At 43.3% G+C, this 66,325-nt stretch overlaps 2 protein-coding genes across 3 annotated transcripts in view; both read right to left on the bottom strand.

Moving 5' to 3' along the window:
* Positions 1-8,377: 8,377 nt before the first annotated feature.
* Positions 8,378-36,158, bottom strand: LOC119788289. 2 transcript variants are annotated; one of them, XM_038292536.1, is made up of 8 exons: positions 35,893-36,158; positions 34,338-34,421; positions 34,094-34,177; positions 13,508-13,549; positions 13,358-13,399; positions 11,553-11,636; positions 8,949-9,080; positions 8,378-8,866 (listed from the first exon to the last, which is right to left on the bottom strand). In XM_038292536.1, the coding sequence occupies exons 1-8, from the start codon at positions 36,128-36,130 to the stop codon at positions 8,583-8,585; spliced, it is 990 nt and encodes a 329-aa protein (XP_038148464.1). In that variant the 5' UTR covers positions 36,131-36,158; the 3' UTR covers positions 8,378-8,582. The 2 variants fall into 2 exon arrangements, with proteins under 2 accessions (XP_038148464.1, XP_038148473.1); XM_038292545.1 differs by lacking the exons at positions 34,094-34,177; positions 34,338-34,421; positions 35,893-36,158 and adding an exon at positions 13,653-13,935.
* A 19,577-nt stretch (positions 36,159-55,735) lies between these two features.
* pde1a (phosphodiesterase 1A, calmodulin-dependent) overlaps positions 55,736-66,325 on the bottom strand; it is a 16,621-nt gene continuing 6,031 nt past the window's right edge. The window contains exons 5-14 of the mRNA XM_038292523.1: positions 66,272-66,325; positions 66,084-66,184; positions 65,821-65,946; positions 65,429-65,530; positions 60,727-60,847; positions 60,140-60,221; positions 59,937-60,057; positions 59,244-59,428; positions 57,260-57,448; positions 55,736-57,186 (exon numbers count right to left, since the gene is read on the bottom strand). The exon at positions 66,272-66,325 is cut by the window's right edge and continues 87 nt beyond it. Coding sequence (XP_038148451.1) covers positions 57,140-57,186; positions 57,260-57,448; positions 59,244-59,428; positions 59,937-60,057; positions 60,140-60,221; positions 60,727-60,847; positions 65,429-65,530; positions 65,821-65,946; positions 66,084-66,184; positions 66,272-66,325 — 1,128 coding nt within the window. The 3' untranslated portion in view covers positions 55,736-57,139. The remainder of the gene's footprint in view (positions 57,187-57,259; positions 57,449-59,243; positions 59,429-59,936; positions 60,058-60,139; positions 60,222-60,726; positions 60,848-65,428; positions 65,531-65,820; positions 65,947-66,083; positions 66,185-66,271) is intronic.

The following is a 66,325-nucleotide window of genomic DNA, read 5'->3' as shown; positions in this document are numbered from 1 at the left end:
TCTTCCAGTTGATCTTGGGAACATGGAAGAACGTTCTCAGGACCCCTTCATTGAGGAGGGCAGGGAAGTCGCTGTGGTTTGTGATGCAGACAGCAGCTGCTGCAACTCCGACATCCTCATCAATTGAAAGGTTCTGTATCTCGGGCATTACTAAATCCCACTCGTGGCAACAGTAGCATTCCACCTCTGTCTGCATTAATTCGCACTTTAAACAAGTGCACCATGATTTGTCGGCCACCCTGGATATCGCAGCTCCAGCTGAGGCTCCTGCGGCTCCGGCTTCAGCTTCCATCACTTCTCTGTCCACCCTCTCTCTTTCTGCCCGATCTAACTCCACTTGTCGAAGTTCATCGTCAGTGTACTCGGGTTCATAAAGATATCCCTTTGGCTCTAAGTGGAAGTCGATGTTTTCCTCGTCGCTCATGTTGTCAGACATCTTCCCCAAGAGTAAACAATCGCAAATCAAACAGGTAGGCCCTAGCTGTCAGGTCATGGTGTCGCGCACTGATACGAACAGAGAGAAAATAGGACCAAGTGATAACGACGTGTGACTTTTTCCACTACAATGTTTTTGGGATGCAAAAATATCACTCTTTTGAACACATAATGTTTTGGGAAGAGAAACGTTTTATTTCGCTGGGTCTAGCAAACCTGCCGGACTACTTTCGGCTTGACCAAAGCTGGACGAGAACTCTGCTCACAGGATGCTGCCAGGGGTAAGTCAGTGTGATTGCATGACACTGGTGATGGGGATGCCATACAGATTCATGTCAAAAATCCCGAACTATCCCTTTAAGGTCGGATGAATCCGACCTTGCCGTTCACACACAGGCCGCATTTAAAAAGATCAGATTCGTATAGGATTCAGGACCACAGAGCACGCTGGCCTGTGACGTCACATGAATAATCCAAGTGGCCTGGGTCGGATTGGAAAAAATCAGATCTGTGTTGTTCAGACTGCCATGAAAAGATCAGATCCAGGTCGCATATGGGCAAAAAAAAATGTTGGGCTGCAGTGTGAACATCGCCAAAAAAATTGCACCCACATGCTTCTCCAGCTCAGCTGCTCGTCATTAATTAACATGAGTCCTCTGATCTTTGCCTTTCTGGTCCCCAGCTGTTTTTTTTTAATAAAATTTTCTCTGTCAATGATGTCATGGTGATTTAATCAGTAGATTATCGCTGCTCTGATGGATAAATCACGTCGTTCCTGCATTTGTTTAAGTCTGTTTCATTTCAACTCATGCTTTGTCACAGATTTCATGTTAAGGAAGTCTGAATTTAGAAAACAAAGTTTTGTGGAAAGTAGTTTTTTTTATTGTCACTGATTTTAATTAAATCATTTGAACCTAATATTAAAAATATATTTGAATAGAGCTTTGGTCTAACTGTATAAAAACTGCTGTCCAGTCAATCAGCAACACTAGTCAATCCCTGGTTATCCATATTAAATGAATAAATCTCGAGTTACTGGAACCCACATTCCTTAATCGGACTCTTTCATCAAGCTAAACATGATCTCCTGACATCGTCAGCTGGGTAAATATTTACGTCAGTGTGTATATATTATAAAAAATATAATAATAATAATCTTCGTTAGCTATGGCTTATCACATACAGTCTATCAAGTCCTCACTTCACCCCTCAGATGGGGTGAATTTCCTAGTGGACGCCTCGTCTCTCCTAATGATGGGTTAAGCTGCAGCCTTTTCTTTAGAGAGTCTATCGGCTTATCTTCTCTGTCGGCGCATTGAGGTTGAGATATATTTATCCCCTTTGAGATTCTCAATTTTTATCACTTTTAAACTGAATCATGGTCATTTTCTAGCCTCGTGGAGTTATTGCGGATTCTCTTTAGGATGTTCACCGTGTTTTACTGTCATTTAACAAATTTCATGGACTCTGAAATGATGGAGAACTACATTTTATCAAGCTCCTCATTTACGATTTGTAGGGACACTTGTTTTTACCTTAATAGTGATTTTAAACTGACTCTTGTTTTATGTCAATTGTTTATATGTTTGAATTGTGTAAATAAAGTGTTGTAAGTCATAAGTCATTTAGTGACCCTGTTGGAAGCGATGTGTCTGCTGCTCCTGTTGTCTGGTTGGTGATTATGTTGCTCACTGCATTCATAATCTCTGCTTTTAGTTTCAGATCATCATCAACTGCATGTCTCAATGTCAGAACAGTCAGTCTTCCCCTCAGCGCATTGTTTTTATCTAAATCTGCACCATGTTAGACGCGTTTCATTGTGGCGGGCGCCCTAGGTACCCTCCATCCATCGCAACAAGCACTTATGGCATTCCTTTCTCATCGCTGCAGGAGCCATGACGCCCTCTATCTGCGGCAGGCGTTATGGTGCCCTTTTTCCATCGCTGCAGGTGCTTATGGTGCCCTCCATCCATCGCAGCGGGCGCTCATGGCGGCTTTTCTCATCGCTGCAGGTGCTATGGCACCCCTCATTCTCACGCTGGCGCTCTTGGATTATCAGAGTATTATGAGCATAAATGAGGCAACTCCTTCAAGCTATTTAAATGTTCACATCCCCAGAAGTTCTGGGCGAGGAGGAGGAGTAGCAACAATCTTTCAGTCTGAATTACTGATTACTCCCAAAACAGTTAATACCTACAACTCTTTGATCATTTAACCCTTAATTTCCCTGATCCAGATTGCAAAGCCAGAAAACCTCTTCTTTTTGTAACTTTGTATCGTCCACCAGGTCCTTACTCTGAATGTTTAGATGAGTTTTCAGAGTTCCTTTCTGATTTGGTATTAAATACTGACAGGGTCATTATAGTGGGAGATTTTAACATCCATGCTGACATTGTAGGCGATAGCTTAAGAGCAGCCTTTAATGCTATCTTAGACACTATTGGCTTTGTTCAAAATGTGAATAGTCCCACACATTCTCATCTTCATACTTTGGATCTTGTGCTGACATACGGCATAGAATGTGAAGAAATAACAGCATTTCCTCACAACCCTGTCCTCTGACCACTTTCTAATAACCTTCAGGATTACTTTAACAGAGTTCTCCTCCCCCAAAAGAAGGTTACATTTTAGTAGATCTTTATCAGATAGTGCAGTTATAAATTTTAAAGAATCTGCTTCACTTTCTCTCTCCTCTATGTCGCTGAGCAGTGCTGCAGAGTGCAAAAGCATAGCTTATTCCCCTTCACAGGTTGATGATTTTGTTGATGGGGTTGCTAGTTCTCTGCGTATTGCCTTAGACAACGCAGCTCCTTTGAAAATGAAAACTGTTAAACATAGAAAGCTTGCTCCTTGGTTTAATGCAGAGCTGCGTACTTTGAAGCAAAATGCTAGGAAACTGGAGAGAAAATATCGCTCCACAGGCCTGCGGGAGTCCTTCCTAGTCTGGAAAAATAATTTCTGCTGTATAAGAGGACCCTTTGTAAAGCAAGAGCAGCATATTTCTCCTCATTAATAGAGGAGAATAATCTTATTCTCCTCTTTTTAATCCAGTTGCCAAACTCACCCAGAGCCATAGCTCTGTTGAACCGTCCATCCCACCTGCTCTTAGCAGCAATGATTTTATGGGATTCTTTATAAATAAGATTGATCTTATTAAAAATAAGATCATAAGCACTCCTCTATCCGCAATTGTATCTGAGGTAGTCATGGAATCTGAACCGGGTTTAGACTGCTTTGATCCAGTTGAACTTTCAGAGTTAGCAAAACTATTGTCTTCATCTAAGCCTTCAACTTGGATGTTAGATCCAGTTCCAACCAGGTTATTTAAGGAGGTATTCTGTTTAACCAGGTTATTTAAGGAGGTATTCCCTTTGATCTCCTCCTCCATTTTAGATGTGATTAATCTATCTCTGTTACAGGGATATGTACCTAAAGCTTTTAAGATTGCTGTAATTAAACCTCTGCTTAAGAAACCGTCTCTTGACCCAGATGACTTGGTCAATTATAGACCTATATCCAATCTTCCTTTCTTATCCAAAATTCTTGAGAAAGTAGTTGCCAAACAAGTTTGCGATCACTTCCACCATAATGAACTTTTTGAAGAGTTTCAGTCTGGCTTTAGAGCTCATCATAGCACTGAAACAGCTCTGGTGAAAGTCACTAATGATATTCTCATGGCCTCAGATAATGGACTTGTATCTGTGCTCGTCCTGTTGGATCTCAGTGCTGCATTTGATCCAGTTGACCATAATATTCTTTTAGAAAGACTTGGATATTTTGTTGGAATTAAAGGAACAGCACTAGACTGGTTTAAATCTTATCTATCTGATCGAATTCAGTTTGTTCATGTTAATGATAGATCTTCAACACGCTCAAAGGTTACCTGTGGAGTACCACAGGGATCAGTGCTAGGACCAATTCTCTTTACTTTATACATGCTCCCAATCGGTAGAGTTATTAGACAGCATGGGATTAATTTCCACTGTTATGCTGATGATACCCAGCTATATCTGTCTATAATCCAGATGAAGCTAACCCATTACATAGATTACAGGCATGTCTGAAGACAGAAAAACCTGGATGACTCTTAACTTTCTGCTTCTGAATGCAGACAAAGCAGAAGTTATAGTCTTTGGACCAGAGTCTCTGAAAAAGAAGCTGATTAGTCAGTCACTTCATTTGGATGGGATTAAACTGATTTCAGATAATAAAGTAAAAAATCTTGGTGTTATTTTTGATCAGGACCTGTCATTTAAATCCCATATCAAAGAGGTTTCTAGAATTTCCTTCTTTCATCTGAGGAATATTGCAAAAATGAGCAATCTCCTGTCCAGGGGTGATGCTGAGAAACTAGTCCATGCATTTGTTACTTCAAGGCTGGACTATTGTAATTCTTTACTATCAGGAAGTCCACAAACTGTAGTTAAAAGCCTTCAGCTGATCCAAAATGCTGCAGCCAGAGTTCTGATGAAAATGAAAAAGAGAGATCATATCTCTCCTATCCTGGCTTCTCTTCATTGACTTCCTGTTAAATCCAGAATAGAATTTAAAATCCTCCTTCTCACATATAAAGCCTTAAATGGCCAAGCTCCATCTGATATCAGAGATCTGATTGTTCCTTATGTTCCTAACAGAGCACTTCGCTCTCAATCTGCAGGTTTACTAGTGGTTCCTAGAATTTCTAAAAGTAGAATGGGAGGCAGATCTTTTAGTTCTCAGGCTCCTCTCCTGTGGAACCAACTACCAGTTTTAGTCCGTGAGGCAGACACCCTGTCTACTTTTAAGGCAAGGCTTAAAACTTTCCTTTTTGATAAAGCTTCTAGTTAGAGTGGCTCAGGTTATCCTGATCTATCTCTATAGTTCTGCTGCTATAGGCTTAGACTGCTGGAGGACATAGGGACCCCTTTTTCATCATTCTGCTTCATTCTATCTCTATTCTCCCACTCTGCAGAATCTGTTAGTTCAATCTCTAACGTTCTGCTCTCTCTGCTTTTTCTCATAGTAGCTTCATCTGGTCTGTTCCTGTTTGGCTGTGACTCCATCCTGGAGAGAAATATCAGCTGTGCTGCTGCCATCAACACCTTTGTTTCTAGATGTTGGAGCTTGGCCTGTTTTCCAGTGTAGTCCTGTTTCTCTGACTGTGACTAACTGTATGTGCTCTCCAGTCGGCCTAAGCAGATGGCCGCTCACACTGAGCCTGGTTCTGCTGGAGGTTTCTTCCTGTTCAAAGGGAGTTTTTCCTCTCCACTGTCGCTACAAGCATGCTTAGTGTGAGGGATTGCTGAAGAGTCAATGAGTCGATGCAATCAGCTGGTTTTCCTTAGAAAGAAAACTTTGAATCAATCTGACTGGATGATCTGGTTAAACTGTCTCTGTAAATCCCTTGAGATGACATGATGTGATTTGGCGCCATAGAAATAAACTGAATAGAATTTAATTCCATGATAGCAAAACTCTGGAAATCTCTTCCTTTGACTCAGATAGAATTTTACTGTCACACATTTATTTATTACATTCATTTCCTCATCGTAATTTTTCCAGCAAATGTAGCATTCTTTGTATTTTAAAAAAAATGCAAAATATAAAAAAAAAAATTGAACACATGACTGTTGATCAATGTCTATAGCCGTGGATTATTGTAACAGTGGATTATTGTAACAGTGGATTATTGTTTTGTGTAAAGAAATATAGAGGATGAGCCTGAAGTGAAAATGAAGGTTTGGAAAATAAATAAAGTGTCTGACTCCATCTGGTGGTCGAAGATGTTATATATTAGTGCTGAAAGGTTTTTTTAAAGGGTCAAACTGGAAGTCTCTAAAAGTCCTCTTTATTAAATTTAGAATTGGTCCCTGCCTCTCTGAAGTCAGAGTGCTCACTAAATGATTTTACATTTATTTTAGAATTTGAGGAATTCTACAAATTTCCTTAAACTGAAATCATCTCTAGATCTAGTCATCTTTGCCAATATGGGCCAGGAATCTTCCACCAGTGAGGGATTTACACCTCTAATTATAATAATAATAATAATCAATAATAATCCATGTTTTATTTTTAAAACCTTTTTATTTGTTGCTTTAATAAAAGGAGTTATAGCTGTTTTTATTTCTTATTATATTTGTATTTTTTATTGTAGAACGCTTACTGTTGTGTTTTTTAGGAAGTCAATTATAAGATCTTTCCAGGAAAAACAGATGAAAAAAATAGCCTTTGGCTAAATCTGCTGCATTTGCAGGAATGCTTTTTAATGTACACTGTCCCTGTCAAATAAATCAATAAATAAAATTAAATTAAAGGTAAGAATAAATTCTTCTAAAAACATAGTCAAATATAATTTACTATTAATTTTAATTAATTTTTTGGTCTGCTTTCCTTTCACTCATCTATCTATTGTTGTATAACTAATTATTTATCTGCTGCTGGTGAATGCTGTTAATTCTTCCCATATTATTGGGTTGAGCTACTTGAATACAAATTTAAATATTGTTGGATTTTGCATTTGTTGCCTCAACTAATCTCTCATCTTTATCTATACAGTTGTTTTCTGTAATTCATTGAAGTTTATTAATCTGGAGAAATTTACCTCTGTATTTAATCCCTCCCCTTGGGGAGCAGTGGGCTGCCATTGTGCAGTGCCCGGGGAGCAGGGTGGAGTTAAGGGTCTTGCTCAGGGACCCAGAGTGGAGGCTGTGGACTTGAACTTGGTACTTGCAACCTTCTCAGAGCACAAGTGCACTGCTGTAACCACTAGGCCATCACTTTTATATCAGGGTTAGGGTAGCGTAGAGTCTGAGAACTTTGGCCTTGAGGGTTGAAGGTTCCTGCATGTTTGTGTGAATAAATCTTCATATTCCAGCTCTTCCCTTTCATTTCTCTCCACAATGAGTCATCTGACTCCGTCTAACCTGATCTTCTGCATCTCTTCTGTCAGACCAGCTAGCTTCATGCTTCATGTCCTATTTAGCTCCATCCATGAACCTCCTCCTCCAGGCCTCCTCCTGTTCCAGCTGAGGTTCTCCTTTAAGCACATCAAGCATCCTCATTATGGATTCTATCAATCCTCATCTCTGCCACCTCCATCTCTGCCTCTAAACCAGACTTCATGGCTGGTCTTTTCAGAAGCTCGAAATCTTGGATCCAATATTCAAAACAAACAGATCTGGATGAGTTCAAAAAGTCTTTATTGAACACTCAGCGTGCAGCAGCTCGTCAGCTGGAGCGGATAAACCAGAACCTCTGGTTCAGAGTTCAGTCCGATCCCCAGAGGAAGGAGATGAATCCGAGATGGAGATATCCTCAGCTTGCAGACGGCGCCGTCCCTGAAGCTCAGAGTGATGAGCGGAGCAGAAGACAGCCGACGCCGAGGAGCCACAGTACCCAGGAGGGAATATCCAAAGTCGTAGCAGAACCAAGTTTAGGAACCAGAAGATCAGAGACCGATGAGGTACAGAAGGGGAATCCATGCCGAGGTCAGTAGCACAGTCCAGGTTCGATAAACCAGCGGAATCGATAAACAGGTCAGAATCAGAACCAAGATCAGAACGCTAGAGTTACTCACACAGAAACGCTTGAATAATCTGGCAGTGGTAGCTAGAAAACACACAGCATATATAGGAGTTGGAAACAGGTGGATCAGAATGAAAAACCAGGCAGAGTTAAACAGGTGAGTGGAATGAGCAATCAAGCCAGCCTCCAGTGATCATGAAAGGTCTCACCACCATCTTCCATTTCACCCTCCCTGATATTCTTCTAGCACCTCACGCCTTTCTTCCCTCATTCCAACATCCTTGGACATCTTTCCTTACCTCTTTTCCAAAACCCTTCATCTTTTGGTCTTCCTGTGACCCCATGGCTCCACTACTCTCATTCACACATTTATTCTACCTCTCTATGGTACCGATAAATCCATAATAATGCTGTAGTAGAATTAAAATCAAATTGAAACCAAAATGCAATCAACTTTACATGAAAAACAACAATTTGTGCAGTTGTTTTCTAATACCAGTCATTTCCACATAGATAGCTGTAATTTATCAGATGGCAGCTTGTTTCTGTCATGTATCTGGATTAAAACCAATCATGTTAAATTAAATCCTGTTACATTAAATCTTGTTAGATTAAATCCTGTTGGATTAAGTTCTGTTAGACGCCTACATGGTGAAAAGTAGATGACCACTGAAAGTTGTATGATGACTTGGAGTGTCTCGAATTATTGAATTAGCCCACATACGTAGAAATATAACATCTCCAACATGTAAGAGCAGTGTGCAGCTATTAGAAGCGGTGTGGCCATCAGTGGTCTGGAATTCATAGGTGGCTAAGATCTGCTGTTCATTCTTGAATAATGCAGCAGTTGTAGGCTTTTCAGGGTTTCCAGGTCCGTATGTGTGGAACTCAAAGTGATAAACTCCCTTCACTGGGGCCGTGAACATTCCTGCGGAGCATTACATCACAGTTAGAACGCCTCTCTTCCTTACATCTATTTTTAGAAATAACACAGAGGTAAACTTGGGCACCTGTGTTTGGGTTGTAGGCATTCCCGATGTTGGTGACAATGTGCCTGAAGACCAGAATTATGTGTGTATTAAACGGTCCAATGTTTGCTGAACCTGAAGCCAACAAAGATGCTGAGAAAGCCAGTCGCTTCACTGAAAGACAGAAATGGACACCAGGAACATGCAGTTATGGGATGGAAGGGTTAGAAAACCGTATTATTTGTCTTGTAATTCTGAATTCAAGTTATTCACAGAAATAGAGATTCTTTTTTTTTTCAGGCATGTTGATCGATCTTTGCGTACTTTGGCCAGGTACCAGGAGAGTCATCAGGTGAGTCTGGACATCCCATCCAGATTCAGTTCATCAAAGGAATAGTAATTTAGACACTGTTTGGTATTTTGGGTCAATCTAAGATCTTCTTGGCAAACTTAACTCCATTAGTTCACCCTTTATAGAGCAAGTTACTGTTTTTGATCACTAACAAATGGAGCCCCTCCGTTCCTCTATGAGGTCTAGAAGCACAAGATCTATATCCAACTATTCAGCAAAGATCCTCCTACATGGCTGCACATCTTATTCTAGCATTTGACCAGTTAGATGAGCCCTTGAATTATATATTACCTACTGTAAATTAAGTTGGGGGAAAAGGTTAACAAGTCAAGAAAAAAGGTAAAAAGCTAATTGAAAAGTTAAAAGGTAAAGTTGAAAAATTAATAAGCCTACTTAACAATTATATTTAGGTCTATTAACTAAAATGGAGGTCTTCAACAGGGGGTCCGCAGCCCCTTGGGGGTCCACAGAGGTACTGCATGGGGGTCATGGATGTTTGGCGAAGAGTTTCATAAATTAACCACTCTGACTCCATGTCTCCAACCTCCCTCGGGATCTTGGAGAAACTCGTCCGGAGGTGGGAGTTGAAGACTGCAATAACAGAGGGACCCAACAGCCCCTCACAACAAGCTTAGGCCTGCTGGGTCTGATCGGCTTCCTTCCCTGCCAGCGGATCCAGCTCACCACACGGTGGTGATGGGTTGACAGCTCAGCCCCTCTCTTCACCCGAGTGACCAAGACACACGGCCGGAAATCAGATGACACAACTAAAAAGTAGATCATCGACCTCCGGCCTAGGGCATCCTGGTGCCACGTGCACTTATGGATGCTCGAGTGCTGGAAGATGGTGTTCGTTACGGACAAACTGTTTTTAGCACAGAAGTCCAATAACACCCCTGTCTAGGTCTTACTGTTGTTGCCTACATGTGCATTGAAGATAGAATAATGCAGTTCCCCAGTTGGAGCACCATCTAGTATCCTCCCAAGCACTCCAAGAAGGCCGGGTACTCTGCTCCGATGTTGGGCCCATAGGCCGAGGACAACTTTGAGAGACCTGTCCCCAAGCCAAAGCCGTAGGGACGCAACAATCTCATTCGCTGGGGTAAACTCCAACACGTGATGACTGAGATGGGGGGGCAATGAGCAAAGCCACCATATCTCGCCTGCTCTCCCCGCGGGCAATGCAAGAGAAGTGGAGTGTCCAGCCTCTCTCCAGGAGATGGAATATGGAACTCAAGCTGTGCGTAGAGGTGAGCCCTACTATAGCCAGCCGGTACCTCTCAATCTCCCGAACAAGCTCAGGCTCCTTCACCCCAGCTAGGTGATGTTCCATGTCCTTACAGCCAGAAGCTGAGCGCGCAGACGGGCTGTCAAGACACCCCGCCTTGACCAACACCCGGTCCTCTCAGCACCTGACCCCTACGAATCCCTCTGCGTGTGGTGGGTCCAGAGGAGGGCGGGCCCACGTCGTCCATTCGGACTGAGCCTGACCGTGCCCCATGGGCAAAGGCCCGGCCACCAAGCCTGGCTCCAGGGTGGGGCCCGCGTGACGTCGCCCCATACCGGGCGACATCGCGGTGCTTGGTCTAGTGTAATCCATAGTGGTCTTGTGAACTGCTCTTAATCTGACCCATCACCTAGGACCCTACCAGGGGCATAGCGCCCCAGACAACCTAGCTCCTAGGATCATTCGGGCACTCAAACAACCCCACCACATTAAGGGTGTAGCAGCTCACACGGTGGGATTTAAATCTGAGTTTGTTAAACCTGCTTTGTGAAAAGGACCCCAGGCGGGATTGCGAGCAGGTGTGAACAGAGGAATCTAGAGGGGACTTAGGGGAAAGGAGACTGATACAAGATGGCAACATCAGAAGAACTCACATACATCAAAAAACCGCAAAACACCTGCACCACTGCCACAGCCAAACAAATCCAAGTATATGCAAATAGCAAACTGAACTTTAATCCTATCCATTTATTCAAACTGACTACATTAATTTTAGATGTGAGCTTGTTAGATTGCTGAGTGTTTGTATTATTTAAAGCACATCAATATTATTTAAATCCAGTCTGGTCAAGATGTATTTGAGTGGTTAACTTTTCAAGCTTTGTGATCAAAGTCTTGCATATAACTTTAATATCTGCATTCACAAGTGAAATTAGCCTGAAACTAGCTGGAAGTGTGAGGTCCAAATCTCCTTTAAATTATGATTTAGTTTAATTAATCTAATGGGACTTCAATGTGACCAATATAGACGTGAGTTTCCATGAGGTGTCGTGCAGTGTTTACCAACCTTCTCTTTCCGTCTTCAGAGCCTCTACATGGTTTTCAGTGATTGTTGCATTGGCTTTAACTGTCACCAGCTCTGCTACCTGAGCTGAAAAGAAAGCAAAACCAGGGAAAGGATATGTTTAAAAATCCAGTTATAAAACGGTAACTCATCCTGAACTAGAATGGCGTGATTAAGCTCAGTGATTATACGATTTTTTGCCTCAGCAGATGGCCGCTCACACTGAGCCTGGTTCTGCTGGAGGTTTCTTCCTGTTCAAAGGGAGTTTTTCCTCTCCACTGTCGCTACAAGCATGCTTAGTGTGAGGGATTGCTGAAGAGTCAATGAGTCGATGCAATCAACTGGTTTTCCTTAGATATAAAACTTTGAATCAATCTGACTGGATGATCTGGTGAACTGGAAAGTGACCTGAGATGACATGATGTGAATTGGTGCTATATACAGTAAATTAACTGAACTGAAATTGACACTGAATTGAATTGATTGTTTCCATTGTTGTTGGGACCTCAGACCCAATGTGGGAAATGACAGTGACATCTGGAGGGCTGTGATCAGGAGGAACAGACCCCCAGCTCTAAACCAGCGTGGTTTCATAATAGGACTTCTATGCAAGTCATTAACTGTCCATAATGTTCAGGCAAAAGGATGTCAATCGATTCTCCTGTCACCAGGACACCCTCGGTTGGTGTTTTAGTTGTATCTTCCAACCTCCGTCCACGTGTCCTGAACGCTCTGGTGAAGAGAGGAGTGGAGCTGTGCAGCATATCCAGCTCACCACCGTCTGGGGAGGCTGGGGACATAGAGTCCGAGTCCTTTGCCTTTACTGTCACTGCTGTAGCAGTGTGATATCAGTGGTGCCTATTGCCACAGCAACCCTCAAACCAGGTGGTGGACACTGGCAGTAAGAGATGCTGTCAAGCTGAAGAAGGACCCTGGTTGGCTTGATGGACAGGTATCATGAGGCCAAGCAGGCTATTGACCGAGGGATCTCAGAGGAAAAAGCTCAGATCTGGGTTTGGAGAGGCCATTGGCCTCAAAGCAATTCCCTTGAGGGCTACCTCCAGCTGGAAGTGAATAGAAAGAATTTTTAAGGTTTGTGGTAAAAACTGCAAGTACCAGAACATACAATCCAATATCTTTCATCGGCAGGTTTTAACATTTCTCGTTTATTTGGGTTTTTATAAACTGTTTCTACATAGTTCATAAAAAATATTTTGGTGCAGCAATGATGATCATAGCTGCTCTCTGTTTGTTCTGCAGAAAACAGAAGCGATGACAGCTTGATGAACTGAAAATTGCCTTGAGATGACATGTGTTGTGAATTGCCGCTATAGCAATACAATTAATTGAATTAAATTGAATTGCATGTACTGTCTGTCTCCCCCCAAAAAGCTGCTGGATCAGCTTTTCTGATTGGTTGATGCTGTGGCGTCCAGTGGCAAAAGTTCAATTTACTGATCTCCAGCACCAAACGCTCAGATGCTCTGACACAATGACACTCGAAATGCGCCGCTCCCGATGCTCGAATGCTTTGGCGGACCTCTCGACGGCTTTGAAGCCCAGAACACGCCCGGTGTGAACGCAGCATTACAGCTTCACTTTAACTGACAGGTGTTTCTGTGAAATATTCCCTCAAGGGACCCAAGGAAATATGAATCCATTTTCTTCCAGTTCATGTTAGAATATCAGGAAAAAATTCATTTCAAATTGTGACTTTCATGTAACAAAATATGTCTCAGTTCATTGGATGTAAATACCTTTTTAAAGTCCTTAAATTTAGAAGGATAAAAGCAGGATAAATGGAATACCTTGGTTCTGTTCACGCAGTACTTTAATCTGTGATTCTTGTGCTGAAAATGAAAGAATAGATTAAAGCATAATGCTTAGTTAACATGTTAATTATGGTTGAAAGAGATTTTTACATGGAACTTTGGATTTTATCTAAGATGGTGCAGTACCTTGATATCGTTGGTTCAGTGATTCCAGTTCTTTTATTTTCCCTGTTTATGATAAAGGAACAAAGTATTAAACTGTAATAATTATTCCATGTGAGTATTTTCTAAACAGATGCTGGCAGCTAAATCTTTTACTTTGTAAACATACCTTCATTGTCTCTCTGTAGGTGCTGCACCTCCACCTTCAGTCCAGCCAAGGAGGCAGTCATCTCTCTTAGGACAGCATTGATTTCCAGGTTGCAGATTTGCTGGATTTCTGATCTACCCTGTGGTTCTCCTACCTGTGCCTCAGATTGTCTTGAATTGTTAGAGTCTTCCTGAAGCTGAGCAGGACAGACAGAGCAGACTAGCAGCAGCAATGGAACAAACAAAATCATTTTAATCCTCATTACTGCTCTCTGTAGGTGAGCTTTGCTGTTTATGGCTTAAAAGTCAACCAGCTTTAAATATTGACTATATCTCTGCTGACTACCTATTAACAGAATCTCTTATCACCAATGAGATAAGTGTTGTTACGTTAGACCTGTCCTATCAACTCCCCCATGCATAGCGGTCTCTGCAGTGGACATTTAAGGCCAGATTATTTGTATAGCACATTTCAGCACAAGAAGAAAGCATAAGAAAGAAAAACGTGCCATAATAGAGGCAAATGAAGAAAAAATGCAATACAAACACACAACATAATAATGTTGTGTCCCACAGCCATGAGAGAACCATCACATGGGTGGAATATGGAACATGGGTTAGAAAATACTGCATTATTGTTTTCAAACTAAAGCTAAAATCCTTTCTGAAAAATGAGGAGCTTCCAAGAACATCATGCAACGCTGGGGTCATAAGTATAGAAACATCTCTGTTCAAACAAATATGTCTCAATTCTATTCAGTTTAATTCTATAGCGCTACTTTATAGTTTGAAACATTATGAAAACATTATGAAACATGCTACACCAAGGGATTTCTACTCCTCCACCACCTCCACTTCTTCTCCCGGGATGTTAACAGGAATCAACTTGTTCCGAGAAAATATGCTCTAGCAACGCAAACCTTTAAAATTAAGAAATAAACTATAGAGCCCAAAAACTCACCCAATCACACTGAAATATGATTCCATTAATATTTTTCATAGAGCTAGCCAAGATCTGGAAGATTGGCTAATAGTTGACCAACTTCTAGAGAAAACAGATGGTGACCAGCTCAGGGATAAACTGTTGCTAGAGTCAGACTCCATGATACTAAAGGAAGCCAGAGGTCTGCAGGTCACAGCCCTGACCGTTACCCGATTCCTTCACCCCACCCCCCACCATGGACTGTTCTTCCTGCTGCCCTCTGGGAAGAGGCATCACAGCGTTCAATGCAGGACCAGCAGGTTCTGCAGCAGCTTCTTCCCCACCGCCATCAGACTGATGAACTGCTGAGAAAACTCTAAATCATGTCAGACTCTGCATCACACTGACCACATCGATCACTCTTTGTATACAAAATGACGCTAAAAGTTGTATAAGTCCTTGGTGAATGTTGAACAGTTGGAGACTGCATAAATTTAATTCTGCGTGTTTGACCACATTGTGTATGATCCTGTGACATCATCAGCGCCAGCAGTTCAAGACATTACTGTTACTGTCTGTGTGGTTTGTGTTTGTGTTCCTTCCTCCACCAGGCGGTGCCTGGTTCTGGTTGAACTCACAAACCTGCGGATGGTTATCTCATTAACGGAATGCTCTTAAGCTGCTGACTGCCACTACCTCAATGCCAGTGTTTGCCAGTTTTAGGGAATCTAGCCAAGCTGAGTTTTGCTGAGTCAAACTGAGTTTTTGTCAACCTGAGTTTAAATCTTGCTGTTTTTGTCTTTGCCTCTCGACAGGAAGTCATCCTGCAAACTGGATATTTCAGGCCTTCTCTCCCCTGGAAGGATCTTCTGAGAACCAAACTGAGCTGAGTATTCAAGTTTGTGCGATCAACCTGCTTCCTGGAGCCCCCTGACCCGGCAGTCGTCTTTTCAACATTTCCAATCCTGAAAGGGAGGCTATGGAAAAATATATTAAGGAGTCCCTAGCTACCGGCATAATCCGTCCCTCATCTTCACCCCTTGGAGCTGGATTTTTCTTTGTGGGGAAGAAGGATGGTTTTCTTCGGCCCTGTATAGACTAAAGAGGTTTGAATCAAATAACTATAAAAAACAAATACCCTTTGCCCCTGTTGTCATCAGCTTTTGAACACGTTCAACGAGCCACAGTCTTCACAAAACTGGACCTCAGAAACGCATACCACCAGCTCCGAGGAGGGAGACGAATGGAAAACCGCCTTCAAAACTCCCACTGGTCACTTTGAGTATCTGGTAATGCCTTTTGGTTTAACTAATGCTCCTGCTTGCTTCCAGGCCCTGGTCAACAACGTTCTGAGGGACTTTTTGAAAATTTTTGTCTTTGTTTACACTGATAATATCCTCATTTTTTCCAAGAACCTTTCAGAGCACAAGATCCATGTCCGCCAAGTTCCACAACGTCTGCTTGAAAACAAACTTTTCACTAAGGCAGAGAAATGTGAGTTCCACAAACCTTCAGTTTCCTTCCTCGGATTCATCCTTGAGGGTGGACAGGTAAGACCCACTGAGGAGAAAATTAAAGCTGTTCTGGACTGGCCCACACCGGAGACTCGAAAGCAGCTCCAAAGTTTTCTGGGTTTTGCTAACTTCTACCGCAGGTTTATCTGCAACTACAGCCAAACTGCCGTTCCTCTGACTGCCCTTACTTCCTCCAAGGTTCCTTTTGTTTGGTACCCAGAGGCGGAGGCAGCCTTTTCCCATCTAAAGAGACTTTTTGCTAATGCTCCTGTTCTCACTCAGCCAGATCTCTCCAGACAGTTTGTGGTGGAGGTAGGCGCCTCTGATTCTGGGAGTAGAGCTGTTCTCTCCCAAGTTCCGGTACGGACGATAAGTTACAGCCCTTTGCCTTTTTCTCTTGCAGACTCTCTCCTGCGGAAAGAAATTATGACATTGGAGATTGTGAGCTTTTGGCCATAAAGTTGGCTCTAGAAGTATGGAGACACTGGCTAGAGGGAGCTGGTTCAGGTTTGGACAGATCACAAAAATCTCTCTTATATCCAATCTGCCAAGAGACTTAACCCCAGCTTTAACTTTAACTCTCCCGATTTAACCTCTCTATTTCCTTCCGCCCTGGCTCTCGGAACGTCAAAATGGACGTCCTTTTACGTCAATTTTCCCGAGACAAATCTGAGGAGTCGGCTGCCCCCATCCTGTCTCTTAGCTGCTCAGTTGACACAGTAACCTGGGAGATTGAGGATCTCGTTAAGCAGGCCCATTAGTCTGGACCTGACCCTGGAACCAGACCACTCAACAGAATTTATATACTTTCCTCCATCCGAGCTCGTGTGATTAATTGGCTTCACACTTCTAGGTTTTCTGCCCATCCAGGAATCAGTCGAACAGTGGCCCACATCAGTCTTCGCTTTTCGTGGCTCTTCTTGTTGAAGAATGTCAAGGAGTTTGTCCTAGCCTGCCCCACCTGCGCTTGTAACATGCCCTCTCATCAGCCTCCTTCTGGACTGCTTCAACTTCATCACTTCAAATGGTATGACTACCATCCTCACTATCGTTGACTGTTTCTCCAAGGTCTGCAGTCTTGTTTCTCTTAAAACGCTCCCTACAGCTCTGCAAACACGTCTTTCGGCTCCTTGGTATTCATCAGGACATTCTGTCTGACCGCGGCCCGTAGTTCCTCTCCCAGGTATGGGGAAGTTTTTGTTCGGCTCTTGGGGCCAAAGTCTCTCTCACTTCCGGTTACCACCCCCAATCCAATGGCCAAGTCGAACGCATGAATCGAGAGTTGGAAGGCAGCCTCAGATGCCTCACACCAGTTTTGGGTAGCCTTCATTTTCTACTCACCCCCATGCTGAACAACACTCTGGAGTACTTTTTTGATATCTCAAATGCATCTGGAGATCTGGGAGGCTTCTTGCTGTCTGCTGACATTCAAATAATGGAGGTCTATGGCGCCCGAGACAGAAAGGTCCATAAAAGTCCACAAAAAACGTTTCAATATTCCTCCATACTGCTCGTCCAATGTATTCCAAGTGTCCTGAGTGGGTAGCGTCCAGAATTTACTCGAAACGAAGTCATTTAGAATGTTTTTAGAGCATAAGCAGTAGTGTATAGGATTTCCTGAATGCGCGTTCTCGGCGCTACGGAAACCGCGGCAGACCAACCCAGACGAAAGTGCGCATTCAGCTCAGCAAAGAACTCATGCTCTTCCTCAACACTGAAGTCCTCAGACATTTTTCTTTCGTTGTTTCTTTCTTTGCACAGGTAAACAGCACATTTTTTCTTCTACGCTTGCATTATCGGCAGAGCAGACGCTGAATGCGCACTTTCATCTGGTTTGGTCTGCCGGCTTCCGTAGCGTCATGAACGCGCAGGTGCGCGCTTTCAGGAAATCCTATACACTACTGTTTATGCTCTAAAAACATTCTAAATGACTTCGTTTCGAGTAAATTCTGGATGCTACCCACTCAGGACACTTGGAATACATTGGACGAGCAGTATGGAGGAATATTGACACGTTTTTTGTGGACTTTTATGGACCTTTCTGCCTCGGGCGCCATAGACCTCCATTATTTGAATGTCAGCAGACAGCAAGAAGCCTCCCAGATCTCCAGATGCATTTGAGATATCAAAAAAGTACTCCAGGGTGTTGTGATGCCCTGTTGTGATCTACCTTTTCCCCCAAGGATCGATTGGGGCTTCTCTCTGAGCAGGGGATTCATCTCCACAATAACCCGTTCAAGTAGCGCAAGAAATCTAAGTGGCAGTCAGCTTCTCCGTTTACCAAGGAACAGCCGCAATCTGGGTAAACCCTCTACACCCTCCTTCGAACAAGACATTCACTGGAACATTCCACACTGACTGGATTCAATAAGAGACACCTTTTCTGGAAACGTGAGTCTGCAACCTATTCCTCCTCTTCAAGTCAAAGCATCTAATTTCCCACTGAGCCTGAACTAACCGCAGTGTCTTCCCCTCACTTTCCAGTTTCGGTTCGACAGTGTTCAGAGCAGCACTGGACTCATCTCATCATTCTAAATAAACCTGTTAAACTTTTCCCTGGTCTCTCTGTTTGGTCTTCTGCATTTGGGTCAGAGCATTAGATAAAATCATGACAATTACTCAAGTGACTGCTGAGGCTGCCAGGTTAGTGACATTTTGGATGTACAGAGAGTAGGAATGGGCCCAGGGAGATCTGCACCGACAGTGGCGCTTCCAAGTATGCAACAAGAGCTCAGTAATGCCCTGCTCAGGGTAAACACTGTCATCACTTGGCTTTTTCCCATTTCAGCTCTAGGTGTGGCCCGCCTCTGCGTCAGATATGATCTCCACTGTGACCCGGGGTTTCAATTCACCCAGAGGGGAGCCAAAACTATAGGCCTTGACCAGTTCCTTGCCTTAGGTTTATTCTGACTGATGCCAGAGGTCTGCAGGTAACTGCTCTGACCGTTATCTGCATCTTTTTGAGGTTTCGCCAGGCCCACATGCTCTGTCGCAGCAGAAATCTTTTGAAAAGTTTAGATCCCTTATGCCTTAATTCTAGGCCCAGGAAGTTGGAAGTTTGTAACTCAAAATTGTAGGAGGAGTTGTCTCAGATACAATATTTGAATCTTTTAAATCAAATCTAATTGATGGCTTTATTTTAAAAATGCAGAAAAAACAGAAGTTATAGTCTTTAGACCAGAGTATTTGAAAAAGAAGCTGATTAGTCAGTCACTTCATTTGGATGGGATTAAACTGATTTCAGATTATAAAGTAAAAAATCTTGGTTTTGTTTTTGATCAGGACCTGTCATTTAAATTTCAGATCAAAGAGGTTTCTAGAATATCCTTCTTTCATCTGCACAATATTGCAAAAATGAGCAATCTCCTGTCCAGGGGTGATGCTGAGAAACTAGTTCATGCATTTGTTACTTTAAGGCTGGACTATTATAATTCTTTACTATCAGGAAGTCCACAAACTGTAGTTAAAAGCCTTCAGCTGATCCAAAATGCTGCAGCCAGAGTTCTGATGAAAATGAGAACTCATATCTCTCCTATCCTGGCTTCTCTTCATTGGCTTCCTGTTAAATCCAGAATAGAATTTAAAATCCTCCTTCTCACATATAAAGCCTTAAATGGCCAAGCTCCATCTTATATCAGAGATCTGATTGTTCCTGATGTTCCTAACAGAGCACTTCGCTCTCAATCTGCAGGTTTACTAGTGGTTCCTAGAATTTCTAAAAGTAGAATGGGAGGCAGATCTTTTAGTTCTCAGGCTCCTCTCCTGTGGAACCAACTACCAGTTTTAGTCCGTGAGGCAGACACCCTGTCTACTTTTAAGGCTAGGCTTAAAACTTTCCTTTTTGATAAAGCTTCTAGTTAGAGTGGCTCAGGTTATCCTGATCTATCTCTATAGTTCTGCTGCTATAGGCTTAGACTGCTGGAGGACATAGGGACCCCTTTTTCATCATTCTGCTTCATTCTATCTCTATTCTCCCACTCTGCAGAATCTGTTAGTTCAATCTCTAACGTTCTGCTCTCTCTGCTTTTTCTCATAGTAGCTTCATCTGGTCTGTTCCTGTTTGGCTGTGACCTCATCCTGGAGAGAAATATCAGCTGTGCTGCTGCCATCAACACCTTTGTTTCTAGATGTTGGAGCTTGGCCTGTTTTCCAGTGTAGTCCTGTTTCTCTGACTGTGACTAACTGGATGTGCTCTCTTCATCCTCTGACATGGGAGCTGGCTCGGAGCTCGTCTGCCTGGCTGTGTGTTTCCTGGACGGGGCCGCCTGTGGGGCTGGTTGACAGTTGCCTTTTGTATCTATGCTTCTTTTTCTATGTCTGCTTCTGTCTCCTTGAACCCCAGTCGGCCTCAGCATATGGCCGCTCACACTGAGCCTGGTTCTGCTTCCTGTTCAAAGGGAGTTTTTCCTCTCCACTGTCGCTACAAGCATGCTTAGTGTGAGGGATTGCTGAAGAGTCAATGAGTCGATGCAATCAGCTGGTTTTCCTTAGATAGAAAACTTTGAATCAATTTGACTGTATGATCTGGTTGAACTGTAAAGTGCCTTGAGATGACTTGTGTTGTGAATTTGGTGCTATATAAATAAACTGAATTGAATTGAATTGAATTAATTCAAAATGGCCGACTTATTATTTTGAGACTATTTTGTAGGCTTCGATGGGTTACATATGGGAAATCCCAAATTTCATTGTCACTGAAAGCATGGCCTGAGGATTACGTTTTGTTTTTATGCCAAACAGACCACATTTGACGATTAGCCCCGCCCACACCCTTTAATGTTGAAAAATTCCTTTGATAACTTTTGATCCCCAATGCCTCAGGTCAATGTGGAGTAAATTTGAAGTCTGTAACTCAAAAGCTGTAGGAGGAGTTTGCTTAGATATGTCATGAAGGTAAAAAATTCAAATGACACCTTTCATTCAAAATGGCCAACTTCCTGAGGGGTTACACACGTGTACCAAGTTTTAATTTTCTAAATGAAAACATGTCCTGGGGCTTCCCTTTTGTTTCAATGCCAAATTGTTGAATTTAGCGATTGGCCATGCCCACATGCTTTTATGTAGAAACATTCCTAATAAAAGGCTTTGCTGTGAAGGGAACAGACAGATTGGTGCTGGGATGTGAGCAGCAGCCTTTCTCATTCCTGCAGAAAAAGCTGTTTCAAAATCCTTTTGTGCTTCAGATTCATTTTTGTCCTATATGAAATATGAAAAATGAACTTACAATATTTTGAATCTAACATTTTTGGTGCTGAAACCCCGGGAGTCAAGATCCAATTGTCCAGGACCGTGTGGGACCAAGGCCAAGAAACTGTTGACAGCCGTCCGCCCTTCGTCAGACGGGGCCAATAGGTTGGTCCAGCCCTGCCCTGGACATCCTGGTGACGACTCTTGCTGAGGACTGAATCTGCGTAGCCAAAGGGTAGGCCTAAAGCTTTTGATCAAAAGTTGGTCTGGGACCATGTGAAAGCTATAACTGGTTGTAGTCGCAAGAATATTTGACTAACAGGGTTTTGTTGTGATAGATCTGGGATCGGTATTCTGTGCCTATGGGTCTGGGACCCTCTGTGTTCTTTTAAGATAAGAACACAGCTAAGTAAGGTTTGCAGCTGCCGCAGCAGGAATAGCAGATATGGCATCTGGGTATCCGGTGCGTGTGAGGGCCTGGAGTTGGAGACTCCAAAGTGTACACGTAACGATAGGTGTTTTTTTTGTCTATGATTGGTTAAAATAAAAAATATATTAGGCCTTAGAATAGGTGTGTGTGACTGTGTGAAAGTGTGTGAGGAAACAATCGAACCGTTGGGTTCTGTTGTTTCATACTAAAACAGCAGGAATTAATACAGTATAACTCTTGTGGATGCAGAGGCAAGAATTTCTCACCTGAAAAGGTAGAAGCAGAAATTACCACAACAGTGTTTGGGTGCTGTCCTGCTGAATAAACATCCAGTGCGTAGAATACCCTAGGTGTTTGTACTGGACTAAATTGTTTAAAATGGAAAAAGAACAAAATAAATTAGAGATAATTTAGAATCTACGGTTAGAAGTTTGTAGAAGTGCAGGAAAAGGTGAGTCAGGGCGGTAAAAGAATTAAAAAGGATGGGTTCAGGGAAGAGTATAGAGAAGATCATAAAGGGGATGTAAAGTTTATGTCAGATTGATCCAAGTAACTTAAAATACTTGTAGGAGTGGAAGTTAGAGTATGAAATAGATGGTGTGTGGAAGTAGATCAATGGAGAAATGTTATGTGCTGGCTAAAAACAAGCACTAGTGAAAAAATAGATAGATAAATAAATAAATAGATAAGCTCCAAATGGTGAGGTGTAGGTATGATACATGCACAAAGTAGATACGATGAAAACCTAAATAAATAGATCTAATGTTGTGTTCGTCCATCTTTAAATGTTATGTGTTTCTGTCTTTAAAGTTATGTTTGTTCAGTTCAGTTCAGTTTATTTATATAGCACCAAATTCACAACACATGTCATCTCAACTCACTTTACAGTTCAACCAGATCATACAGTCAAATTGATACAAAGTTTTCTATCTAAGGAAACCAGTTGATTGCATTGACTCATTGACTCAAATACAATCCCTCACACTAAGCATGCTTGTAGCGACAGTGGAGAGGAAAAACTCCCTTTTAACAGGAAGAAACCTCCAGCAGAACCAGGCTCAGTGTGAGCGGCCATCTGCAGACGAGCTCCGAGCCAGCTCCCATGCCAGAGGACGAAGAGAGCACCTCCACTCAGTTTGTGGGTTTTTTAAGTTGTTTGTGCGTCCAAAAGCTAATGAAACACAGTTTAGAGGGAGACAGCTTGAATTTTCAGCAGCATGGAGGCATGTCTATGGATCGATGACTGCAGCGTTGATCTGGCAGACACCCTTCCTAATGCGCCTGCATGGTCTCCAAAACTATTAGATTCAGAACCAGAAAATTTAAAAGAAAAAAATATATATAATAACCCACCGGAAAAATATTTTAGTCATGCAAGCTACCTACAGGGAATAAAAAAAAAAGTTAGAGGGATTAAATAGGTGGATTGTGCAAGCTAAAACATAGAAACAGGTATGAAGCGTAGTTTGGACCATAATCAGGCGCAAGGGAGGGGCCGGTGGTCACAGGGGAAAAACAAGGGGTCACGTAGAAAACACAATAGGTGCTACAATTGTGATAAGGAGGGCCACTTTGCTCGAGAATGTCCAGACCCTCGCAGAGTGATCCTCCCTGTCACCAATGTTATGACCAGCACTGACGCCAGGAGTCATGTGCACCAGCAAAAATTGCAGTTAATTGTGGACCCAGTGGAAGTCCTGGACCTACAGCAAATTTTCCTTTTTTTTTTTTAACACATCAGAAAAACCACACAATGCAGCTGACACACATGTGATACATTCAGGTTCATCCCCGAAAACATTTTACTACCTGGATCTAACCACCCAAGGGAAAAGATGAACCATAGGAGGGGTTATAACATTTGTATGTGGATGTGTCATTTTCCAGAAAGAAATTAGTTGTTTTTACAATTGTAGATGAGTAAAAAAAAAAAAAAATACCTTTACAGTGCTGCCTTAAAATAATCATATTTTGTGTAAACTGCAGAGATTGTTGCACTAACAAAACATGTGAAATTTCAAAAGGCATCAAGGATGCAGGGGCGGTTCTAGAACTTCAAAGGGGGCTTTCAGCCCAGACCAGTAAAAGCAGACCAGGAAGGAAGAGTCCACAGGGGAAGTTCTTCATCTGAGTGTGAATAGGTTTTTTGTAAAATCAGCAAATGGTCAAATGGAATACCTTTAAAAATAGAAAACCTTCAAACAGGAAAAAAGATTGCAAGGTTCTATGTTTTTGTAGTAATATCACCAACTCACCACATTAATTTGTTAGGATGGGAATTGATGGGAAAATTAAGCAATTTTTCCCAAACAGGGGGGCATGAAGGCTGAATGTGGAGAACATATAAATAGCGTTTCAACAAAATCTACTTGTTTCTATCTGCACTATGCTAGAAGCACATTGTCAGATCCACAGGATGAAACTCTGTTAGTTGAACAGTAGAACACTTTGAATTTGTGCTTAACCCCAGATGAAAAGTTTGCAAAACAGTTTCTGAAACAAGACATTACTATAATCCTACACAAATTATGTACACAGATAGGGGTTCTTAGCGGCAGTTACTGTTATGCTTTCTACACAGATGTAAGGAATATACTGCTTATCATGGGTAAATCATTTGTCATTGGTTAAGACCAGTGAAGCACAGTGGAGAGACACAGGCCTGCGTTTAGAAGCTGCAGAAAGCGCATCTGATTTCTATCTATGTCCGCAACACACAAACCAGCCCTAACACAGAACTATGGAAACAGCCTTATAAAATACTGTTCAATGTAAAAACCCAGGTCCAAGATTTAGCATGTGTTAACATAACCCAGCATTCTTTGCTATCACAATTTGATAAAAATTATTTCAAAGATATTCCAAATGCTTTGTGATCTACAAGAAGAATTGATGCAAGACATCTATAGATTTAGTTGAAATAATTCTTAATACAAGCAATGATAAAACAATATCTGCTAGAATGTGAAGCAAAGGAAAGTATAAACTAGTTATAAAATTTTAGCGGATGCAGAAATAAGTTTGTTGTTTGGGCCATGTTATTTCAGAAGAAGGTAAAAAGCTACAAGAATGTCTTTTTAGAATTGTGCAATTACTATAGAGCTTAGATTCCACATTATGAAAAAGAAAATCAGCTTTTAAGTTTTTTTTTATGACACACTAATAGCTATGTCAGAGAAGCAGACAGCAATTCACAAAGCTGAATGTAGAACTTTTCTCAGCAACTGTCTTAACTTTGTAAACTTATCAAAAACCGTGCATCCAAACAGTTGGCAGTTATGCAAGTTATATGCCCTCTGTGTTGTTACATTCTCATGGTGATACGCTCATACCTGTAGTGTCTTACTTTTAAGGGTTAAAGAGGACCCGTGTAAACAACAGTTCCCCCATATTCTTATTTTTTGTCTTTATTATATTGTGTAGTTGGATGTGTGTGTATAAAGAGAAAACTGTAACTTGAGCGTGTAACAAAATTAATTTCCCTCTGGGATTATTAAACTATTTCTGATTCTGATTAAAACCAGCAGCTATTTTGATCCATGAAATTATCATGTGGATCAGACACGTGGATCAACCAGAGTCATTGTAAGCTAATTAAAAACTTTCCACAGCGAGAAGCCCTATTACCTTCACAGGAACCCTATAACTAAGGTGGGGATCTGTGGTGAAGTCCAGCTTCAAAGGGGTTTGGTTTTTTAGGACCACTCGTCTCAACGCTGGTGAAGAAAACAACCTAACCCAGTCCTTTAGAGTCCTAGTTAATGGGTGTTTCATTGGAAGAGCTGGCGAAGATGGGAAAACTAAAGACGTTCTGCTGCCTGGTGGTGACCATTGGACTGGTGTTCCTAGGGACTCAAACTGACTGTCTGAAACAAAGGAAGAGCAGGATGATTTTTGATGGATCCACAGAAAGTCATCCATACAGTGCCAATATGTGGTGGCAACATGCCAAACATGTTGCTGAAGATTTGAACAAAACAGACTGTTATGTTTGTACTCATATGCCTACTTCTACCATTCAGACTGTCTATGCATACAATATGTCTGAACATCAAACTTACTGCCTGATGGCTCTTTCAACTCATCCAGGAATCGGTGTTATTCATTCTAAAGCGAATTTCTCACAGCCACTAAAGATTTCAACTAGTCCTATATTGGTCCTGCCATGTACTGCAGATAAGGATACCACAGTGTTACCACAGGTTTCAATACCAATTTCCACACACGTCATGATAGTAAGCGAAATATTCCCTGTGTGTGTAGAAGGTAATGGCAGCGTTTCAGTGGGCAATATTCCAAAAGCAAGATGTAATGCTACTTATTCTTTCTGCCCTTATATAAATGAAACTGCATGTTTGGCCTGCGAGAAAAATAAAACCTGTCGTACCAGTACCCCAGACAGGATGACTCAATGTGCAAAAAACCATTCCCATGCCATAGCAAACACCAGATGCTTCTTAATAGTGCCTTCACTGCTAGGAACTCGCACCTTGGCAGACTGGTACTATGTCTGCGGCCATAAGGCTCACCCAGCTTTGCCTGCTGGATGGGGGGGTCGTTGCACTCTGGCACTAGTGTCAGATCACACCATGGTCATGGAAAAAATTGAGCAACACCCCTATCATTCCCACCTACAAAAAAGGGAAGCTGAGAAAGACACAGGAATCAATTTCCCAGCATCACACTGGGGTGTGACCACAGACACAGGAGTCCCCATGGAATTTAGGATATGGGGGTGGGGACTTAAAGTCCTGCAAGGTATTTTTCCATGGGTGGGGATTGGAGAGGTTCGAGACCATGTTGAAATCAACAGATATACCCTGATGAGACTAATAAATGCCACTCAGGATTTAGGACTAGCAATAAAACAGGAATTCAGCCATGTTAAGCAGACCCTCATTCAAGACAGAATGGTAATGGATCTGCTGACAGCCTCCCAAGGGGGTGTGTGTGCCATTATTGGCCAGACATGTGGTACTTAAATAACTAATGACACTAATGATGAAAAAATACAGATTGCTCTGGATGAGTTGAAAGATCTAAAGAGGTATGTTAACCGTCACACTTCCGGTGCAGTTCCAGCACCATGGACAGTTTGGTTCACCATGGGATCATGGTGGCAGGTACTGATGAAGATAGCTTTACCATTTGTAGGATTGTTAATCATATTTTTTCTTTTTATTTGTTGCTTAATACCATGCCTGCAATCAATGATTCCGAAAATGATAGGATCCACTCTAATCCAATATTCAGCTATCACTTATGATCAACTCAGCTGAGATGCTGATGAAGATAATGATGATGATGATGAAGCTGTGTAATCTTTTACAGGGATAATGATCGCCTCCTAGCGAGGGGTCGAGTAGGAATTTTTTCCCTATTGGAGAGTTTTTGCCTACTCAAGGGACAGATTTTTTAAACTTTTTACATCCTTAATAAACTTTACCTTTATGCTTGAATTTTTCTTTTAATATTGTTGTGTTTTGCATAATAAACTTTGATTACTGAATTCCCTATCTGCAAAGCATTCATGATGTATGTAGTGAAAATCATTTTAGAAGTGCTATATGCTGATGTTTTTTTACGTATAACAGGGGGGGAAATGTTAGAGTTATAATTATAAAATGAATGTGTGTGCATATGAAACATTGAAGAAATAAGATGCTACATTTCTGTCCTGTGATTCAATCAGGAGAGTCATAAACTTTTATGACCTGCATGCAGTAGGTCATGAGGCAGAGTCACACTGTCTTATGACCTGCATCCTGCCAGATAATCATTACAGGGTTTTCTGTTTAAGACCCGCCCTATTATGTTGTAAGCTGTTAATAAAAGGCTTTGCTGTGAAGGGAACTGGCAGATTGGTGCTGGGATGTGAGCAGCAGCCTTTCTCATTCCTGCAGGAAAAGCTGTTTACAGCTGAGGTTCTCACAAGTAATTTTCATAGCTCCACCATCTTCAGTATAGTAGACCTGCCACACAGCTACTTGCAGGTTCCCCTAGCACCCACCAGCATTAACCTCACACTCTCTGTCAATCATATGGGTGTTTTCACATATAAATGTTTTAATTTATATGTGAAAACTTTCATCGGCCCGAAGCCTTTTTTAGAAGATCACTGATATTAACTGGCATCCAGGGTGTCTCTATCTGCCTGGATAACATGGTGGTGCATGCACCCACCCCTGCATTGCATGATGCCCGCAGGAGAGAGTTTTCAGTGTTTTTAACAGCATGGGGTCAGATTGAATGCAGAGAAGTGGATGTTTTGGGAGGTTAATTTCCTAGGATTCAAGGTATTTAAGAAAAGCATTGCCCCAATTATTTCCCACAATGATTCCATACTTTCCCTGCTGTACCCTCACATTGTATCCAAGATGACCTTCTTCCTGGGGATTGCTACCTCTTATCTCAGGTTCATGTCACACTACTCTGACTGTATCGCACCCCTGCATCAGCTGCTCAGAGAGGATGCTGTGTGTGGATTACAGAGTGGATTATGCCTCACGGACACTTAAAGGAATAGTACACCCAAAACATGATTAGCCTTCATTTTCTACTCACCCCCATGCTGAACAATCTCTGGAGTACTTTTTTGATATCTCAAATGCATCTGGAGATCTGGGAGGCTTCTTGCTATCTGCTGACATTCAAATAATGGAGGTCTATGGCGCCCGAGGCAGAAAGGTCCATAAAAGTCCACAAAAAACGTGTCAATATTCCTCCATACTGCTCGTCCAATGCATTCCAAGTGTCCTGAGTGGGTAGAATCCAGAATTTACTCGAAACGAAGTCATTTAGAATGTTTTTAGAGCATAAACAGTAGTGTATAGGATTTCCTAAAAGCGCGCTCACGAGTCTACGGAAACCGCGGCAGACCAAACCAGATGAAAGTGCGCATTCAGCTCGGCAAAGAACTCATGCTCTTCCTCAACACTGAAGTCCTCAGACATTTTTCTTTCGTTGTTTCTTTCTTTGCACAGGTAAACAGCACATTTCTTCTTCTACGCTTGCATTATCGGCAGAGCAGACGCTGAATGCGCACTTCCTTCCGGTTTGGTCTGCCGCGGTTTCCGTAGACTCGTGAACGTGCTTTCAGGAAATCCTATACACTACTGTTTTGGGTGAACTATTCCTTTAAGGCATAATCCACTGAGTATTCAGCACTCCACTACTGCCCTAGCCTGTGTGTGGGTATTTGAGAGTTGTCATGTCTATTTATACAGATGGGCCTTCAAGATCCACCCAAACCATCAGACACTGACGGAAATGCTTGTACTTCAAGATTCGGGGCACAGACCAGCTGAATCAGTAGAACTTCAGTCTGTAATCTATGCCTCAACGCGTGAATACAGTGCCTGTAAAGAACTGTATCAGTGACCAGGGCAACAGTTTGGTTAACATCCGAGGTGGAAAATCACAAAGACTGGGTTCACATTCTGCATGGGTGCCTGTTGGGAGCTGGAGTAGTACCATCTTTCTCCAGCAGAGTCCGCCGTGGATCCTCCTGAGCAGAGCCTCCTGCACAGCTGCTGCTCATTACCATCATCAGAGGATCCACTATATAAGCTGTCTTCAGACCTTGCCTCAATGTCGCAGTGTTGTATTCAGTTGGTTAGCACTTTAGTCAAGATCCTTCTGAGCACTTTGTTGACTTTGAATCCAGATTGGATTCTAACCCTTTTTGTCTCTACTTTCAGGAAACCTGTTTTTCTCTTGTGAAGCTCAGGAAGAGCTTAACCTGCCGAGTCTGCCCTCTGAGCCAAACCTGAAGACTTCTCTCTGAATTTCCATGCAGCTCTGGACCAAGAGCTGGAAACCCAAACCAAGCTCTGCCCTCTCTCTAGATGTAAGACGCTGAAGCAGCAAACGGACTCAGCTGAACAAACATTCCCAGGACCCAACAGTTCTCCTCCCAAGGCGTTAACCAAGAACCCTCAAGGTACTAACCAGAAACCCTCAAAGTCAAGCTCCTCTGATTCTACGCTAACTAAACTGTCTCCCACGAAGACTCCAGTGAACCAGTTTCCCAGGCCTGAACCCGAACCTGTCATAATCTCAGTGCTTGTTGAAATAAACTCAGTTAAACCTTTACTCCTGTTTCCGCCTCAGTGGTGTTCTGCATAATTGGGTCCCCTTTGAGAGCCCATCATGACAGAACACTGCGACCAACAAATATTCCCAGCGGAACCCCTCTGGAGGCTTCTGAAGGATCTACCGACCCAGGTTCAGAGCCTTGATGCCTCCCTCCGTGAGAGCCACAATGAAATGGCTAGGAGATTTGAGAGCGTCATTCGTGATGTTCACGATCGGCTTGTGGACAGATTCATTGGTGAGCTCAACACTCAACTTAATAAGTTTTCGCAGGAGTTTTCCAGACAATCAGCTCCTAGAGCGGAGCCCGTCCAACTTCCGTTTCCGGAACCAGAGCCTGTCACGTCACTTCCGGAATTTCGTCCGTCTCTCCCGGAGAAATTTTCAGGTATCCCTAGCAAATGTAAGGGATTTTTGTTTCAATTACGACTTATTTTCCAGAACTCTCCAGGCAGCTTTTCCACAGATTACAAAAAGATAACCTTCATCCTTTCTCAGCTAACAGGAAGAGCCTTGGAGTGGGCTCAGGCAAGATTTGCCACCGACGATAGCCTTAATGGCTATTACTCTGACTTCATCTCCGAATTTACTCAAGTTTTCAACCAAGATTCTGACCAAACAATTGACTCTCGTGCTCTGTTGAATCTTAAACAGGGAAATTCCTCTGTAGCGGATTTTTCCATAGACTTCCGGGTTAAAGCTGCAGCCTCAGGCTGGAATGAGTGTGCACTTAAGAGTGCATTTTTCAACGCTTTAAACGAGAACGTAAAAGATAAACTCGCCACACTCGAGACACCGGAGACCCTGGAGGAACTCATCAGGCTGACAATTAGTTTGGATAACCGTCTTCGAACCAGATCTAAGTCAAAGATTAAGAGCCATGTTTTTCCTGTTTCTATTTCTACGGCTAAGAGAAGGGACACCCCTTCCTTTGTTTCTCCCGAAGAGGCATTCAGCACAGAGAGCCGTGCCCAGCCTGAATCTATACCTGTGTCTAAAACTCACTTTGCTCCACCAGCTTGTGAACCTACTGAGGGGGAGCCAATGCAGATAGGTTACACTAGGCTCACACCCGACGAGAGGAAGAGAAGGTTTAAGGAGAAACTTTGCTTTTACTGCGGGATACCAGGGCACTTTGTTTCATCCTGTCCAGCCAAGAATAAGATTTGGAGCTCGTCTGTGATTATGGGGAGTCTGGTGAAGCATCAACTAAATAGAAAATCCTCTCGTCTTCTTTTACCTGCTACCCTGTTCTGTTCTGATCAGACTCACACTCTGTCAGCCTTCATAGACTCTGGTTGTGAGAGAAATCTTATTGACTCTAATCTAGTTCAACAGCTAAATATTGAGACCACCCCTCTTAGGAAGCCACTTAAAGTCTCAGCGATTGATGGAAGGAGTCTACACCAAGTTACCCACGAGACTCAGCCTCTTCAGCTTCAAGTTTCAGGTAGTCACCGAGAGACCTTAACCTTTCTTGTTTTCCCATCAGCCTGTTCTCCCTTGGTTCTGGGATATGAGTGGTTGGAGCGACACAACCCTCATATTAATTGGACTCATAGACACGTTGAATCGTGGTCTCCCTCCTGCCATGCCTCCAGTCAGTCAACCAGTCCCCGCTCCGCCGAACCTTCTGGAGTCCCTCTACGGCCGATCCGAGCATCCAGGGGCCCACAGTGGGCGCCCCAGGACACCTCGGAGGCTGCACCGGAGTCGTCGTGGGCGGCTCTCTCCATGTCGCAGCCTGAGCTGCAGTCGCCGTTCCTCTCTGAATCAGCTCCGGTGCCGCAGTGGGCGGCCCCGCCCTGCACCTATTTCTGAGCTGCTACCGGGTGTCTCCCGGTAAAATATCAGAGACTTTCTTTGTTGACGTCCACCTTTTGTGGATTGTTTTTTTTTTTTTGTTCTGGGACTCAGTTTTGTTTTTTCCTTTTTCTTTTCCCCTCCGTCCACCCTGGGTGGGTTGGTTTTTTGTTATGGACTCTGCGTCTTGCCTACCTAGTATGGTGCCCCCTGCGCCCACCCTTGGTGGGTTGTTTTTTGTTCCTTTGTTTCCCTAGGTCTTGTCTGAAGCGTCTGGAATCCGCCCTTGAGGGGGGGGTACTGTTGGGAGCTGGAGTAGTACCATCTTTCTCCAGCAGAGTCCGCCGTGGATCCTCCTGAGCAGAGCCTCCTGCACAGCTGCTGCTCATTACCATCATCAGAGGATCCACTATATAAGCTGTCTTCAGACCTTGCCTCAATGTCGCAGTGTTGTATTCAGTTGGTTAGCACTTTAGTCAAGATCCTTCTGAGCACTTTGTTGACTTTGAATCCAGATTGGATTCTAACCCTTTTTGTCTCTACTTTCAGGAAACCTGTTTTTCTCTTGTGAAGCTCTGGAAGAGCTTAACCTGCCGAGTCTGCCCTCTGAGCCAAACCTGAAGACTTCTCTCTGAATTTCCATGCAGCTCTGGACCAAGAGCTGGAAACCCAAACCAAGGTCTGCCCTCTCTCTAGATGTAAGACGCTGAAGCAGCAAACGGACTCAGCTGAACAAACATTCCCAGGACCCAACAGTTCTCCTCCCAAGGCGTTAACCAAGAACCCTCAAGGTACTAACCAGAAACCCTCAAAGTCAAGCTCCTCTGATTCTACGCTAACTAAACTGTCTCCCACGCAGACTCCAGTAGGTCTTAAAATGTGCATACCAATCCCTCTGATCACCTGGAATGCACCCCCTTATTGCATCTGCGAAGAAGTTATCATCAATAAAATTCAGCCCCCTTTAATTTGGAATCCATTGTTGGGCCATAAACCATGATATTAATTTTCATGTGTTTATTGTTGAGTAAACACTGCCGCTTGCTTAGTGAGATCCAATGAGTTCTATTTTGTTCTAATCCAACCTAATAATCCTTTTGCAGTATTACAGAAGCTACAGTACATTATATGACCACAAAAAATGGAACAGAAGGCCTGATCGGATTTAAAATGTTCCACGTCTGTGTGCACACCCAATCAGATCTTCAGAGTAAAATAATCTCCTGCGCATGAGTGCAACATCAGCATGTGGTTTTTCTCAGTTCTAGCCTCCATCCTCTGGCTCCTGGTCCTCTGGGGAGCTAGCTTTAAATGTAATGTGTGAAGGAACCTGTCATACTGCCCTCTGTAGCTAAGGAGCATTAGCATACCGTACCACTCAGCCCTAAACCTAAACTAACATGGCCACCAAAAACAAAAGAATGTTGCATCAAAGTTCCATAATGAAAAATAAAAAACTGCATCCACAGACACGACTGAAGAACCAAAGAAAAGGAAAAGTGGGACAGAAACAAGGAGAAGCTAAAGCTGAGGATGAGCCGAAAAGTATGGGTTTGTTCTTCTGCTACTAAAGTGTTTCTGGGAAAACTAGACAGTTCTGCTCATCAAATGATTTAATCTGATTAAAGGCTCGGTGCATGTATTCACATGTCATGATCAGATCGTTTTATTTGGTGTCCATGGAAACAGACCTGAACTTCTGATCAATCAGGATTTCGAGACGTAACTAATGGAACGTAGCTAATGAGCTTAATTAAATGTTGTTTTGTTGTGAACCTGCACAGAGATGATGAAGTATTAGGGTATATTTTGTGAAATATTATTGTTATAAGCAGGCTTGGACTGGTAATCTGTGATAGCGGGCATTTCCCCGGTGGGCCGGTCCTAATTTCAGCGTGCGAGGGCCGGCCCTCCTTAAATCATACCGGCCCCAACACTTCCTCTCCAGCAAAAGCTCCTACCTGTGACAGTAAATAACTCAAGGAGCTAAAGAAGTAAAACATTGTTAACTACCTAAATGATGTATGCAATATATATAGCCCTTCCTTTATGCACATCCTTGTGACGGTTAGCATATGGTGTCATTTTCTATTTCTTCAAACTGTAAAATCTTTGCAACAAACGTGCATTGTTGCCAGGTTATACGATTTGTCTTATAAAAAGAAGGTTATAAGAAACCTTTTCAATAGAATCAACTGGTGCTTAACTCACAGAACCAGACTTTGAAAGCGAGCAGATTTTTGCTATTAGTGGGCGTGTCTTATTGCAGCTTCTTCATTGGCTGAATCATTTCCTCATTTCCTGTCACTTTATTACACCTGATTTGCTGTTTGTTGCCAACATCTTATCTGTCTGATCTGTATATTATTGTAGCAGCCTAATCATATATAAGTTTATAAAAGAAGTGGAGATATGTGTATTTAATAATATAATTTTCTTAACCCTACTGATGTCACCCCAGACCTAAAATTCATGTTATATAAGTGAGACTTTCAGTGATAATGATCACAGACCTTCTCCGTCTCTCTGCAGAGCTTCCACATGGTCTGCAGTAACGTTGGCTTTGACTTTAACTGTGACCAGTTCTGCTGCCTGAGCTGAAATACAAAGAACAGTGTTTGGATGACTGACTCTGAGGTATTGCTTTGGTTTGCCTGTTATTCCACATCTATAATGCATCATCATCATCATCATCACTTTATTAAAGGGCAACATCAAAGTGATGAAAATATTTCAATGTAGGTTTTCTTCACAGACCTTCTCCTTCTCTCTTCAGAGCCTCCACCTGGTTTTCAGTGATGTCCACCTTGGCTTTAACTGTCATCAATTCTTCTGCCTGAGCTGAAACGAAGAGATTAACAGAGATTAAAAAAATAAAAAGGTGTCTATAGAATCAGCTTTAATGGCAGGTCTGTGTGCAGCTAATTGATTCAGTTCTGATCTCTCTCATGGTAAACCAGCTCAGACAACAGACAGAATTAAGGCTCAAATGTGATAAAAAGGAAAAGACAGAATAATAGACTTAATGTGAAGCGCATCTCTTTTTATAGATAAATGAGAATGGGTTTGTAATATTGCAAAATGCTTCAATTATTAATATCTGATTACCTGAATCTAATGTCTTCATTACATTAAGTAATAGTGTTGCTTGAATTAGTTAAAAGGAAAATGTTTTCAAGCTGAAACAGTTTCTGAACAAACTGGAATTTGTTGCCTTTTAATCATGTTTACAGAACATAGATTTTTTTAAACGTTAAAATTTTTTCTATTTTAAACTTTCCACATTTTGAGACATAAAAATTAAAAATATATATTTCTTGAGTATTACAAGGATTTTGTTCAACAGATAAACACAAAGTAATGAGTGATTGTGAAGGGAATGAACTATAAATGACCTATGACCTTTGTAGATTATATTTACTCCTCTCTACAGTGACCGACTTTAACACCAGTACAGCTTGTTATCTTCAAAAGTGAAATAAAAATCGATGATGCCCCCCCACCCCCACCCCGTCAATAAATGCAGTGATTGCCAGTGGTTGCCAGTGGTTGCCAGCCCTGTCCTGCATGTTGCCTCCTTGTTGCATCAACCCAGAGGAGAATGGATGATCACCCGGCTTCTGATTGCAGAGAAGAAGTCCTGACTTGAATCAGGTGTGCTGGAGCAGAGACATATCTAAATCATCTCAGTTACCAGAGATACTTACCTCCTTAACAAGGTGAAAACTCTAACAGCTAAATTGATGTAAAACTAAAGCCACTATAAGCAGGAGAGAGACCTGTCTCCACGCGCACCACCAGCTAATCGATCAGAAGTCGAGTTTGCACAATCACTGCGCAGTCAGATGACAGGTGGTCTCTTTTCTCCCCTCCACGGTATAGGACATATTCTAAACAGCACGCTTGCATTGTGCACATGCGTTACCACGCGGAAATGTGCCTGACTTTGGAAGAAGAGGCCCTACGCCCAGCTCTATGTGTTTAGTTAGAGGCTGCCCTGTAAAGTAGGGTTCTGCTAAGTTTCAGTATAACTGCAGCGGTTCTCTGAAGGCCTCAGAGGTTCATCTAATGATTACAAAATGATCATGTTTCTTTTCTCCTCTAATAAAAAATGTAACTCACTAATATCGTGTTCACTGTTAAGTCGATGTCCTTCATATATATAGAAACCTTATATAGACCTCCATTATGGGTCATAACGTTGGGTCAGTGATTCCAGCTCCTTCGTCTTTGCTGTTTATAATAACAAAAAATGTTATGTGTTTTCCATGTGATAATTTATAGAAGGCAATATTTCTCCTAGTAAACGTACCTTCATTATCTTTCTGCAGATGTCTCACCTCCACCCTTAGTTCAGCCAAGCAGGCGCTCATCTCTCTGAGGACAGCGTTGATGTCCTGGGTGCAGGTCTGCTGGGTCCCAGAGAGATGTTCTGCTTCTCCTACCTGTGCTGCAGGTGAAACGATGTCCTTGTCAGAGACAGTTTGAAGCTGAGCAGGACAGACAGAGCAGACTAAGAGCAGCAAAGGAAAAATCATTCTCGTTTCCATCCTGATTGTTGGTCTCTGCAGGTCGGCTCTACTGTTTAAGACCTAAGTGGCATCAAGCCTTAAATATTAACTTATATTTATTGCTGACTACTGATTAACAGCGTCTATTATCTAAACTATTGAGAAAACAATTGTTACTTCAGGCATGTCCTATAAAAATATGATAAACTTAGTGTTAGGAATGAATGTGTAACTAAACCATAAACCATCCAGGAAGGATTATGCTGCTATGAGACATAGAAACATCGATCAACTTCACCTCAAAGGAATAGTACACCCAAAACATGATTAGCCTTCATTTTCTACTCACCCCCATGCTGAACAACACTCTGGAGTACTTTTTTGATATCTCAAATGCATCTGGAGGTCTGGGAGGCTTCTTACTGTCTGCATTCAAATAATGGAGGTCTATGGTGCCCGAGGCAGAAAGGTCCATAAAAGTTCACAAAAAACGTGTCAGAATTTACTCGAAACGAAGTCATTTAGAATGTTTTTAGAGCAGGGGTGCTCAATACGTCGATCGCGATCTACCAGTCGATCGCCAAGGTACTATTGGTAGATCGCATGACAAGGTGAGGCGAGATTGTCATGAACTGACGCTATGCAAATAAAGTTGAATTGTTTTGAATAAAAAGTAGACGTCAGCCTATCAGCCAAACCGACACTTGATTGATACACAGGACAACCAATCAGATGACAACCAATCAGATGACAACCAATCAGATGACAACCAATCAGATGACAACCAATCAGATGACAACCAATCAGATGACAAGCTTGTTAACTTTGCTAATTTTTGCATCCTAATATTTCGCTCGGTTATGAAAATGAGTGGGGAAGCTGGACCAAGTAAGAAGAAAAAACGTATCACTTTCATACAGAATGGGAGGAGGACTTTTTTTTCACAATGACATTTTCAAAGTGCGTTTGTCTCATCTGCCAAACTACCCTCGCAATACCAAAGAAGGGAAATGTGGAGCGACATTTTCGGACTCTTCATGGAAAATACGACACTGAATTCCCACCGAAAAGCGAGCTGAGAAAGACAAAGGTGAAGGAGCTAAAATCCCAGTTGTTGGGACAGCAGTCATTTTTCACACAAGTTACTTCTAAAGCTAAAGCTGCTACCGAAGCATCGTTCCGAGTAAGTCACATCATCGTTAAAAACAAGAAGTCATTCCGAGATGGAGAGATGGTAAAAGAGGCATTCGTTGAAGCAGCGGACTCATTGTTCCGGGACTTTAAAAATAAAGCAGAAATCTTGTCTTCGATCAAAGCTCTCCAGCTGTCAAGGAGTACAGTTACATGGTGCTGTGAAGCCATGGCTGAGGACTAAACGCAGCAAATATGGAAGGACATCGGAGATTGCGAGTGTTTCTCACTGCAGTTGGATGAATCTACGGATGTAAGTGACACAGCACAGATGTGCGTTTTTATTCGTATGGTGTTTAGTGATATGACTGCAAAGGAGGAACTGTTAACATTACTGCCCATGAAAGAAAAGACGCGAGGAGAGGACATATTTCTGTCGTTTAAAAACTTTATTGAGAAAACCCAGCTGCCGGTGTATAAATTGGTGTCTATCACCACAGATGGCGCACCTGCAATGATTGGTCACTTGAATGGATTTATTGCCAAGTGTAGGCAGGACGATGCTTTCCCAGATTTTCTGAATTACCATTGCATAATCCACCAACAAGCATTATGCGCTAAAATGCTCAACATGAAAGAAATCATGGATGTCGCAACGAAAATTGCCTGTGCTATTCGAGCCCGGTCTCTTCAAAGACGGTTGTTCCGTGCACATCTGGAGCAGGCTGACTGCGACCGCTCTGACTTGTTGCTACACACTGATGTGAGGTGGCTTAGCCGAGGGAAATTCCTGCAAAGATTTCGAGAGCTCTGCCCAGAGATTAAGGAGTTTCTCCGTGAAACTGGGCATGCAGAATACAAACAACTAAGTGACGGTGAATGGCTGTTAGACTTGGCATTTTTAACTGATCTGACAAACATGTTGAACGACCTCAATCTAGAGCTGCAAGGAAAAGACAAAACAGTGATCAATATGATCAGCTCAGTTAATGCTTTCAAACGCAAACTGCAACATCTGTCCTCAAAGCTGCAGCGTCATGATTTGGCAAACTTCCAGAACCTGGCGTCAGAGCTGGAGATGCAGGGGAAGGCCTGTGTGCAACTTGACAGTGAACGCTACACAGAACAGATTGACAGCTGTATGTCAGAGTTTGAAAAACGCTTTCAAGACTTTTCTTTGCTGGAGCCAGTTGCAACATTCATGTGTTTTCCTTTTCGGGAAGATGTGGAGATTGATTCCCTCTCATCAAAAATTGCAACACTATTTCACCTGAACTCTTCTGGAGTGGAAGATGAGATATTCACACTACAAGCTGACATTGAGCTGAAGTCCAGAGCTCATGGACAATTCTGGAACTTACTAGCAGAGGGAAAGTATCCCAACATGAGGAAATGTGCTATTTCCTTGACTGCATTTTTCGGCTCCACTTATTTATGTGAGTCAGCCTTTTCCTACATGAAGATAATTAAGTCCAAGTACCGCTCCACTATGACTGATGAGCATTTGAAAATGTGCTTGAGGCTGGCTGTCAGCAGCTACTGTCCTGACTATATATCCTTGGCTGATTCAATTCAGTGCAAGTCATCAGAGTGAACTCAGAAAATGGCAAAGAATGTACATAGTTATGTTGTGTTGTTCAACATATGTGGTTATACATTAAAATAAGTTGTAAGAATCCTCAATATATTTTTCTCAATAAATATAATGGGTAGATCATTTTGACTTGGTCATTTCAAAAGTAGCTCCCATGCTGAAAAAGTGTGAGCACCCCTGTTTTAGAGCATAAACAGTAGTGTGTAGGATTTCCTGAAAGCGCGTTCACAACGCTACGGAAGCCGGCAGACCAAACCAGATGAAAGTGCGCATGAAAGTGTTCATGTGTGATGTGATGTGTTCACACGTCTATGTAAAGCTGGGTATACACTGTACGCTATTTTCAATCGTTGTACTCAGGTACAGTTCAAAGTATAAGATGAAATTGCAGAGTTTTAAAGTTCACAGCTCAGAATGAATGTTCTTCCACTACAGAGCCCAACACTCACACTGTACATCTAAAAACCACACATCAGTCTAAGCACCGAGAGATGGCGCTGGTCAGACTCATCATTCTTAAAGAATAGAAAGAAGAAGGAATACCTTGTTTGCACATGGGCAGTGTGTGGGGTTCTGGTAAATCAGTTAATAGCTCTGCTTCAACAGCAGCATTTGCTCACTAACACCTCATGAGGGTCGACTGAATTTCAAAGACGGTTGATTTTCTCCTGACCTTATGATTCCTGATCAAGAGGAAGCCCTGAGGGGCTAATCACCCCTCGTTACCCCCTGTATACCACATGACGCAGGATGCACCATGAAACTGAAACTCCAACCGATCCAAAACATTCTTTTACGGCTGGAAAAGCGCTCTGAAAAGGGCAAAAACCCGTACAGTGTATGCCCAGCCTAAGGTTGCTTACGTGATAGAAGCTGTATCTTTAGTAGGTTTATGTGCATCTGTCAGATTTGTGTCCATCTGCTGAATTCATATGTCTATATGAAATATTATGTGACTATGATGAGTTCCTTACTTGGTCCTTCAGTTATGTTTTTCAACCCTGAAATGGAAACCTGTCATTGCTTCCTATCATGTGATGTCATTCTCCCCTGTTGTAGCTTGATGTTGCCTGCCCTGTCACCCAAACTTGTCGTAACAACCTGTCAAGTTAATTTCTGCAATATAAGCCTGCGTCGTTGTTGGGTTTAAATCCAGAGAAATGTGAGTTTAAAAGTTTAAGAGGACGAAATGATCAAACACAGACAGGGATTTTGAAACGTCAACCTCTGCACAGGGGAGAAAGACTGCTGGCTCACAACCAGCACCTTTTCTCCCAGATCCCTTCACAGCAAAGCCTTATATTAACAGTTTACAACATAACAGGGTGGGTCTTAAACAGAAAACCCAGTAATGATTATCTGGCAGGATGCAGGTCATAAGTGTGAAATGACCATCTGGCTGGATGGAAGTCACACAACCGTGTGACTCTGCCTCATGACCTACTGCATGCAGGTCATAAAAGTTTATGACTCTCCGGATTGAATCACAGGACAGAAATGTAGCATAATTCTATAATTATAAATCTAACATTTCTCCCCCTGATATACATAAAAAACATCAGCATATAGCACTTCTAAAATGATTTTCACTACATACATCATGAATGCATGGCAGATAGGGAATTCAGTAATCAAAGTTTGATATGCAAAACACAACAATATTAAAAGGAAAATTCAAGCAAAAAGGTAAAGTTTATTAAGAATGTAAAAAATTTAAATAATCTGTCCCTTGAGTAGGCAAAAACTCTCCAATAGAGAAAAAATTCCTACTCAACCCCTCCCTAGGAGGCAATCATTATCCCTGTAAAAGATTACACAGCTTCATCATCATCATTATCTTCATCAGCATCTCGGCGGAGTTGAGCATAAGTGATTGCTGAATATTGGATTAGAGTGGATCCTATCATTTTCTGAATCATTGATTGCAGGCATGGTATTAAGCAACAAATAAAAAGGAAAAATATGATTAACAATCCTACAAATGGTAAAGCTATCTTCATCAGTACCTGCCACCATGATCCCATGGTGAACCAAACTGTCCATGGTGCTGGAACTGCACCGGAAGTGTGACGGTTAACATACCTCTTTAGATCTTTCAACTCATATTGTATTCATAGAAGTAGGAATATGAGTACAAACATAACAGTCTGTTTTGTTCAAATCTTCAGCAACGCGCTTGGAATGCTGCCACCACATTTTGGAACTGTAGGATGACTTGCTGTGGATCCATCTAAGACCATTCTGTTCCTCCTTTGTTTCAGAAAGTCAGTTTGAGTCCCTAGTAACACCAGTCCAACGGTCATCACCAGGCAACAAAACCACTTTGGTTTTTCCTGTCTTTGCCAGTCCCTCCAAGGAAACACCCACTAACCGGACTCTAAAAGACTGGGTTAGGTTGTTTTCTTCACCAGCGTTGAGACGAGTGGTCCTTAAAAACCAAACCCCTTTGAAGCTGGACTTCACCACAGATTTTTACCTTAGTCGTGGGGTCCCTGTGAAAGTAACTGGGCTTTTTTGCTGAGGAAAATTTTGCAGCTTACAATGACTCTGGTGGATTCAAGTTTTCCTCTCCTGGATCTTCACAGGGGTGGGGGTTGTTAGTTGCACTATATAGGGTCCTTCCCACCTCGGAGCTTCCCAATTCTTCCTTTTGATGATTTTAATCAGCACTCGGTCTCCAGGCTTCAGGCCTTCCTGTGGGAAAAACAAAAGGAGCTCTGGGCAGATTACATCTTCTTTGAACAGTTCCATATTTGAACAGTTTCAGAATTCACTTAGTTATCTGATTTCCTTGTGAATTGTATTTACAACATGTGAGACATGCAAAAAATTTTAAAAGCAGTAGTAGTTAAACACCTGTGTGTGTTTAAGTTCTACATTCAGCTTTGTGAATTGCTGTCTGCTTCTCTGACATAGCTATTAGTGTGTCATAAAAAAAACTTAAAAGCTGATTTTCTTTTTCATAATGTGGAATCTAAGCTCTATAGTAATTGCACAATTCTAAAAAGACATTCTTGTAGCTTTTTATCTTCTTCTGAAACAACATGGCCCAAACAACAAACTTATTTCTGCACCCGCTAAAATTTTATAACTAGTTTATACTTTCCTTTGCTTCACATTCTAGCAGATATTGTTTTATCATTGGCCTGTATCAGGAACTATTTCAACTAAATCTATAGTTGTCTTGCATCAATTCTTCTTGTAGATCACAAAGCATTTGGAATATCTTTGAAATCTTTTTTTATCAAATTGTGATAGCAAAGAATGCTGAGTTATGTTAACACATGCTAAATCTTGAACCTGGGGTTTAACATTGAACAGTATTTTATAAGGCTGTTTCCATAGTTCTGTGTTAGGGCTGGTTAGTGTGGTGCGGACATAGATAGAAATCAGATGCACCTTCTGCAGCTTCTAAACGCAGGCCTGTGTCTCTCCACTGTGCTTCACTGGTCTTAACCAATGACAAATGATTTACCCATGATAAGCAGTACATTCCTTACATCTGTGTAGAAAGCATAACAGTAACTGCCGCTAAGAACCCCCATCTGTGTACATAATTTGTGTAGGATTATAGTAATGTCTTGTTTCAGAAACTGTTTTGCAAACTTTTCATCTGGGGTTAAGCACAAATTCAAAGCGTTCTACTGTTCAACTAACAGAGTTTCATCCTGTGGATCTGACAATGTGCTTCTAGCATAGTGCATATAGACACAAGAAGATTTTGTTGAAACGCTATTTATATGTTCTCCACATTCAGCCTTCATGCCCCCCTGTTTGGGAAAAATTGCTTAATTTTCCCATCAATTCCCATCCTAACAAATTAATGTGGTGAGTTGGTGATATTACTACAAAAACATGCAACCTTGCAATCTTTTTCCTGTTTGAAGGTTTTCTATTTTTAAAGGTATTCCATTTGACCATTTGCTGATTTTACAAAAAATAGCATTTTAGATGGTTTTAGTCCTGCATTATCTTTAATGCAAATTTTACAGGCTCCTGAATCGCATATAAGTCTAACTGCTTGTCTAATAATTGTTAGAACTATTCATGTTTTTTCCTTTAATGCATTTAATATCCCCCATGCTTCATACACATTTACTATTTTAATGTCTCCCCCATTTGCTCAAACACCTATTCACACTCAGATGAAGAACTTCCCCTGTGGACTCTTCCTTCCTGGTCTGCTTTTACTGGTCTGGGCTGAAAGGCCCCTTTGAAGTTCTAGAACCGCCCCTGCATCCTTGATGCCTTTTGAAATTTCACGTTTTTGTTAGTGCAACAATCTCTGCAGTTTACACAGAATATGATGATTTTAAGGCAGCACTGTAAAGAGTTTTTTTTTTTTTTTTTTACTCATCTACAATTGTAAAAACAACTAATTTCTTTCTGGAAACTGACACATCCACATGCAAATTTTATAACCCCTCCTATGGTTCATCTTTTCTTTTGGGTGGTTAGATCCAGGAAGTAAAATGTTTTTGGGGATGAGCCTGATTGTATCACATTGTGTCAGCTGCATCTGAGCTCTGCTGTAACTTCCGCTTGCAGCATAACATTTTTTTACTACTATCCCTTGAATGTTTAAATGCCAGTATGTTTTTTCTGATGTGTTTAAAAAAGGAAAATTTGCTTAGGTCCAGGACTTCCACTGGGTCCACAATTAACTGCAATTTTTGCTGGTGCACATGACTCCTGGCGTCAGTGCTGGTCATAACATTGGTGACAGGGAGGATCACTCTGCGAGGGTCTGGACATTCTCGAGCAAAGTGGCCCTCCTTATCACAGTTGTAGCACCTATTGTGTTTTCTACGTGACCCCTTGTTTTTCCCCTGTGACCACCGGCCCCTCCCTTGAGCCCAATTATGGTCCAAACTATGCTTCATAGCTGTTTCTATGTTTTAGCTTGCACAATCCACCTATTTAATCCCTCTAATTTTTTTATTCCCCGTATGTAGCTTGCATGACTAAAATAATTTTTTTGTGGGTTACTAATTTTTAAATTAATAATTTATGGAGACCCTGCAGTAATCAGGGATCAGTGCTGCAGCCACCGCACCAGAAACATACTCCCCCACCACTGCATATTCAAGTTGTCTCCCTCTAAACTGTGTTTCATTATTTTTTGGACACACAAACAACTTAAAAGACCCACAAACATAACTTTAAAGACAGAAACACATAATATTAAAACCGGACAAACACAACATTAGATCTATTTATTTAGGATTTCATCGTATCTACTTTGTGCATATATCATACCTACACCTCGCCATTTGGAGCTTATCTATTTATTTATTTATTTATTTATTTATTTATCTATCTATTTTTTCACTAGTGCTTGTTTTTAGCCAGCACATAACATTTCTCCATTGATCTACTTCCACACACCATCTATTTCATACTCTAACTTCAACTCCTACAAGTATTTTAAGTTACTTGGATCAATCTGACATAAACTTTACATCCCCTTTATGATCTTCTCTATACTCTTCCCTGAACCCATCCTTTTTAATTCTTTTACCGCCCTGACTCACCTTATCCTGCACTTCTACAAACTTCTAACCGTAGATTCTAAATTATCTCTAATTTATTTTGACCTTTTTCCATTTTAAACAATTTAGTCCAGTACAAACACCTAGGGTATTCTACGCACTGGATGTTTATTCAGCAGGACAGCACCCAAACACTGTTGTGGTAATTTCTGCTTCTACCTTTTCAGGTGAGAAATTCTTGCCTCTGCATCCACAAGAGTTATACTGTATTAATTCCTGCTGTTTTAGTGTGAAACAACAGAACCCAACGGTTCGATTGTTTCCTCACACACTTTCACACAGTCACACACACCTATTTTAAGGCCTAATATATTTTTTTCATTTCAACCAACATAGACAAAAAACACCTTTCGTTACGTGTACACTTTGGAGTCTCCAACTCCAGGCCCTCACACGCACCGGATACCCAGATGCCATATCTGCTATCCCTGCTGCGGCAGCTGCAAACCTTACTTAGCTGTGTTCTTATCTTAAAAGAACACAGAGGGTCCCAGACCCATAGGCACAGAATACCGATCCCAGATCTATCACAACAAAACCCTGTTTGTCAAATATTCTTGCGACTACAACCAGTTATAGCTTTCACATGGTCCCAGACCAACTTTTGATCAAAAGCTTTAGGCCTACCCTTTGTCATGTAGATCAGTCCTCAGCGTGAGTCGTCACCAGGATGTCCAGGGCAGGGCTGTACCAACCTATTGGCCCCGTCTGACGAAGGGCGGACGGCTGTTGACAGTTTCTTGGCCTTTGTCCCGCACGGTCCTGGACAATTGGATCTTGACTCCCGAGTTTTCTGCACCAAAAATGTTCGGTTTAAATCCAGAGAAATGTGAGTTTAAAAGTTTAAGAGGACGAAATGATCAAACACAGACAGGGATTTTGAAACGTCAACCTCTGCACAGGGGAGAAAGACTGCTGGCTCACAACCAGCACCTTTTCTCCCAGATCCCTTCACAGCAAAGCCTTATATTAACAGTTTACAACATAATAGGGCGGGTCTTAAACAGAAAACCCAGTAATGATTATCTGGCAGGATGCAGGTCATAAGACAGTGTGAAATGACCATCTGGCTGGATGGAAGTCGCACAACTGTGTGACTCTGCCTCATGACCTACTGGATGCAGGTCATAAAAGTTTATGACTCTCCTGATCGAATCACAGGACAGAAATGTAGCATAATTTTATAATTATAACTCTAACAGTCATCCACAGCTATCATTAATTTTATTATATTTTTATTATTTTTAATAAAAATCAATCTTATTTATAAAGAATCCTATATAATCATTCATGCGAAGAGCAGGTGGGATGGATGGTTCCACAGAGCTATGGCTCTGGGTGAGTTTTCTTTAATGTGTGCAGCTCTGCATTAAACCAAGGAGCCAGCTTTCTATTTTAACAGTTTTTCATTTTCAAAGGGGCTGCATTGTCTAAGGCGGTATGCAGAGAACTAGCAACCCCATCAACAAAATCATCCACCTGTGAAGGGGAATAAACTAAGCTTTTGCACTGAGCACTGCTCAGCAATACAGAGGAGAGAGAAATTGAAACAGATTCCACGCAATGCTGCAGAGATTGGCGGCTCCGCCATGCCCTGTTCCCCCGTGCCACTGACACTGATTCTCTTCAGGTGAGATGTATGGCTTTGAGGCTCTAGGGTTTCCTTATTCATACCTTCAGCTCTTTTCTCTCTGAAAATAAAAAAGGCTACGTTCACATGCCTTAATGCTCAATTCCGATTTTTTGTGAAAATCCAAATTTTTTACTTTTTTTTGCGTTGCCATTCATATTTCCAAATATATGCGATCTCCTGTGTGAACTGCAGTCATACAACGCAAGTGTCCCGCATGTGCAATAGAGGACGCAATGACGTCACAGGCCAGCGTGCTCTGTGTTTACAAAAGTAAACATGGATGGTAGTGCCGGCTCACATCTTTTCAAACCATAAAAACTCAATTTTTTCACATGGTTAAACATAAATACTGCTCCCCGCATCATCATCCGCCATGGTTGTTGTTTTTCTTGCCGTCTCTTCGTAGCAAGAGGCAGAATAGTGATCTTTGTCGGGTATTAATGACGTTAAGGTCGGATGAATCCGACCTTGCTGTTCACACACAGGTCGCTTTTAAAAAGATCAGATTCGTATCGGATTCAGGACCACAGAGCCAAGTGGCCTGGGTCGGATTGGAAAAAATCGGATCTGTGTTGTTCAGACTGCCATGAAAAGATCAGATCCAGGTCGCATATGGGCAAAAAACTCGGATTTGGGTAACTTCAGGCTGCAGTGTGAACATAGCCAAAAAATTGCACAGACGTGCTTCTCCAGCTCCAGCATCATTAATTAACATGAGTCCTCCGATCTTTGCCTTTCTGGTCCCCGGCTGTTTTTTACTAAAATTTTCTCTGTCAATGATGTCATGGGGATTTAATCAGTAGATTATCGCCGCTTTGATGGATAAATCACGTCGTTCCTGCATTTGTTTAAGTCTGTTTCATTTCAACTCATGCTTTGTCACAGATTTCATGTTAAGGAAGTCTGAATTTAGAAAACAAAGTTTTGTGGAAAGTAGTTTTTTTTATTGTCACTGATTTTAATTAAATCATTTGAACCTAATATTAAAAATATATTTGAATAGAGCTTTGGTCTAACTGTATAAAAACTGCTGTCCAGTCAATCAGCAACACTAGTCAATCCCTGGTTATCCATATTAAATGAATAAATCTCGAGTTACTGGAACCCACATTCCTTAATCGGACTCTTTCATCAAGCTAAACATGATCTCCTGACATCGTCAGCTGGGTAAATATTTACGTCAGTGTGTATATATTATAAAAAATATAATAATAATAATCTTCGTTAGCTATGGCTTATCACATACAGTCTATCAAGTCCTCACTTCACCCCTCAGATGGGGTGAATTTCCTAGTGGACGCCTCGTCTCTCCTAATGATGGGTTAAGCTGCAGCCTTTTCTTTAGAGAGTCTATCGGCTTATCTTCTCTGTCGGCGCATTGAGGTTGAGATATATTTATCCCCTTTGAGATTCTCAATTTTTATCACTTTTAAACTGAATCATGGTCATTTTCTAGCCTCGTGGAGTTATTGCGGATTCTCTTTAGGATGTTCACCGTGTTTTACTGTCATTTAACAAATTTCACGAACTCTCAAATGATGGAGAACTACATTTTATCAAGCTCCTCATTTACGATTTTTATGGACACTTCATTTTACCTTAATAGTGATTTTTAACTGACTCTTGTTTTATGTCAATTGTTTATATGTTTGAATTGTGTAAATAAAGTGTTGTAAGTCATAAGTCATTTAGTGACCCTGTTGGAAGCGATGTGTCTGCTGCTCCTGTTGTCTGGTTGGTGATTATGTTGCTCACTGCATTCATAATCTCTGCTTTTAGTTTCAGATCATCATCAACTGCATGTCTCAATGTCAGAACAGTCAGTCTTCCCCTCAGCGCATTGTTTTTATCTAAATCTGCACCATGTTAGACGCGTTTCATTGTGGCGGGCGCCCTAGGTACCCTCCATCCATCGCAACAAGCACTTATGGCATTCCTTTCTCATCGCTGCAGGAGCCATGACACCCTCTATCTGCGGCAGGTGTTATGGTGCCCTTTTTCCTTCGCTGCAGTTGCTTATGGTGCCTTTTCCTACTGCTGCAGGTGCTTATGGTGCCCTCCATCCATCGCAGTGGGCGCTCATGGCAGCTTTTCCCATCGCTGCAGGTGCTATGGCACCCCTCATTCTCACGCTGGCGCTCTTGGATTATCAGAGTATTATGTGAGCATAAATGAGGCAACTCCTTCAAGCTATTTAAATTTTCACATTCTGGGCGAGGAGGAGGAGTAGCAACAATCTTCCAGTCTGACTTACTGATTACTCCAAAGGCAGTTAATAATTAAAACTCTTTTGAACATTTAACCCTTAATTTCCCTGATCCAAATTTCAAAGCCAGAAAACCTCTTCTTTTTGTAACTTTGTATCGTCCACCAGGTCCTTACTCTGAATGTCTAGATGAGTTTTCAGAGTTCCTTTCTGATTTGGTATTAAATACTGACAGGGTCATCATAGTGGGAGATTTTAACATCCATGCTGACATTGAAGGTGATAGCTTAAGAGCAGCCTTTAATGCTATCTTAGACACTATTGTCTTTGTTCAAAATGTGAATAGTCCCACACATTCTCATCTTCATACTTTGGATCTTGTGCTGACATACGGCATAGAATGTGAAGAAATAACAGTATTTCCTCACAACCCTGTCCTCTGACCACTTTCTAATAACCTTCAGGATTACTTTAACAGAGTTCTCCTCCCCCAAAAGAAGGTTCCATTATAGTAGATCTTTATCAGATAGTGCAGTTATACATTTTAAAGAATCTGCTACACTTTCTCTCTCCTCTGTGTCGCTGAGCAGTGCTGCAGAGTGCAAAAGCATAGCTTATTCCCCTTCACAGGTTGATGATTTTGTTGATGGGGTTGCTAGTTCTCTGTGTACTGCCTTAGACAACGCAGCTCCTTTGAAAATGAAAACCATTCAAAATAGAAAATATCGCTCCACAGGCCTACAGGAATCATACTGTTAAGGAAGAAAATATTCTAAAATAGTTAACTTTGGAAAAAGGTTGGCTTTTCATTCTTCCTTTCCCAGGTCCACTCGGCGAGCTGCGTGTTGCCGCAAGGAAAACCAGCAAGGCGTGTTGACGTCACAGAATTACAGAGTTTAATCCAATATAAGACAATGCACAAACCTACACCAGAAACTGCACAACAACAGAGACATACATTCAATTACCTGACATAAATGGAAAGAGGAAAAGAAAGCAAAGACGAACAAAGACATCTTTGGAGAGTTGCAAGAGCAAATCTGATTTGTTACTTCTATGTAGAAAGCTTTATCCTCTTGTATTTAATTTATTCAAATAAGGCTGGCTTTTGCTCCTCCAACCAGGAGCCATCTCTGACACTGCCTAGAGCTTCACCTAATTTACTGCAAACATCTGGGGTCATTTGCTTCTTTGTTTTAACAAGAAAAAGCGGAAAGCTTGTCCTGGCATCTAGAATTCTTAAAGTCATAAAACACAAGATAAGCTTTCACAGAGGGGGGGCCTCTTTCCTGATTCAGTTTCACACCATCCCAGATGTTTATTCTGGAAGACTTTTGACCTTCTGTAAACCAGGGAGAAATCTCTCATCCAGGCTCAAATAATGTTCGCCCCCCAGGAGATACTCATTTTATGGCCTGGTGCTTTAAATACTTACCCCTCAATAGCTTAATTTTAAATCATTAACACAACCTTGTTCAAAATTAAGAAATGTGTTCAAAATGAGAGTGTTCAACATACCTTTTACACATGCCATAAGATTAACTGTATTAAAGACTAAAAATAATCATTTGTCTTTAACAATACCTAGCCTGGAAAAATAATTTACTGCTGTATAAGAGGACCCTTTGTAAAGCAAGAGCAGCATATTTCTCCTCATAGAGGAGAATAAGAATAATCCTAGATTTCTTTTTAATCCAGTTGCCAAACTCACCCAGAGCCATAGCTCTGTTGAACCGTCCCATCCACCTGCTCTTAGCAGCAATGATTTTATGGGATTCTTTATAAATAAGATTGATCTTATTAAAAATAAGATCATTAGCACTCCTCTATCTATGATTGGTTTGTCTCTGGAGGGGGGGGGGGGGGGGGGGGGGGGGGTGCATCATCATAAGTATTCCAGGCAAAACTTTTGTCTTCATCTAAGCCTTCAACTTGGATGTTAGATTCAGTTCCAACCAAGTTATTTAAGGAGGTATTCCCTTTGATCTCCTCCTCCATTTTAGATGTGATTAATCTATCTCTGTTACAGGGATATGTACCTAAAGCTTTTAAAGTAGCTGGAATTAAATCTCTGCTTAAGAAACCGTCTCTTGACCCAGATGACTCGGTCAATTATAGACCTATATCCAATCTTCCTTTCTGATCTAAACTTCTTGAGAAAGTAGTTGCCAAACAAGTGTGCGATCACTTCCACCATAATGAACTTTTTGAAGAGTTTCAGTCTGGCTTTAGAGCTCATCATAGCACTGAAACAGCTCTGGTGAAAGTCACTAATGATATTCTCATGGCCTCAGATAATGGACTTGTATCTGTGCTCGTCCTGTTGGATCTCAGTGCTGCATTTGATCCAGTTGATCAGAATATTCTTTTAGAAAGACTTGAATATTTTGTTGGAATTAAAGGAACAGCTCTAGACTGGTTTAAATCTTATCTATCTGATCGAATTCAGTTTGTTCATGTTAATGATAGATCTTCAACACGCTCAAAGGTTACCTGTGGAGTACCACAGGGATCAGTGCTAGGACCAATTCTCTTTACTTTATACATGCTCCCAATTGGTAGAGTTATTAGACAGCATGGGATTAATTTCCACTGTTATGCTGATGATACCCAGCTATATCTGTCTATAAATCCAGATGAAGCTAACCCATTACATAGATTACAGGCATGTCTGAAGACATAAAAACCTGGATGACTCTTAACTTTCTGCTTCTGAATGCAGACAAAACAGAAGTTAAAGTCTTTGGACCAGAGTCTCTGAAAAAGAAGCTGATTAGTCAGTCGCTTCATTTGGATGGGATTAAACTGATTTCAGATAATAAAGTAAAAAATCTTGGTGTTATTTTTGATCAGGACCTGTCATTTAAATCCCAGATCAAAGAGGTTTCTAGAATTTCCTTCTTTCATCTGAGGAACATTGCAAAAATGAGCAATCTCCTGTCCAGGGGTGATGCTGAGAAACTAGTCCATGCATTTGTTACTTCAAGGCTGGACTATTGTAATTCTTTACTATCAGGAAGTCCAGTGAGTTTTGATAGCGAGAAGAGAATAAATGAAATACAGCAGAGGGTTGGAGTTCAGGATGTTTATTACAGTGAATGACTGTACAGCACACATACACACACACACACACACACACACACATCTTTACACATTCTCTGTCTCATCTTCCGCAACAATAAACACACTGTATAACCCAACAAGGCAAGAAAACACAATGACTACATCTGAGGTTGCATTAACAAACACAGTGATCTGAGGAGTCTTCGCCGGCGGCCATCTTGTCGCAGATTAATGCCCTCATCACCGTGAAGGACCACGGCGGTTCTGTGTTTTTTCTCAGAGGGGGAATGAGGCAGTAACACAGTCTGGACTCTGAGCTGTTTTTTTTTAAAGGAGTAATCTGCTTATTTTCTGTTCAACCACTGAGTCATTGATCACCTGGAGAGCTCGCCTCCACAGTTATACAGGGATGGGAAATATCAATAATATGCTGTTTGTTCCTAAAGTACAAGAAGTAGTTCTGTGCATAAAAAAAAAAAATAATTGTTTGAAGAAGATGTGATAAACTCTGCTGCACCTTAAGGCTGCTGCTCTGCTCTCTGAATCCAAACCAGCATCTCTCAGCAGCTGGACAGAGAGACGTCTGTAATGTCCAATAAAGGATTAGCCTGACCTGACAAATCATTCAGAGTCATGGCCATTTGAGGAACTCTGTGATGCGGCCGAGCTTCAGCCGACTGCAGCTTCTCTGACCAGAGACACAAGAAACGATTCCAGAGTTTAAAACGAAAGAAAAGGTCAAATAGAGACAGTTATTTCTTTAGGCTGAATAAATTAGTGATTTCTCTAGATATCCAAGTTCTCAGATTCACTCCTCTTTGTTAAAGGAAGCATAAACTATCGTGATAAATGTTTGGAGTTCAGGTTCACAATCAGACATTAAATTATGACTTTAGATTGGCCACATCTGACTTCCTGACTATTAATTGGAATGAAAGAAATGTCATTGTCTCCTTCCTATCTCCTCTTTCTTTCATCTTTTGTCCTTTTTTTTTCTTTTTCTTTTTCCTTCTTCTTCTTCTGTTTTTCTGCTCTACTTACATTGCAGTGTCCATATGAACTGTAAAACTCCCTGCATAATTATAATAAAGCAATTTATATACATGAAACAAGTGGAGCAGTATGGCAATTGCGATACCGCTACACTTGTGAAAGTAAAATCTGTTGGGCTCCTTTTGGCATCAAGACAATTATTTTTATTGCCACCTTGCCAGACAGGACACTGTAAAAAAAAAAAAAAAAAAAAAAAGGGATGAAAGAAAGTCCATAAAAACATTCAAAGGACTCCTAAACAAAAACTATTCACAAAAGAACACAGAAAGATAGATATTACAAAAATTTCATGAACTTCAGATAAAAAGGAGAGAATGACGAATCGCACAAAATCATATAAGTAAGTGAGGACCAGAGAAGAACGTAATCTAAGATGTTTAGGATATAAAAACAAAGAAATAAACCGTCTGAAAAATGTATCAAGCTAAATGAGCTAAAACGATCTGGCATTAGTTCATGAAAATGTGATTTTTATGAATTTATGAACAACAATCTGCTGCAGGAACACTCGGTTAAATAGATATATATTAATATAATATGTTTATTATATAGGAGAACAGTGAATAGATAGGCCATCACATTATTCTGTTAATCCATAAATATGGATGAGATTAACGGCGATGATGACATTCAAAGTTAAAATGAGACGGTTGATGCCGGACCTTTATTCAAACCAGCTGCTCTGGATAACTTTCCCTCTCAAGGAAATTATAAACTGAAATATTATAAACTTAGTAAATTCTATATATTTGTGATATTCATGTAAAAGTAGAACTTATTCAATGTTTTGACCAAACACAGACATCTGGAACTAGAGTGCACATTCTGGACTCTGTAGTTCTACCAAAATCCTTAAATCAGTAACTTAAGAGGATGAATCCTAAATGGAAAGTTTCTCTGGAAACTATTTCATCAAACTAGAGCATAAAATATTTAAACCAGAAATCAAACACCAGCTTATATTTTGCTCATGTTATACTAGAAATTTAATGCTGGACTGGACGATTAATGCTAATGCACGAGCTCCGAGCCAGCTCCCATGTCAGAGGATGAAGAGAGCACATCCAGTGAGTCACAGTCAGAGAAACAGGACTACACTGGAAAACAGGCCAAGCTCCAACATCTAGAAACAAAGGTGTTGATGGCAGCAGCACAGCTGATATTTCTCTCCAGGATGGAGTCACAGCCAAACAGGAACAGACCAGATGAAGCTACTATGAGAAAAAGCAGAGAGAGCAGAACGTTAGAGATTGAACTAACAGATTCTGCAGAGTGGGAGAATAGAGATAGAATGAAGCAGAATGATGAAAAAGGGGTCCCTATGTCCTCCAGCAGTCTAAGCCTATAGCAGCATAACTATAGAGATAGCTCAGGATAACCTGAGCCACTCTAACTAGAAGCTTTATCAAAAAGGAAAGTTTTAAGCCTAGCCTTAAAAGTAGACAGGGTGTCTGCCTCACGGACTAAAACTGGTAGTTGGTTCCACAGGAGAGGAGCCTGATAACTAAAAGATCTGCCTCCCATTCTACTTTTAGAAATTCTAGGAACCACTAGTAAACCTGCAGATTGAGAGCGAAGTGCTCTGTTAGGAACATAAGGAACAATCAGATCTCTGATATCAGATCAGTTTGAGAGAAACTGTTCCGCCTGTGAGAATCTCTTCCTCTGCTTCTTAAGTAGTTATTAGAATCCCGTGTGATGAAAACAGGCAGGAATGTTGGGAAGACCGAATCTGTTCTCCTTTGCAAGGATGAATTAATTCTACTTGAATGAAGAAACTGTTCGGTTTCTGTTTTCTGTCAGGTTTTTCTTTTGAATATCCAGTTTTGCCTTTCTCCTTGTTTCCTAGTTTTTATGGTTTAATTCTTACTTTATTGTGTTCTTTGTTTTTTTCTCAGTTACCTTATCAGTCTGGGTTCTGTTATATTTTCTTTTTAGTGTTCAGCTTTGTTTTACTCCTTGTTTTCTAGTGTTAGTGGTTTTATTTTTATTTTTGCTGTTTTCTCTAGTTTATTCTTAGTTACTGTTTCAGTCTGGTTCTGTTATGTTTTCTTTTGAGTGTTTAGCTTTTACTTTTCTCCTTGTCTTAGTGATTTAATTATTATTTTGTTGTATTTTCTAGTTATTTTCTGTCTTTTTTTTATTTGTTGCACTCTGCTGCCCTCTTGTGTTCTCCTTTCTCTCTAACTCCTGTTTTTGTTTCTGCTCTGTCCTCACCTGTTCCAAATCTTCTCATTAGCCCTCTCTTTGTCTCAGTCTACTTTAAAAGCCCTCTCTTTGTCCCAGTCTACTTTAAAAGCCCTCTCTTTGTCTCAGTCTCCTTTAAAAGCCCTCTCTATGTCTCAGTCTCCTTTAAAAGCCCTCTCTTTGTCTCAGTCTCCTTTAAAAGCCCTCTCTATGTCTCAGTCTCCTTTATAAGCCCTCTCTTTGTCTCAGTCTCCTTTATAAGCCCTCTCTTTGTCTCAGTCTCCTTTATAAGCCCTCTCTTTGTCTCAGTCTCCTTTATAAGCCCTCTCTTTGTCTCAGTCTCCTTTAAAAGCCCTCTCTATGTCTCAGTCTCCTTTAAAAGCCCTCTCTTTGTCTCAGTCTCCTTTAAAAGCCCTCTCTATGTCTCAGTCTCCTTTAAAAGCCCTCTCTTTGTCTCAGTCTCCTTTATAAGCCCTCTCTTTGTCTCAGTCTCCTTTATAAGCCCTCTCTTTGTCTCAGTCTCCTTTAAAAGCCCTCTCTTTGTCCCAGTCTACTTTAAAAGCCCTCTCTTTGTCTCAGTCTCCTTTATAAGCCCTCTCTTTGTCTCAGTCTCCTTTAAAAGCCCTCTCTTTGTCTCAGTCTCCTTTAAAAGCCCTCTCTTTGTCTCAGTCTCCTTTAAAAGCCCTCTCTTTGTCCCAGTCTACTTTAAAAGCCCTCTCTTTGTCTCAGTCTACTTTAAAAGCCCTCTCTTTGTCCCAGTCTACTTTAAAAGCCCTCTCTTTGTCTCAGTCTCCTTTATAAGCCCTCTCTTTGTCTCAGTCTCCTTTAAAAGCCCTCTCTTTGTCTCAGTCTCCTTTAAAAGCCCTCTCTTTGTCTCAGTCTCCTTTAAAAGCCCTCTCTTTGTCCCAGTCTACTTTAAAAGCCCTCTCTTTGTCTCAGTCTACTTTAAAAGCCCTCTCTTTGTCCCAGTCTACTTTAAAAGCCCTCTCTTTGTCTCAGTCTCCTTTAAAAGCCCTCTCTTTGTCTCAGTCTCCTTTAAAAGCCCTCTCTTTTCAGTTCCTCTTTGCTGGGTCCTCGTCTAACTCCGTCATACTTCCTCCAACTCGTCTCTCTGAGCTTCCTCCATGTGATTTTGATTCCCCTGATGTCTCCGTGGTCTTTTGGTACGTTTAGACTTGTGTTTTTCATATTTTTTATCTTTGGACTTTGGATTCCTGGTTTCATGTTTATTTGGAGTTTGGTTTTCACTTTGGATTTTTGGATAACCTGCCTCTATTTTCAGTTGGTTTTTTTTTATTCATCATTAAATCAACTTGAGAAATTCACCTCTGCCTTCCTGCCTCTGCTTTGGGTCAACTATCCACTAACGAATTCTGACAGAAACACTGGATCGCAATATCTTTTTTTTTTCAACAACAGCAGTTTCCCCATTTTTATTTCCCTGAATTTCAACTCTAGAGTGAGACAATAGAAAGGAAGTGATTGGCCACAGACTCGTGATGCCTTCCCTTGATGCAAGAAGGAGCTCTGATCACAGATCAAACTCTGGTTAACCTGCAGCTGAAATTATCCTTTTTAATATCTATATTCTAGAAACATTGCCCAGTGACCGTGTCTAGAACTACAACAACCAGAAAGACTCCATGTAATGAGCCAGATGTTAAACATCTGCTGCTTTCTGCTCATTTTAAACCAACAGGTGAAGTTTTAGTAAAAACTGAAACATGAAACACAGCAGCCAAGCTGAACATGCAGGGAGCAGAAAGAACCAGGCCAATAAAACACATCCTGAACCAGAACCACTGAAGAACCAAGGTTCCTGCCCAGTATGGAACCAGAACCATTGGAGAACCAAGGTTCCTGCCCAGTATGGAACCAGAACCATTGGAGAACCAAAGTTCCTGCGTCGTACGGAACCAGAACCACTGGAGAACCAAGGTTCCTGCCCAGTATGGAACCAGAACCACTGGAGAACCAAGGTTCCTGCCCAGTATGGAATCAGAACCACTGGAGAACCAAGGTTCCTGCCCAGTATGGAACCAGAACCACTGGAGAACCAAGGTTCCTGCCCAGTATGGAACCAGAACCACTGGAGAACCAAGGTTCCTGCCCAGTATGGAACCAGAACCACTGGAGAACCAAGGTTCCTGCGCCGTATGGAACCGGAACCCTGGAAGTAGGATGGAGGACGGAGCTGCAGAGTAAATCAAACAAATCCAAGATGTTTGAACGTTTACTGACATCAGCATATTAACAACGACTTTTTTCATTTGATGGCCACCGGTTCAAACCAGTTAGCTGACTGGTGGAGAACTGGAAGCTGGAGCAGAGAGCAGAGCAGCCGCTGTGATGAGTGCAGGGTTCTGATCATCTACACACCTGTTCATGTCACCTGCATCATGGAACCTCCACAGCACCTTAGAAAGGTCCTAGCTGCTAAAACCACCATGATCTGATGAAAGGATTGATCCACACTCACTGTAAACAAATAATCTGGGGGCCCCTGGGGGCCCCTGGGGCCACCAAGTCAGCTGCAGCGTTTTGACAAAGAAGAGTCTAAACCCTAGAAGTTACTGCACGGAGCTGCCTGTTGCCATGGTGATCAGATAAACGGAGGATTTAGTGGTTGTCAGGCGTTTTCAGGCACTTCGTCATCCTTCTCTTCATCATCCGCTCCTGCAACAGTCAACAGAGCAGCAGGTGAGTTGCTAAGGAGACGGGAAGCATCAGGGGGAAGTCGTCCTCGTACCGTTCCAGGTCAGGTGATCAGCTGCCGTCAGCTCACAGGATTTCTCATCTTCACTTCCAGTCGATGGTCGATGGTCTGAGTTCTGTGACGGATCCGGGTTCTGTCCCTCTGTGGCGCCCGGTGATGCCTGAGACCCGCCATCTTCTTCTTCTCTTGCCTCGGTCTCTTCCTTCTCCTTCTTGGCCAGCTCTGTGCCCAGAGGACAGAAAAAGAAGATTCAGTTTCAGGTAGAGATGTCCCGATCCAGGTTTTTGCACTTCCGATCCGATACCGATATTGTTTTTGGACTTCCGATCCGATACCGATACTGGCCGATACCAGCCTATCCGAGCATGTATTTAAGTTTAAGTTAAAGTATTTAGCCTTAGTTGTAAGACTCATGTTGAAAAGGGTTTTAGTACTCTTGATAACATCTAGCCAGCTGAATTAGGTGAGATTGAATAAAACACAATGCTTGGTAACAACAAACTTACCTGTTTATTAAGAGATAAACACAAACTGGACAAAATTACGAATAGCAATCTGAAATTGCACAGTGAGCAGTAAAACTGTAAACAGTTAAAGGTGCAAGTATTACTGTAAGTTTTAATAAAAATGCAAAACAGGGGAACACTGGTGCAAAATAGTGGAATGGATCGTTTCAATCGGCGAAACTGGAAAATACGGACCGGATTTTTTTTTTTTAAACTGGATCGGCAGTCTGGATCGGCATTTTACATGCTTTGCCGATACGCATTTTTTGCCAATATCGGCGTCCCGATCCGATACGTGGATCGGATCGGGACAAGCCTAGTTTCAGGATCCAGCTGGACTCCATCACAATCAGGCTTTTAATGGGGGGGAAGGCGCCACCCACTGGTCACCTGTAATATCTGCATCTTGGAAACATCACCTAGATTTACTCTGGAACTCACTGGCTAAGAAGAAGATATATTAACATCTGAAAAAAACTGCTTTTCACCTTTTTGGATAACAAGTTTACTGATCTGATATTTTCACCACAAAAGGAGCATTTATTTTTAATTCCACTTAAAGTAATATTTTCATGAAGACTCACTACTTCAACCAATGAAAACCTAAGAAGCGTTAAACAAACTTCATCCAGACGGTTCAGGTTTATGTTCGAACCAGAATCACTTTTAACTGATCGAACTGCAACCTGCTGAGGCTGATGTTCACATCCAGCTCTGAAATATTAGCTGCTAGAAGTTTGCTATTGTTCATTTCTTTTATTGGATTTAGTTTTTTCTAAGAATTAACATGATTTTAAATGTATGTTCTCAGTAGCTTCTTAATTAAAAACATCCTGATTAAGAACTGGAGGTTTTTGGGTTTTCTGTTGTTCGACCATCAGAAGGTAAATAATTCCATAAACAGACAATATTGGTCAATTGGTCTCTTTTTATACGTCGATGCTTTTTGAACATCCCTTCAGTTACTGATTTAAACATTATTAGTTTGTTTTTTTCCTATCAATATTTGATCTTTTACTTTCATGTGTTTCTTTTATAATTTCATATGAAATACTTTGAAGTCCATGGCTGTGACATAAAAAAGCCAAAGAGGATGAAAACGTTGCCAAGTTGCTGCCTCTAAAAGCAACAGAGCAACTCTTCTCTTTCCACCACAGCTGCTCTGCAAACTAAAATAAATCAACATTTCTGTGTATTAACCCTGAATTTGAGCAGTAAAAGAAAACTATTTTCTTTTATTTGAACTCAAAATGTGTACGGCACTATTTTTATTTTAGAGGCGTTAAAGAAATTAGTAGCAGTTAGTGGGAGGAGCCAGAGGTTCTTCACAGAGCGGTTAACCGTCCAACCAGAGAGAACCTGTTTCTGTTCCTGCAGTCATTTAGAACTGAATCCAATCAGTTTGTTTTCAACCTCAGATCCTCATCAAACACGCGTTCGCATCACTTTCTCTGCCTGAACTATCATCCTGCTTTAAACCTGGAATCCCTCGGTGTTTGGTGTCGGCGTACCGTGAACTGACAGCTCCTTCCAGCGGTCCTTGTTGCTGGTGATGACACCGGAGAGGTGCTGCCTCAGAGCTGGCAGGTCGATCGCCGTCAATGAAAAATTAATCTGTCCATCCTCACTGTTTCCATGGCGATTGCTGCTGTGTCTCTGTACGGACTCCACAGTGACTGAGCCACTTCCTGTCAGGCTGGATGAAAGCAGAGCCTCAGTGAGGTTTGATGGAAGGAGCCCAGAGAAAATCTACGCATGATAAGAACAAAACGCTGCAAAGGGATCAACGACTAAAGGGTCACTGAGAACGAGGCCTTGAAGTGAAACCAGTGAGTGGGAATCATTATGGCGGCTGCTAACAGTCTGGAAGGGGGCGGGTACGTGTGATTACACACATGTCTGGTGCAAAGACAAACAAAGTGATTCCCACCGACTCCCTTTGTTTAACTGAGCAAATCATTTTTTCCTTTACGGACCAACATGAGCAGCGAAAACAAGAAAAGACCAAGTTACTAAAACGGGAAACAGTTTGATTCTTTTTGTGTTGGCAGCTTGAAAGACCCTCTGAGGCTTCCTTACTTCCTCTGTTTCCCTTTCCAGGACTTCATTAGAAATCAGAACATGCCTCTGAACCATTTTAGAAATATCTGCAGTTTCATGCTGAGATATTAGACCCTTCATTTTCCCGTTCCCTTATCTGCTACCTGGACCTTCTGGCTCCGGTCTCTCTGGCCTTCCTGTCCTCTTCTATCAGAGGTCCAATCACCTTCTCTGTTGTTTCGATGAGGACGGTGAACGTCGGCTCTACGATGAAGTCAATGAAACCTGTGAGTGAAGGGTTAAAGACGGAGAGGTGAGGGACGCTGAGATCCTGCAGAACCAGGAGCTCAGATCAGTGTTTACGCACCAATCTGTGACTGGGCGATCATGGTGGCTTTACGGTCGCAGAGGGGAGAGAAAGGAAGGCCGAGTTCCACCTCTTTATCTCCCTAGAAGAAGAACAGAGCGATGGTGGATCTTTGACGCTTTCTGTGGTAGAAATTAAACCTCAGTTCTCTGGTTTAATTTGCAGCTTCAGCCACTTTGTTCACTTTAGAAGAAAAGACATGTTTCTTTCTGGCCCCTGGGGGCCAAATATGTTCATAATGGTCTGGATTTGGCCGTCAGGCCTTGATTGGGACACATGGGTGGTAGATCTAGAAAACATCTAAGCTGAGGGTCTAGAGTTCATGTCTTTGCAGAGTGAGGACGCATTCTGAAGCGCCGGGACGTCTGAGGACAACGGGGCGAATCATCCGGTTAGGATTCACATCTGGATGGGAGAGACTAGTTAACATCTGCTCCAAGTCATGGGATTAAAATCCAACTATCTACCAAAATTATTCCACTTATCTTTTATTTCTAACGGTCTTTGAATCTCTGAGCAAAGTGACTCAGTGGTTCCAGGAGACGGATCTTAGTTTTTCTGGGGGATGCAGAGGTTTAGATGTGTACCTGTCTGAAGAACTCCTCCATCAGGCTGTGAGTCCAGTGGTAGTGCAGCGGCCAGGCTTTGGCAGGATGACTGATGTCTGCTGCGTGGAGCATCAGAGATAAAACCTTCACTTTGTCTATCCTGGAGAAAGACGAAGACACAGAATCAGGATCCGCCCAGCAGGAGCAGCTTAAAGCAGCAGCGTTCGCTCTGAGCAGAGACCAGCAGGATCGGCGCTGACAGCCGCCTGCCTCATCACCTCCTGCAGCACCGACAGGCAGCCAGGCTGAGGCTGGAATGTGAACAGAACCCCTACAGGCACGTGTGGGCCAGCATGGTCCCGGTCCAGTAGCCTGGTCATGGTCCAGCATCCTGGTCTGGGTCCAGTAGCCTGGTCCTGGTCCAGCATCCTGGTCCGGGTACAGTAGCCTGGTCATGGTCCAGCATCCTGGTCCCGGTCCAGTAGCCTGGTCATGGTCCAGCATCCTGGTCCCGGTCCAGTAGCCTGGTCATGGTCCAGCATCCTGGTCCCAGTCCAGCATCCTGGTCCCAGTCCAGCATCCTGGTCCCGGTCCAGTAGCCTGGTCATGGTCCAGCATCCTGGTCCCGGTCCAGTAGCCTGGTCATGGTCCAGCATCCTGGTCCCAGTCCAGCATCCTGGTCCCGGTCCAGTAGCCTGGTCATGGTCCAGCATCCTGGTCCCAGTCCAGCATCCTGGTCCCAGTCCAGCATCCTGGTCCCGGTCCAGTAGCCTGGTCATGGTCCAGCATCCTGGTCCCGGTCCAGCAGTCTGGTCATGGTCCAGCATCCTGGTCCCGGTCCAGTAGCCTGGTCATGGTCCAGCATCCTGGTCCCGGTCCAGCAGTCTGGTCATGGTCCAGCATCCTGGTCCGGGTCCAGTAGCCTGGTCCTGGTCCAGCATCCTGGTCCCAGTCCAGCATCCTGGTCTTGGTCCAGTAGCCTGGTCCTGGTCCAGCATCCTGGTCCGGGTCCAGTAGCCTGGTCATGGTCCAGCATCCTGGTCCCGGTCCAGTAGCCTGGTCATGGTCCAGCATCCTGGTCCCGGTCCAGTAGCCTGGTCATGGTCCAGCATCCTGGTCCCGGTCCAGTAGCCTGGTCATGGTCCAGCATCCTGGTCCCGGTCCAGCAGTCTGGTCATGGTCCAGCATCCTGGTCCCGGTCCAGTAGCCTGGTCATGGTCCAGCATCCTGGTCCCGGTCCAGCAGTCTGGTCATGGTCCAGCATCCTGGTCCGGGTCCAGTAGCCTGGTCATGGTCCAGCATCCTGGTCCGGGTCCAGTAGCCTGGTCATGGTCCAGCATCCTGGTCCGGGTCCAGTAGCCTGGTCATGGTCCAGCATCCTGGTCCCAGTCCAGCATCCTGGTCTTGGTCCAGTAGCCTGGTCATGGTCCAGCATCCTGGTTCCGGTCCAGCATCCTGGTCCCGGTCCAGCATCCTGGTCCCGGTCCAGTTGCCTGGTCCCGGTCTAGCATCCTGGTTCCGGTCCAGCAGTCTGGTCCCGGTCCAGTAGCCTTGTCCCGGTCCAGCATCCTGGTTCCGGTCCAGCATCCTGGTTCCGGTCCAGCATCCTGGTCCCGGTCCAGTAGCCTTGTCCCGGTCCAGCATCCTGGTCCCGGTCCAGTAGCCTTGTCCCGGTCCAGCATCCTGGTCCCGGTCCAGTAGCCTGGTCCCGGTCCAGCATCCTGGTTCCGGTCCAGCATCCTGGTCCCGGTCCAGCATCCTGGTCCCGGTCCAGCATCCTGGTTCCGGTCCAGCAGTCTGGTCCCGGTCCAGTAGCCTTGTCCCGGTCCAGCATCCTGGTCCCGGTCCAGTAGCCTTGTCCCGGTCCAGCATCCTGGTCCCGGTCCAGCATCCTGGTCCCGGTCCAGCATCCTGGTTCCGGTCCAGCATCCTGGTCCCGGTCCAGTTGCCTGGTCCCGGTCCAGCATCCTGGTTCCGGTCCAGCAGTCTGGTCCCGGTCCAGTAGCCTTGTCCCGGTCCAGCATCCTGGTCCCGGTCCAGTAGCCTGGTCCCGGTCCAGCATCCTGGTCCCGGTCCAGTAGCCTGGTCCCTGTCCAGCATCCTGGTTCCGGTCCAGCATCCTGGTCCCGGTCCAGCATCCTGGTTCCGGTCCAGCATCCTGGTCCCGGTCCAGCATCCTGGTCCCGGTCCAGCATCCTGGTCTCAGTCCAGCGGTCTGGTTCCTGTCCAGCATCCTGGTTCCGGTCCAGTAGCCTTGTCCCGGTCCAGCATCCTGGTTCCGGTCCAGCATCCTGGTTTCGGTCCAGCATCCTGGTCCCGGTCCAGTTGCCTGGTCCCGGTCCAGCATCCTGGTTCCGGTCCAGCATCCTGGTTCCGGTCCAGCAGTCTGGTCCCGGTCCAGTAGCCTTGTCCCGGTCCAGCATCCTGGTCCCGGTCCAGTAGCCTTGTCCCGGTCCAGCATCCTGGTCCCGGTCCAGTAGCCTGGTCCCGGTCCAGCATCCTGGTTCCGGTCCAGCATCCTGGTCCCGGTCCAGCATCCTGGTCCCGGTCCAGCATCCTGGTCTCAGTCCAGCGGTCTGGTCCCGGTCCAGCATCCTGGTTCCGGTCCAGCATCCTGGTCCCGGTCCAGTTGCCTGGTCCCGGTCCAGCATCCTGGTTCCGGTCCAGCAGTCTGGTCCCGGTCCAGTAGCCTTGTCCCGGTCCAGCATCCTGGTCCCGGTCCAGTAGCCTGGTCCCGGTCCAGCATCCTGGTTCCGGTCCAGCATCCTGGTCCCGGTCCAGCATCCTGGTTCCGGTCCAGCATCCTGGTCCCGGTCCAGCATCCTGGTCCCGGTCCAGCATCCTGGTCTCAGTCCAGCGGTCTGGTTCCGGTCCAGCATCCTGGTTCCGGTCCAGCATCCTGGTCCCGGTCCAGCATCCTGGTTCCGGTCCAGCATCCTGGTCCCGGTCCAGTTGCCTGGTCCCGGTCCAGCATCCTGGTTCCGGTCCAGCAGTCTGGTCCCGGTCCAGTAGCCTTGTCCCGGTCCAGCATCCTGGTCCCGGTCCAGTAGCCTGGTCCCGGTCCAGCATCCTGGTTCCGGTCCAGCATCCTGGTCCCGGTCCAGCATCCTGGTTCCGGTCCAGCATCCTGGTCCCGGTCCAGCATCCTGGTCCCGGTCCAGCATCCTGGTCTCAGTCCAGCGGTCTGGTTCCGGTCCAGCATCCTGGTTCCGGTCCAGCATCCTGGTCCCGGTCCAGCATCCTGGTTCCGGTCCAGCATCCTGGTCCCGGTCCAGCATCCTGGTCCCGGTCCAGCATCCTGGTCTCAGTCCAGCGGTCTGGTTCCGGTCCAGCATCCTGGTTCCGGTCCAGCATCCTGGTCCCGGTCCAGCATCCTGGTTCCGGTCCAGCATCCTGGTCCCGGTCCAGTTGCCTGGTCCCGGTCCAGCATCCTGGTTCCGGTCCAGCAGTCTGGTCCCGGTCCAGTAGCCTTGTCCCGGTCCAGCATCCTGGTCCCGGTCCAGTAGCCTGGTCCCGGTCCAGCATCCTGGTTCCGGTCCAGCATCCTGGTCCCGGTCCAGCATCCTGGTTCCGGTCCAGCATCCTGGTCCCGGTCCAGCATCCTGGTCCCGGTCCAGCATCCTGGTCTCAGTCCAGCGGTCTGGTTCCGGTCCAGCATCCTGGTTCCGGTCCAGCATCCTGGTCCCGGTCCAGCATCCTGGTTCCGGTCCAGCATCCTGGTCCCGGTCCAGCATCCTGGTCCCGGTCCAGCATCCTGGTCTCAGTCCAGCGGTCTGGTCCCGGTCCAGCATCCTGGTCCTGGTCCAGTAGCCTGGTCCCGGTCCAGCATCCCGGTTCCTGCAGGACCGTATGTTGGACCATGGCACCAAACTCCGATTCCTTCAGATGGGACGACCTCCCATGTCAGCCAGGAAGCCTGCCGGTTGATGATCATTAGGAGCCCCTCCCCTGCCTGTTGCTGATCATTCAAAGGAAGCATGCAGTGCTGCCCCTCCCCTTCCTGTTGCTGATCATTCAAAGGAAGCATGCAGTGCTGCCCCTCCCCTTCCTGTTGCTACTCATTCAAAGGAAGCATGCAGTGCTGCCCCTCCCCTTCCTGTTGCTACTCATTCAAAGGAAGCATGCAGTGCTGCCCCTCCCCTTCCTGTTGCTGATCATTCAAAGGAAGCATGCAGTGCTGCCCCTCCCCTTCCTGTTGCTGATCATTCAAAGGAAGCATGCAGTGCTGCCCCTCCCCTTCCTGTTGCTGATCATTCAAAGGAAGCATGCAGTGCTGCCCCTCCCCTTCCTGTTGCTACTCATTCAAAGGAAGCATGCAGTGCTGCCCCTCCCCTGCCTGTTGCTGATCATTCAAAGGAAGCATGCAGTGCTGCCCCTCCCCTGCCTGTTGTTACTCATTCAAAGGAAGCATGCAGTGCTGCCCCTCCCCTGCCTGTTGTTACTCATTCAAAGGAAGCATGCAGTGCTGCCCCTCCCTTGCCTGTTGCTGATCATTCAAAGGAAGCATGCAGTGCTGCCCCTCCCTTGCCTGTTGCTGATCATTCAAAGGAAGCATGCAGTGCTGCCCCTCCCTTGCCTGTGGCTGATCATTCAAAGGAAGCATGCAGTGCTGCCCCTCCCCTTCCTGTTGCTACTCATTATAAGGAAGCCCCAATCTGGGGAGATGTAGTTGTGGATCATCTTTGGTGATGATGTCACAGATAAAGATGTCAGCTTGGACACGGCGCCATGCGGTACTGACCCGTTTGTCTGCGTCAGGGCGTTCCTCATAGTCTTGATCTGCTGAAAGTGGCAGGACATGTCGGTGGACATCACCATCTCGATCACCAGAGCCCTCAGCTCCCTGCAGAACATCAGACACAGAATCCTTAAAGACATCGCGTCTCTGAGGAGCCCAACTCAGCGGTTCTGACAGTCGCTCTACGAACGCTCCGTGGTCTCAAACAGCGACTGTGGAAGTGAGCTCCTCTACTGGGATCTTCTCTGATCTTTATGAGTCAAAGAAGGTGATAAACAGGAACCAGACGGCCAGAACATCATCAGAACCAGCTGGGTCGTCTAGTTAGAACCCAGATCCAGCCCTGAATGGAAGCAGCATGTTTGATGGTGAGGATGAAGGCGATGAGCACCAACCTCCAGTCCTCCTTGTTCAGGTTGATCAGGATGTTCATGTCCTCCTCGGCCATCAGTTTGTAGGCGGCGCTGACGTGGTGGTTCTCCAGCACCGACCTGTCGTTGTAGAGAATGGCCACCTCCGACCTGAGGATGGAAGAAAGCTTTGACTTCCTCCTGTTAAGGCTGATGTTTTATGAACTTCTGGTCTCCTCCGTTTTCAGCCAGAGGTCTTTACCACCTATGGAGCTACGTCTGTGGGCCAGCAGGGGGCGCTCTGTTACCTGGTGTGGATGTGGAAGTTGTTGGTGGTTCCAGTGTGTTCAAAGTCATGGATGGCTGCAGCAAAAACCATGGCCAGGATCTCCAGCTCGCTGAGCCAGTGCTGCACACAGAGTCATGGCAGAGCGTTAATATCAACGGTGGGTCAGCTGGTTCTCCTAACCTTATGAGGACCGCTGCTGTGTGTTACCATGAGTCCGGTGTGCAGCATCAGGAAGTGGGCGGTCTGGGTGACATCAGCGGC

The sequence above is a fragment of the Cyprinodon tularosa genome, unplaced genomic scaffold (genome assembly GCF_016077235.1).
Source record: "Cyprinodon tularosa strain WSP-4 unplaced genomic scaffold, ASM1607723v1 ctg1088, whole genome shotgun sequence".
NCBI lineage: Eukaryota > Metazoa > Chordata > Actinopteri > Cyprinodontiformes > Cyprinodontidae > Cyprinodon > Cyprinodon tularosa.
Note: the sequence above shows the minus strand (reverse complement) of the source record. Positions and strands in the feature narration are given on the sequence as shown.

Bases quoted from the DNA above. Each gene is read 5' to 3' on its own strand.
- LOC119788289 (XM_038292536.1), bottom strand. From the start codon at position 36,130: ATGGAAACGAGAATGATTTTTCCTTTGCTGCTCTTAGTCTGCTCTGTC. The intron at 13,400-13,507 runs GTACTGCACCAT...TTTCATTTTCAG, and splicing joins ACTGAACCAACGATATCAAG to CACAAGAATCACAGATTAAA. The intron at 9,081-11,552 runs GTTGGTAAACAC...TCTGTCTTTCAG, and splicing joins TCTGAAGACGGAAAGAGAAG to TGAAGCGACTGGCTTTCTCA.